This window comes from Blennius ocellaris, assembly GCF_963422515.1.
Source record: "Blennius ocellaris genome assembly, chromosome: 20".
In the NCBI taxonomy this organism is placed as follows: Eukaryota; Metazoa; Chordata; class Actinopteri; order Blenniiformes; family Blenniidae; genus Blennius; species Blennius ocellaris.
Window position 1 is genome coordinate 2,895,516 of NC_137669.1, and position 72,089 is coordinate 2,967,604.

Sequence of the window (72,089 nt, forward strand, 5' to 3'; positions counted from 1 at the left end):
TGGTATGAACCAGTAGAGTGTGCTGGGGTTGGCTGTGCAAGGCTTTGGTTGACCAGAGGAGTTGCATGGTTCTGTAACATTAACTGATAGTCCACATCAACTTTCAATTCCTTGTTGTAAATCTCAAATTTTGCACGTGCAGCTTCCCTTTCCTTTTCTGCTTGTAAGCGCTCCAGTTCAGACCTCTGTGTGTTCAGTTGCTCTTCCATCTCCCTTATTCTCTTCTTTTGTTTGATCTCTTCTTCTGTGATTTTATACTGAGCTTCCTTTGCAGCTAATTCTGCAGCTGCATCAATTCTTTTGGCTGCAATGCTTGTTTCAGAGCGATAACTTGACTGTGATGCAGTACCAAATATGGACTTGGCGTGTTCGTGCGCTAAAAGCTGATGGAGCTGTTGCCTTTCTCTTTCTGCATCATAATCATCTATTGCTGCTTGCTCGAAAATTATTTTCATCATGTCCTTGGTTACAGATTCACAAGAGTCCATTTTGCGCCTTATGACAGTGGACGGTGCATGACGCTCTCTCAGCTCACTGTATGCCGTTGTCATGTCATTAACTGTCTTTTCCATATCATCAGCCATTTCCGCTAACTCTGAGTCTGAAATATTGTTTTTCAGAGTTTCTCTGTAAGTTTTGACATGACCTTTCCAGTGTTCATAGATGGTTAACAGTCTTTTCTCTCTTTTATTCTGTTCATCTTGTTGATATAAGAGCATTTTCTCAGTGGGAACACTTATCCGTTCTGATTGCCTTATTAATGTTTCTTTAACTGTTTCTTCTGTTTCACATTGCAAATCTTCAAGCCTTTCTTCCTCAGAATTTGACATTTTGAGAGCAATTGCTTGTCACCGTATCCTTTGACCGTTGCTGTCGCTCGCTGCTCCGCGCCGTTGCCTTGCCGTTCCTTGTGATGCGGGCAGTTAGCTTGTTGTAGCATGGGGGAAGCTCTTTCACTCTTGCATCTCCCAGGTGACAGGACTTGCTTCTCTGGAGGTAAGCTCTTACTGTAGCATACCCCCCGATATGAAGGATGACACTTTACTGATGGATTTCAGGTTTAATGGCAGTAAACCCTCAATCTCACCGTAAGAGCTGGGAATACACACAGAAATTGCACGTGAACTTACAGCCATACTCTTACATCCGTTAGCCTAGCATAAACGTAACAGCTTTAACATTTTTTCTTAGCTTCACAATAAAATCAATCCATTTGTAATCTTTTAAACCATAAAACAGTCAAATATAATTTCATTACAAAGCGAACAAACCTTGTGCCTCTATCAAGGGGCTACCAGGGGTAAAACATTTATAATACAGTGGTTACGCTCCGTGAAACTTCCTTCTCCGTGTCCTTTCGTTGACGTAAAGCTACACATTTGCGCTCGAGATCAGGAAGTTGCGCTTTCAAAATAAAACATGAAACAGGAAGTTGTATTTAACAAACCAAAAATGCACTCAGGGTTATTTACATGGGCTCTTGAAATTTGTGTATTCTGTCCAGTGACGTGTGGTGAGGTACTGACGTCATCAGAATCAGATTTACAAATATATGCACTCAGCGCAGATTATTTGCCGTTTGATTGGCAGCAGTTTACGGGTTATGTTTCATTTCTGCATTCTTTACACATACAAACTGTGGCCCACAAAATGCACATTTCATTAAAAACAAAACAAAAAAATGTTATCGCTGGTTTACCTTTACTTATAAATGAAGTCCATGCGCCGGTCCTTCAGCATAAAAATATCCGTCACTTTCTGTTAAAAGTCCTTCTTATCTTCCTTCAGTTTTAATAGTAGCTGACACAGTGAGCACGAGCTGGAGCAACTTTACTGCCTCAGGAACAGTTGAAATAAGATCATTCTTGGCCAAAAAGTTGAGGAGCTGTCCAGGAGATTTACATTCATCCCTCACCTTTTTTGAGCTAAACAGTCCAATGACATCAGTCTTTAGTCTGACAAAGTCAAAGAACTTGGCATACTTTGACAGGCTCTGCAGTTCCGCGTCATCAAAATATTGTGACATTTCACTGAATTCTGCACAATCCACCAAATCGAGGAAAGCAAGTTCATCGAAATGGTCAAACCGAGCCTTGATTTGATCGCTGATGTCGCCAAGAATGTTACAGAACACGCGTCTCTGTTCCTCTCTAACCGACTGTCTGTCTCAACACTCTGTCAAACCAAGTGCGCCGCATTTCTGCTCAAATCGGTCATAGAAACTGTCAAACTCTAGTCTCACGCGCTCGATAACTGAGACTGTGTCACGGATGCGTGCAAGACAGTATTCAATGTCCATCACCTTGTTTTGCAGCACTCTGTAAAGTGCGTCAGTTTCATTAAAAATGCCCTCATACGCAGTAATTAGAAAGCATGTTGATGCTTTTGACAGCCACGGTAGTATCCTGCTGCCATCATCAGCGTGTCATTATCCCAGCTATCGGGATTTACAATAATGACATGAAACACGGCACGGAGATCAGTTTGGTGCATGCTTATTGTCTGCAGAAGCCTACGAAAACAAGAGATGTCAGTGGGGAATCCAAGATGGCGGTGTTGCGGGCGGCGCCATACTTATTTACAGGTCGCCGCCATCTTGAAATCGAGCAAGGCGGAAGCATGACCGGAAATGACGCACAGGAAGTGACGTTCACATAAGCGACAGACAGGAAGGGACGTATTGACCTTATTCCGGAAGTTTGCGTGGGCGGCGCCATGCGCTTCCGGTTTAGCTCCGCGCTACTTGATTTGCGATACCAGTCTGTTTAATTGTTTCCAATTTAAAGCACAGTCACAAGTCAGCAAGATTACATCGCTGTGGTAAGACATCATGGAGGAGAAGTAGGCCAGTATAGGCTTTGTTTATTTGTTTATTTGTTTATTTGTACATTAAAATTCCTCCTGAGCTCCTCAGTGCATGTGTGGTCTCTTCCCATGTCGTTCTCTCCATGTTTCTGTGACTGACAGTGAAAGACAAGTCATTAGCAGAGTCAGAAAAACAAAGTTTTACAAACGGAAATAAAATATAACAGACTATTGGTGCAACAGAAAGTATAATAAGAGATAAAGTAGCTGTACTTTAGTTTTTACATTCATGCTTTACTGTTCTCAGTTTTAGAATAGACTAGACTACATTATCATCATCAAACGTATGGGCCTAAGGTGATGGTAGTGAGCATTAACTAAAATCTAACGCTAACCCTGCTACTCGATTGGCCTTTTTGTATTCATCTGCTATTTCATATTGATTTTGTTGTGTCTGCTAATAGCAAATAGCTTGATGGTTATTTCTGTTCCTGCAGCAGCTCAATATTTCCTGACATGGACATGCTGCATATCTTTACAAAGCATGTTTTGGGTAGTTTTTAGTCGCTGGGTTTGTTTAACAGATGCCTTAATTTCCTAAGCAAGACGCGGCTGAATAATCGCTGGACCGGCTGGAAGCTAACTAGTTAGCAACGTTAGCCTGTCGTCTTGTAAACACTACCAACTCCGCGCTGCGGCACTATAACGACAGCATGTAGCACTGGACACACTCTGATTTAGACTGTAGTCTGTAATAAAGTCAGCTCTATATGGAATATTGTGTTTCCACACTGAAGAATCCTCCAGATTGTTGTTCTTTGCTCTCCTCAGTGAAGAGGCGTTCCGTACTGAGCACACAGAAGGGAGGCCATCTGACCGGCCAACGGGCTCTAGAAACACCTCAAAGTCGTTTTCAAACTATGAACAGAAGCAATGCATCGTTTACTTGTTGGTGTACATGATCATAGCACATTTGACGCAAAATAACCTACCTTGTATGATATTTTAGATATAAGTCTTCCCAGTAGTTCTTCGTTGAAATGAACGCGATTTCGCTGGAACAGGAAGTGTGTTTCAAACGGAAGTGTGGGACAGAAGTAAAAGTGGGCGGTGCGGAATAAGGTCAATAGGACTGAAAACGTTGTGAATTACGTTCACGGAGGCCGACCTACAGTAAGTTACGTTCTGATCGAACATGCAGTAGGTACGTAGACGACATGAACACTTGGGAAGTGGGTAGCAGGACCCACTCGCCTGAAATGACGCCAAAAAGAAGTGATTCGCTGAAAAGACGCACATTTATCGTTTCCTTATTCCAGTCTTTCGTATGTCAACAGAGTGGAGGATTGTCTTCTCCTAAGGTAAAGATTGTCCTTGTTGTCTCTATAGAAACGATCATCCTGCTCTAATAAGAAGCAGTAGTTTATCAGTGTTAATGAGAGGAGGAGAAGTTTTGTGGTTAAGTTAGGAGCAATGAACGTTTAAGTTGCTCTTTCTATCCTCTGCCTTGTTTTGGTGAATTAAGTGTCATTTCTTGTCTTGTGAAAACTTTCTCTAGCAACTTTTGGTGTGTAAAGAATTAAGAATGTGCCGACATTGAACTGCACCAGTAATCATATCATTCTGTATTAATGGATGTATATAACATGCTTGCTGCTGTGTTTTTATCCCAGATAGAAGCTGTATGTATGTATATATATATATATATGTGTGTGTATATATATATATATATATATATAAAATTCCCCTCTCGCCCTCCGCGGGCGGTCACCTGTTTTTCTATTCCAAGCTCTGGTCCTCAGGAGCTTGAGGGTCCTGCGCAGTATCTTTGCTGGTCCAAGTACTGTACTTTTCTGGACTGAGATGTCCGAGGTTGTTCCAGGGATCTGCTGGAGCCACTCCTCCAGTTTGGGGGTTACTGCCCCGAGGGCACTACTGTCACCTTCACCTTCCAAGCCTCTCCAGCTCCTCTCTGAGCCCTTGGTATTTCTCAAGTTTCTCATGTTCCTTCTTTCTGATGTTACCATCACTTGGTATTGCTACATCCACCACCACGGCTTTCCTCTGCCCTTTATCAACCACCACGATGTCTGGTTGGTTCGCCATTACCATCCTGTCTGTCTGTATCTGGAAGTCCCACAGGATCTTGGCTCAGTCATTCTCCACCACCTTTGGGGGGGGGGGGGTCTCCCACTGTGACCTTGGGGTTTCCAGACCATACTCCGCACAGATGTTTCGGTACACTTGCCAGCCACTTGGTTATGGCGTTCCATGTATGCTTTCCCAGCCAGCATCTTGCACCCTGCAGTTCTGTGCTGGATTGTCTCAGGTGCCTTTTTGCACAGTCTACACCTTGGGTCTTGTCTGGTGTGGTAGATCTGGGGTTCTATGGCTCTGGTGCTCAGAGCCTGCTCCTGTGCAGCCAGGATGAGGGCCTCTGTGCTGTCCTGTAGGCCAGCCCTCTCTAGCCATTGGTAGGACTTCTTGAGATCAGCCACTTCAGTTATGTTCCGGTGGTACATCCCATGTAGGGGCTTGTCCTCCCATGATGGTCCCTCTTCCAGCACCTCCTCATCTCGCCATTGTCTGAGACTTTCGTTGAGTATGTCATCCGTTGGAGCCCTGTCCTTGATGTACGTATGGAGCTTGGATGTTTCATCCTGGATAGTGGCTCTCACGCTCACTAGTCCTCGGCCTCCTTCCTTACGGCTAGCATACAGTCTCAAGGTGCTGGATTTGGGATGGAACCCACCATGCATGGTAAGGAGCTTTCGTGTCTTAACATCCGTGGTCTGTATCTCTTCCTTTGGCCACCTTATTTTACCCGCAGGGTACCTGATCACTGGCAGGGCGTAGCTGTTTATTGCCCTGGACTTGTTCTTGCCATTGAGCTGGCTTCTTAGGACTTGCCTCACTCGCTGGAGGTATTTGGCCGTTGCCGCTTTCCTTGTTGCCTGTTCAAGGTTGCCATTTGCCTGTGGTATTCCCAGGTACTTGTAACTGTCCTCAATGTCTGCTATTGTTCCTTCTGGGAGTGAGACCCTTTCAGTGTGGAGTTAGCGGCTGGATAGCTCAGGTGGCAAGGCAACGGACTGCAACGGACTGGTACACGGGAGACCCTGGTTCAGCATCCAGTGTGGGTCCTTGGGCAAGACCCTTCACGCCACTGCCTACCTCATACCATGAGTGAAAATGAATGCAATGAGATGCCGGCTCAGACGTCGCCCGGCCAAACAAGGTCTGCGTCAGGTGCTGGGGAACCAGAGCACCTTGATGACAAATGGGCTACTGGAACAAAGCACAGATGGACAAGATGTGAGAACAAGGCTCTGTTGAAATATATATATATATATATATATATATATATATATATATATATATATATATATATATATATATATATATATATATATATATATATATATATATATATATACAGCATCTATCTGGGATAAAAACACAGCAGCAAGCATGTTATATACATCCATTAATACAGAATGATAGACTGAGAGACTATGACTATGTCGACTTATATATATATATATAAAGTTTTTTTGAACTATAAAATATCTCTCAGTAACAGTAATGCAGCACACTGTCATTTTGTAATGACAGAGTCAATGCTGGAACAAATAAAAGTTGCTAAAGTAATTCCCCTGTTCAAAGATGGGGGACAAGCACACATTTAATAATTACAGACCAGTGTCGCTGCTCTCACAGTTTTCTAAAGTCCTGGAAAAATGGTTTGCTCAAAAATTAACAAACTTTTTAGATAAACATAAATGAATCACTGAAAAACAGTACGGATTCCGTTCACAAAGATCCACAAGCCTAGCGCTTTCTATATTATTAGAAAATATAACAACTGCAATTGAAAGAAAAGAGTACACAGTCGGCGTGTTCATTGACCTACGCAAAGCATTTGACACCATAAATCATGAGTTCTTAATGTCAAAAGTATCCAACTATGGGATTAGGGGTATATCACACCAGTGGCTTCAAAGTTATATCACAAACCGTAAGCAGTATGTACATATCAACAGACTAAATTCTGAATGTAGAGAGGTCATATGTGGAGTTCTGCAAGGGTCTGTTTTAGGGCCATTGCTTTTTATTTTGTTTATTAATAACATCTGTGACTCAACAAACAGGTTAAATGTTTTGTTGTTTGCTGATGACACCAGTATATTTCAATCGGGAAGTAATGTGTTGGAGCTTTCGGAAATAATTGAAGAAGAAATGTTAAAAGTGAGAAATTGGTTTAACGAAAATAAGTTGTCCTTAAATTGGGACAAAACAAACTACATGATTTTCAGTAATCATAGCAAAATTGATAATGTGAAACTCACAATTGATGGAGTTAGTATAAAAAGAGTCAAGGAAGTTAAGTTTCTAGGTGTTGTAGACGGAAAACTAAATTGGTAAGCTCATATTGATTATGTAAAAAGAAAAATCAGCAAAAGTATCGGCATTTTATATAAAGTTAGAGATTTGTTGGATTGTAGCATGTTGAATATGCTTTATTCCTCAATGATTATCCCATATTTCAGTTATTGTGCTGAAGTCTGGGGTAATACTTATAACAGTACCACTAAGCCCTTAGTCCTGTTGCAAAAAAAGAGCAATTAGAATCCCCAGTAAGAAAGGTTACAGAGAACACACCAATCCTTAACTTATTGAAAATAAACTTCTTAAAGTTAAGGACCTTGTCGACTTAAAAATTGTGATTAATATGTGGAAAGCAAAACAAAAGAAATTGCCAAACGATGTTCAAAATAATTTTGTTGCACAAACCGTTTGCCAGAGGAGAAAACATAATTTTCAGAACAATGTTTGCACGATGCCGTTGAAACAGAAATGTCCATCTGTTTATGGAGTAAAACTGTGGAACTCTTTAAGTGTGGAATTTAAATGTTCAAGTGTTTACAAATTTAAGAAAATGCACAAAGAGAAAATTCTGAGCGACTATGAGAAAAATTTAAAAATTTTTACTGTAACTGTAGAACTGTAAGACAAAAGGAGGCTGTTTTTGTTATGTTCTGTGACCTGGTGAGGAGTTGATGGGTGGAATGATGGGGAATCACATTGATTTTGTTGTAAAGTTGCTAATAGGAACAGATAACACAAGATTAATCTTCTCTCTGTTCCTTTTTGTTCGTGTATGGATGACACACACACACACACATATATATAGTGAAATGGCATGACATAACATGAACAAACAAATAAATAAATGCCGCACCAATGTAAGTCTATATTTGTCGTCCTCTGTTGCCGGTTCATCTCTCATTCGTCTCACTATCATGTTCGCTTTCTTGCCGAGTCGTTTCCTTCATTCACGCTCCGTCTCGATCCCATTTGGACCCTTGTGAAATGTTTCCATTACGCTTTTGACTCCTGCGACCTCCGTTGCCAACATGTAAGTCACTTAATCACAAACACTATGAAAATCACTGACAACAAGCGTGAGACCATTTCGAATTTCAGGTTTATTAGTTTGCTTAGAGCCGCACAGCCTCTTAATTCATGTACACAGTCAATGACTCGATTGTGCAATTTGTAATCAAACATCTTGTTTTTGTCCAGATTAGTTACAACATGCATAAGACAGGATCCAAGATCTGAGTTACATTTAATTGTGTGGAAAAGAAAATCCTACAAGTTTAAGAATGGTGGCTTTGAAAGCATCATGGATGTTTGATGTAGTTGACCACGTGTCTTAGTAAACATTTTATTATGTTATCCAGAAAACACCCACAGAAGAAAAGCAATACTCACCAATGGGGTTGAAGGTGAAGTGATGAAACTGACACTTAATTAACACTAAGCGAATCATTTCAATGTACAATAAAACCTCTTACGTAAGAGATGCATCTTTGTGTCATACATCATTTTAATTGAACATTCCATTGTGAATAAAACTCCATCAACTGCAACATTTAAAAACTGTGTTAGCAGAGTTAAGGCATAAGTAAAGTGGGGCAGGATAGATATTCCCAGCAGTGTGATCAAGACTTTGCCAAAAAGCCATGAAAATATGAATTTGCTATACCGGTTATTTTTCGTTATTTCAAAGTAACATTGATTAAGTGATATTTCTGATGAAATGATGAAGTTTGTTGTTTTTTTACAGCAGAATTCACACCAGTATTTTTTTTGCCCCACAGCAGAAATGTGTTGACGTATTTTATTGGATTCAAATTGTGGCCAGTCAACCGTGTTGTTTTGTCTGGGAGCTCATTGGTTGATGTCAAATCAATTGAAACAACTAATTCCAGTCAGTTTTCGCCGATCACTCTGAAGTACATGAGGACGTGTGGCCCGGTGGGGGCGAGATGAGAATGTAGCTGGCCCCCCTGGCCTGTCAATCACCATTTATTATTTATGTATTTATTTACTTAAATTATGGGATATTTCTTTTGGGAGATTTGCAGTCCCGTGTGGTCATTTGAGCTTCACTCCTGGAACGGTACGGTAGGTTGAACTGCAGCGTCCCACATTTGTTTTGATTCACTCATGAAGTTGGTTGGTTGTTTATTATTTGTTTCCTTTGTTAGCACACAAACGCTCACAATCAAAACTTTGACGCTGCTGCAGAGCAAACAGCAGCCCTTGGTCAGTATGTTTGGTGTTTAAATAGGAGTTGATTATCTTTATAGTATATTATGTGTGTATTATGAAATTAATATTTTATTCTACGGAGGTTTTAATTATGGGCTGGTTTTGTAATAAAGTAAATGTGTTTTAAATTAAATGAATTTTCTATAATGAACATTGAAATAATATATTTTTGTAAACTGGGTGATTCTAAAATGAAACCTTTGTTTTGCTTTTAGTTTCACGGTGTCCATTTAAATAAAAGACAAGTTGCACCAGTCGAATACGTCTGTTTTGTTCGAGAGGCCGGGGGCAGCGACACAGAATATTATGTAAGAAATCCCACAAGTGTCTTAGTGAAACTTTTAAACGTTACAACTGAGCCAACGTTCGTAAAACTTGCACACACAGATTTGTGGTCCTTCTAAAGTGGCCACATTCAAATGTCTGTATGTTGTAAGTGATTAGATTTTGCATTTTTGACTTTGAGATTCAGAATCCTGAAGATTTTTTGCATTATGTAAGAATGTCTTCAGATTCATTAACAAAAACAGGTTTTGCACCTGAAATGGCAGTGAAATGTAACTCAGATCTTGAAGTAAGGAGATTGTTTTTCACATATGCCCCTTTGTTCAATGCTGACTTTATACCATCAGCTGATATTTGTAGAGCTCAGTCACCCAAAAGATATTCCAAGAAAATGTATAAACTGTTAATGAAAGTAAAAATATCTCATCACACTTAGAAAGCACACCATCATAACTAGTGATCAGCATCGTCACATTAAGAAACATTTGGTGTTTTGGTGTTGATTCTACAATTATGTGTAGTTAATTTCACTCTGATCAGCATTCACTGTTAATCCAGTGAAATTCAGAATTCCTCAAATGTGTGTAAAGAAAATCATGAAAGTGTGTGACTACAATAAGACTGTTGTGACTTTATCGATCTTGCATATTAATTAAAAATAATAAGTGGAAAAAGGCATTTCTTTGTGAAGAGAATAACAAACTTTATTCAGAAAATCTTCAATCCAAAATATTTAAATGTGATTATAACCCAAGGAACGAATTATATGAATTTGATGAACTTCAAATATGACATAAGAACAACATCGAGGGCACAGTGGAGATCAGGTCCAAAGTTTCACTACACCCAGGTTCGAATTTGACCGGACCGGTATTCTTTCACCATTTTCTTCATGTTGACGTCTGGCTTCAGCTTAGTTCTTCTGACAATCTTCTTTGGTTCAGCAAATGGATCATGTTTGCTCCTGTAAAAACATTTGTGGGACAGTTTTTAAAAATAAAAAAAAAGATGAGAAATGCGAAAATATCGAAATTGAAACCATACAGACACAAAGTCACACTGGGAAACACAAATACCCATGAATTCTCTAGTTCTATAGAGTAAATTACATGTGATACAGGAAGTAGCGCCATGTCACGTCTCTATTTTCACCACAGTATTGGTCTGAATGGAACATGAGCTTTTTTTCTAAAGGGCTTGTAGTTCAAACATTGTTTGGGGAACCAAAAACATTATTTACAATATATATGACTGAAACCTATTGAAATGAACATGTGTGAACAAATGAACATGTCACAGTATCGAGAACGACGTACCACCCATCAGTTCTTCAGGACAACATACAGACTAAGTTTAATTTAGAAATGCAGCATGACAGAGGCCTACTCTTCATTCTCAGGACCTCACTATCGCCAATCTGTGTGTTTACACTGAAGGATGTTGACCTGTTGGGAAAAATAAACTTGTATTTGATGGGCATTTCCTCTTTGACTCAGGGGGTCTGGGTGTTTTTTTCCTCAGATTGATGAGATAAACTGTAAAGACCGCAGCTTCTCAGTGTCGTCAGAGTTCAGGCTGGAGTCGCTGGACCACAATTCTTCTCTACGAGACGGCTAATTACACCACATGAATCTCCTGCACCAGTCCAGACTGGTGTTCAGTTCAGTGCGAGTGTGCAGGTGTTGGTTGTAGACGTGTTTTTATGTATTCCTCTTTGTGACGTTCCAAATGGTCATTACCTCTTCTTTAAACAATCGGATCAGAAGCTCGATCCATGTCAAAGACGAGCGTTTCCTCCCCGTCCCAGGGGCAGCTAGCAATGCTAATGCTAAGGTTAGTCATCTTGATATGTCAACTGCAATGCCAGAGGAGCCACCGGGATAAACTTTCTCTATGTTTGTTGACCGTAGCAGACCGTCAGGTCCTTCACGGCTTCTCTGCAGGCCAAAGAAAAAAATCTGATCACAGATTGATGTTGATAATATTATGTCTATGAATACTTTTTAAATAATTCCAAATGGTCTGTCCATTTCGTCTCAGAGCTTCTCCCCGGTTGCGCTGCTTCCAGACATGCATTTCCAGGTTAATATATTTAACCAATCATATTTCAGCCATCACCTGTTGCCGGGTAAAGAAACCTGCCTTAGGCCTTCACTTTCAGTTCTGCAGGCGTCTGCAGTGTAAAACAAGTGTCGGTCACGCTGCTGCTTCAACCAGTTAGGTTTTGATATTGACCATCAGGGCCTTCTAGAAGGCCGAGCGTGACATCAGTGGATTCAAGCCCTCTGATTGGCTCGTCAGAGAGTTCATTCTCCAGCGCTAGCTGGCTGCATCTGTAGCGAGCTGCACAAACAAAAATATAGTTGTGTTTATTTAATAGCGGTTGTGTCAACCTACAATGACTAAAGGGGAAGATAAAGACATTTGGATGCAGATTTATTACCCACATTTTTTTCAAGAGGTCATTGAGTGCACAGAGGTCCGGTGCAATTTACCCGCGCTCACAACAAACTCCATGTCAGGATTCAGGATTATATTATTTGCCATTATATTATTTTCAAGATGACAAAGAGCTGACATTTGCCACCGTCCTCAACCCCCAGAAGCTTCGGGAAAAGCAGCCGCTTTTTTAATGGAGCTGCAGTAAACTTCTGGTAAACTTCACAAAACCTTCATAAAATCCAAAATTAGAGTTGCATGTTGATCAGTGTCTTCTTCTGGGGTGCAGGTCTGTTCCAGATACTCTACTGCCTCTTTCAGACAGTTGGAAATTACAGGTGTTGACCCATTGTGCTGGAAGTTGAGACTGGCCAGACAGAGCGTGGTGCGTCTAATTTTTTGATCAATGTTTGCATGACGTCTTGGAAAGCATGCAGCTGGGCCATCACTTCTGTTGTGTAGTCTGAAGAAAATCTCGATCTTTCACCCATTGAACCCCATAGGTTGCATCCTGATGTGCCACAAAATCAGCTCGTTATCCTCAAAGTGGTGGATGTGTGCCAGGGTCGTACACGGTTTGGCATCAGTGATCTGCTTTTGCTGCACATGATCTACTTTAACCGAGTGTGAAAAGTATTGCATCATATTCCCTCAGCAAGGCAGTGGAGCCAGATGTATTCGGGTGCTTTTGAATATTTGAGCCCATACAATCAAAGAATGCTAAACTCTCAACATAATAAAGCGCATAATGTTTGTCTCATTGTGAAAACCCGGGCATGTACAGGCCAGTTGCCTTGCAGAACTTTGATAGGAAGATGCTCACTAACGTGATGGCGAGCCTGCAAAACAAGCCCTTCATCAATTATCCCCACAACCCTGCCAGGTTAGCTTCTCAGTCATAAGGCATCATAACAACTATTTATTTAAAACATGCTGGGACTCGAGCTACATTAGTCTTGTCCTTGGATGCACAGCAGGTATTTGACCAAGTTGAATGGTCTTATTACTGCGATTGAACCATTGAACAGATTTGGATTTGGAAACAGTACTTTTGGTTATTGTTGTCTACCAGAGACATTTTTCAGACAAACTTAATGTATCTCAAGAATGATAAATGCAACAATGAACTCACGTTATCAGGTGTTTTTCAATGGCTTTCCGTTCATACACCATCCCAGCTTCAGTTCTCACAGGATCAACAAACACCTTCTTGGTCAGTGGACAGAGGAGATGAGGTGGTACAGTCTCTTTCTGAGGCTCCAGAAGTTTCTACAAATCAAAGACGTCATACATTTCCCACTTATAAATTGTTGACAGAAGAACAGTGACAACCTGTGTAGTGACACATTTTATAGTTTTCTTTTCACTTAAATGAAACTATGGATTGTAATATAGAACTGTTGTTTGAAGTGGAGAAAATCCCGCCAGATTAAAACTAGAGTTACATAATTTCTTCTGAAAGCTCAAGTAACAGACACATCATAAGTGGCTGGGTGAAGACCAGGCAGAATCGGATCATCATCCATCCTGCAGAACTCCTGGAGAAACCACTGGGACAGTAAGGCTCCACAAGGAAGGAGCAACTACTAGACTATTTCAAAACTTTATACTTTACTGAGTTGACTTTTTTCAATGTATGCCTTTGGTTTTGATCTTGACAGTAGAAATTCTCATAAACCCCTTAAAATGTATATGCTAAATATGATGCCGTTCTTAAAAAGCATGTGGAAATGTGTGATTAGTATGTTAATTCCACTGCATTATAAGAACATACTATCGCCTAGATAAAGAGATCAAGTAGCTTTGTTTCACAGTTAATACAATGATTTATCTGACTCTTAGGAGCTTCAAATTAATAAGTAACCTTAATTAATAAATTAATTAAATATCTAAATATCATAACTCTTAAAGTTCTTGAACTCATATAATGATGACGCTATTAAGAATTAATTTGGAATTATTAGTTATAAATTAATAAATTGCTCTTGGGATTATTAAAGTCTTGTGATTCTGATTAGATGTGGTTAGAGATTCAATTAGATGAATTGACCCTCAAATTTCCAATATTTCCTCTTTAGTGTAAGTTTTTACAGTTATTTTCACAACCTATACTGCCATTCATTACCTTCTCCTTGTCATCCACAGACTCCGCTGCAGTTTCCACTGTGTGTTTCTCAGCCGCCTTTTGATAGGTCTCACGGTTGGTCAGGTACTCCTCAGCCAGAATGCTACCGTAAACAAAGATGATGCCAACATTTAAAAAAAAAAAATTTAAACTTTAAAAAAAAGGCAATTTTTTCACAATAACAGACACGTCTCGGTATTTCAATCCAGATAAAGAAGAGATATCCCGAGTTTGTCAATCCTGCTTCGTAGCACAGACCTCTTGTCTTGTCTATTGAACATGGTGATGCTTAAAACCTTAGTGTGTTCTGTGTTGAGGGTTTTCATTTCATTCAACATGACATTCATATTCTGCATGTTGTGTTTCTTGTTGTCTTATATTGTAGCAATGTGATTTACTCATTGTTTAGTGTGAAAATGTGGAAGATTAAAATAAATCAGAATTGTCATCAGATATTGGGACAAAATCCAGATGTCGAGATGTTGGTAGGTCGTGATGGCCAAATGAAGCTTCAATGAAGCTTCATGAACCACTTGCTATATGTTTTGAAGCCACTAGATGGCACTGTCTGTTTAATAAATGTTTGAAAACACACTTCATTGACAGTCTTTCAGCCTCTATCTTCAAACCAAGAGTTCCACCTGGTGGAGTCAGAAAATACAGACAGTGGTTCATGAATCTTCATTGAAGCTTCATTTGGCCATCACTATTCGTAGGTACATTGATGAAACGTATGTTGCTGGAATACTCAGTTGTAATGAATTATCTGCCACGTCAGTCTGAAGATGTATTGGTAGCATAAGCATGTTTGAGTCTTCGAATCTTACCTGTCCAGTGGATCTTCAGGCTCAGGACTGATCAGCAGTCCAAACACAGCATCGAGGATATCTCTCATGGTATATTGGGCACTCCAATTACGGTCAAATATGTTGTGGCAGATGCGTCCTACACTGTTAATGTTGCAGTGGTATATCTTCACATGTGTTAAGAAAATATTAGTCCGATCAAAGTGGAAGAGATTGTAAGTGATAGAAATTGCTGTTTTGACATTTCAGTTCTGTGAGACTTTAACTTAATAGCATCTTAGCTCATGGTGTATATAGTCTCAGAGGTGGTGTTTGGGATGGATGTGTCTTCAAAAAGCATTGTAAAGCTCCTCTCAATCGACCTCACTCACCTCGGCAAAGAACAATAACAATACAGGACTTACCGCCCACGTTTGACACATCCACTAGCTTGATGAAGGTACATACAGAAAAATGATTACTCTACCCAAACATCTGTCACTTCTGCACGCTTTTTCAACAATCAAGCTGTCAAGACTTCAATAGTTGACTCCAAGCCTCCCTTAAAAATGGACGTTCCCTCTTGTTGCCGCTCCAGGGAAACAGATGATATCCTCAAATTTGTGGATCTCTTCAAAACTCTTAAGGCCATTGGGCCTTTGATGGGTTCTGATCAGGGACCTCTCTCGTGCTCTCCAAGAGCCACCTCATGGTTGGTGGGGTAACACAAAAAACAATGTACACTGAACAGAATTCAAAGGAGCCTTTCCTTTCTCTTGATAACCTTTCAGAGGTTGATGAGACTTCATGAGGCATGAAGCTTCTCGCTATTCAATGTTTATAAGGGACTTTGCCGGCTATATGATTATTGGGCTCTTTGCCTCTGCTGTACGCCTGATAACACTGAGGCTGACTTGATCAGAAAAATAATCTGAACAATTGTAATTCCAATTGACAGTAAGACCTCGTCATTCCCAGGAGGCAGGTGGATCCTAAAGGGCTTGGACAACCTTTTCACTTGGGCCCGGACGTCCTTCAAATCAGCAAAATCCAGATCCTTGATAATGAAGCCAGGGAAGGTTATTGACGACTCCTCTTCACTCTTAACAGTATCCAGATGCCATCAGTTACTGCTGGCCCCTCCAAAGTTGGTTGGGACTCCCAAGAAGTTTAAGCAGCATCAACCTCTATGGCACCACTAACAAACTGACCCTCCCCTTTAACAGAATCAGCGAGGATGTCAAGGTTGCCCAAGGGCATTGCTACCAAACAGGTACTTCAAGGATCCAAACGTCCCATAGGCAGGCATTAAGGTGAGGACCAGAAGGACATAGAGGGCATGCGATGCAGTGGACCAGGCCAAATATTGGCTCCACCACAGAGCACTGGAAACCGTGACTGTAGACTGAGCTGGACTCGGCAATATTCCATCCACTAACTAAAGCAAGGCTAAGGGCAAAGCAAGGAGGCACCTGGTCCAGAAGGAAGTAACAGCCAGAGTAAAAATCTGTTTGAACAAAAAACTGTTGCGTTTACACTGCAGCAGTGGACACATTGACAATGATGCAGTTAGTATGCAGTGCCACTGGAGGGTGTGGTTGCGTTTTTTTGTAATGAAACCACACATACATGGGTGCAGAGAGCAACGTCCTATAAACATTAACAAAATGGAGAGAATCCAACATTCTGGGGGACTGATGACGAATCTGATGATATTGGGGTGCGTTTAAACTACTAAACTCCCAATATTATGGACTATAAAAGTAGAATACGGACCGTGAGTCAAACCACTACGGGTCGGCCATGTTTGTTTACTGGCACATGACCAGAAGGACTATTTACCACTGGTGGAGTTGTACATGCGCAGTAACAGAGCTCCATAGCCTCTGGCAGTCTCTGCTGGGGGGAATCGCAACCCTGAAAGAGAAGTTCCTTGGGAGCTGGCTTAAAAAAATCATGCATGCAGTGGATCAGAACACTGGTGTTGTGTAAACGGACCCCCCAAAAGTGAGGGCTGCACTTGGCATTGGAAGGTCACAGGTTCAATCCCCACCACAGTAAGCCTAGGAGAACCTTAATACCCACGATGGTAATGTGGAGGTCCACTGATGAGTCAATGATGAAAAAAGGAATCCCCTCAGGGGATGTTTGTTTAGTTTAACCAAACGTGCCTCCGTTCAGGTAAGGGAGGGAAAACCTCAGGAGAATAGTACAAAATCTTCACCACTGATGAAGTTCCTTCTGGGGTTCCCAAGTGGTTTTGTGTGGATTTTTGGCCAATGAATGCAAATTGGATGCAAATCCAATTATTCTAATCCAAGACTTGCTTGAATCTTTGTATTGTGTGGCTTTGTTGAGCACTTGTTTACAGTGAGGTTGCTGTCAAATGGCTCCGTCAGAAGAAAGCAAAGCCAGAGCAAAAGTAATGGCACCAATTGTCCTTCACAAGTTTAAGCGCATGTCATCAGTCGTGGACCTTGCTGCTTTTCCTCACCCCCACCCCCCGGTGAACCCCCCAATGGTAGTCATCTGGAATTGGGAGCAGGTCATTTATTCAGGATACACGTGTGACGAAGCGAACAGTTGGTGGCTTCACTGGGTAGTCTGGCCCAAACTGGCAGAACAACTCAAAGGCCCCTTTTTCATAGGGGGTGTCAGGAGGTCCCTCCATGAGAAGTTTCCAGAATGCTGAAAAAGATGAAAATAAGATGCAACAGTTGACTAATCTTTGATGTTGGTTGAATTTAGAGATGTACAAATTTATCAACATATAGATTTAATGTTGTTTCATGATATTTAGCCAGATGAAGCACTACTGCACTACAACCTGCCAACTGTATCAATGTAATGAGCCGGGGTAGAGAGCATCGTGATGTTGGACAAGAGAGAGTCAAGTGAAGAAAGAAATTGTCCAGTCTGAAGTAAACTGTACTACAGCTGCACCCATGAATACAGGCTATGATTGTATGGTGTGAAACACAAATGTAACTGAGAAACCATAATCAAACGTGGCTCTTACTGAAGTCCGACTCGGAGGGAAGGATGGTGAAGAAAGGATGTGGGTCACAGTGCAGACTTTTCAGCTCCTCCATGATGCGTTTTTCCTTGTCCATCAAACGACCGTCTTTGGCCTCCAGGATCCTCTTTTTCAGAGCACTGATGCAAATTATTTTAAATCTTAATTCAATGGATTGACTAACATTTTGTGGAGATTGACATATGTCATTAAGCAACAAGGCTGGGTTTCATATTCTGGTTTTTTCATTATCCCTTGGTTTCAGTAAGTACATTTTCAATGTCAATAAGAGGAAAGTACTTAAAGGTATAATTGTGAGGAGCAGAACAAATGTCTAATTTTGATTCAAGGCTTTTCAAAGTGTCAGCCAAAGAGCCTCCTTATAGAGCCTAAATGACATTGCATCTCTCCAACCAAGCCAAATCTCCCACCCAGTGACTTGGGTAGTTGACTGCCAGGTTTCTTCATTATTGCCATAAGATATTAATAACTGATGGTATGTTGTCACAGATCCATTTTTTTTACCACAACATTGAGTATGTATGTCTGCCACCATTGAACATTTACTGTTATCATAATACAAGTCTGACATTTCTTTCCTTTTCCCTGTCACTCAAACATTCCCTATATATAACATGAAACAAAAAATTAATGTCCACAAACTCTAGAAATAAATAATTCCACACTCCGTTAGACAGGCATATTCAAAAGAATTGTGGAATTAGCTCTGTGTGACTTACTTGTGCGTTAAAGTCACTTTACTTGTGATCTGACTTGGTAGAATGGCTTCTGGGAATGTATCATACCCATGAGTGGTGAAGAAACCCTGCAAAACAGCCTGTAATAGGAGAAAACAATATTATACAGCCTGTTGTTGTAATGCCAAAGGGTTGCGTTTGATTTGAATATATTTGCAGTAATGACTAACTTTAGTGATGGTTGATGGGTCAGCTTTATTTTTGAGTTTCCTCATTTCCAAAGAAAGAACAGTCTCAATCTCAAAAAGTCTGAGACCATCTATGCTGGTTTCCGGTTTGAAACAGCAGCCCCCTGAAAAGATAAGATTACTCAAGTTTAACAGAAGAAAAGGAAGCACAACTTAATGGTATCCCTGCTTAAAACTTTTCCCTGGATCTCTATGTAACCCTCTGTAAGTTATAGTCATTGTCTCCCTTTTAAATTGATTTACATTACATCAAATTGGTTTTGTGTTCTACAATGTATATTTACTTTAGAAGGTCACAAGAAAAACTCCACCTGTTGCAATGCTGATTCCATGGAGAATAGTGTTCTCCACCTTTCCCAGAAGAATTGAATCCACAGTGATGTTGGATTTTATTAGACTGATGCAAACATCAGCCGGCATGCTGGAGGACCTACACACACACACACACACACACACACACACACACACACACACACACACACACACACACACACACACACACACACACACACACACACACACACACACACACACACACACACACACACACACACACACACACACACACACACACACACAATTCTTAATAGTGTCGATGATACGATATATTGTAATTTCTGGACTAGAAGTTGCCACTCAGTGTGATTTACATCTATCAAACAAAAAATGTCATGAAGAGGAAATAAATGCAAACACATATTGCATTGCTGTATTAGTTGCAATTATATTTTCCTATCCAGACGTAACTGCAGTGTTGATAACTCTGATTCAGCTGCTGCTGTTCCAGCACCTTCTGTGAATTTGTTCCTCGGCTCTTGCTGTGATGTCATGATGAACCCACGATTAGCCTTCGCTGTGTTCATCACAGTAACAGTCTCTGCTTTTCTCCAGTCCCTCACAAGTGTCTTGTGCACTCTGAACTCGTTCTGCTGCTCTTTTTGTTTTCTGTTTCATGTTCGATTTTTTTTTTTCCGGTTTAAATTCTGCATTTTACTTATTCTTTCTGGTGCCATGTTAATCGTCAGAGTATAGGGATGTACTGATCCACGTTTTTCACTTCCGATCCCGATACCTAAATTTGGATATCTGCCGATACTCATATTATTCCGATACCGGAGCTGTAATATTATTATTATTATTATCATTATTGTTGATTTTATATGAGGCTGTAATAAACTCCCCTCGACAGTAAAGTATGAAATGTAGGAATGTTTGCATGTTTTCTCTCAAAAGACAACTTGAGGTTAGTAGAAGGTGAGAAAAGGAAGCCGGACAAAGTATTTTTGTTCAATTTGGACAATGTGAGGGTCTGAGTGACGTCATCATCTCATAATAAACCAGTTATATATTTAAAACCTCAGAATCACTTTATTAAACCTTGTGGAAATTATTTAGCAACAGAGCAGAAACTGCAGTGTTTCCAGCTCTAATGCAGCACAAATGATTGGGACTATTTTCAGAGAGTTTAGCGTGGAGGAGGACGGAGCTTCAATTGAGGTGTGAATCTCCTGCTACAGCGGAGGAGCTGCTGTTCATTGTTTTGACGTCAGAGCTGTTCTCCTCGGCAAGCTGGTATTTTAAAACGCTGACATCTGGCGGCAGAGCGCCTCGCTGTACAACGGCTGAGCAAACATCCACGTTTCTGTTGCTTTGCAGTGATTTGAGCATAAAATACGTCCAAACAGCAAAAATGTCATGAAAAGTTGGATAGAACAGTGTTACGACACTTGCCTGCTAACTGGCTGCAAACTGTGGAATGGATTTCTTGACTCACTGCTCCACATCCCATTGAGACCCGCCTCCATTCAGGAAATCCATATCAATTTCAGACTTAAAATAATGTACCGATTTAAGCCCCACCCCGTTTCAATTGAACCACGCCCATTTCTGGATAGGCCCCGCCCACTCCGAGTACGGCTACGGCTACAGATCATTTAGATGGTTGAACAGATACAGATAGTAGTGTACTCGCTCATCCCTAGTTTTTAGGAAGAATTATTTTATCGTCTTTGTTTTACCATATTTTTTTAATATGTTTTTATTGTTTTCATATGTTTGTAACCTTGTATGTTTTTATTTGGGACAACAGATGGAAATTAGCCTTGTGCTAACTCTGGCATATTGACAGTAACCTCATGGCTTATTCATTAACATGCACTGTCCCGTCCAAATAAACTAATAAATGAAATATTACAAACTGTAGCTCTATGTTGCAAATAAGCTACATGTTTGTTCACATATCAGACTGGTTGAATGATCAATGACATCCATCTAATCTAAGCTGTGAGATTAAAAGCGAACTGGCATTATTGGAAATGTACCCAACGTCGTTTCCATCTGTCAGACACAGAATACGAAGTCTGCAGTCTGGGAACTTGATCTTGATTTTCTCCAGCTCAAGCTTTCCATGTTGTAGTGCATCATACAGCTTTGTCTGTCCACAGGGCTCAATGGTGCGGATATGTTCCTAGAAACAGAACACTTTTATATCATAGCTCAAGCCCATATGCTCTTAAACATTCAGAAACACAGGACATATGAAAACCTTCATGCAAGTCTGACATGCTCACTGAAGGTTTATATACAGTATTTAAGACAAGACTTACCTTGAACTTTTCAAGTGTTTCTGTAAAGGTGTGGAGCATTTGAACTTCAGAGTCGAACTTTACCAGGCCAATAACATGGTGAAAATCGTAAGCCATCGTTCGTGATGCAAAGTTGTCAAAAAGCTCTTTTACTGCATGGATCTTGTGTATTTTCACATTTCCGTAGCATTTCTCAGACATTGATGAACTGGAATCTATCAGAACCTGAAGACACGTGGAGAAAAAAAAAAAGAAATAATCGTTTGCCCGTGTGCCAATAGAGCTATATTTATTTTTCTATCATGGAACAAGCAACCCCCAGCAGAAATGGAAACTTTAATTTAAAAGATTTACAAAAAAATCTCCAACAAATGTTGACTTTACTGCTAACTCGGGTGGTATTCTTCATAAAATATTTACCTGAAGACATTGATGTTAAACTTACAGTCCAGCTGATGACTAATGAATGCTAAAGAGAAATCAGAATTACCAGTATGGCTTCCTTTGGACTCCTGGTTGTGACAAATGACTGATCATCCCTACGATCACCGGTTCTGAAAAACAGAAAACGTCATGTTTTACTATCATGAATCTGCAGTAAAATACAATTCATATATCGCACGCACGCGCGCGCACACACACACACACACACACACACACACACACACACACACACACACACACACACACACACACACACACACACACACACACACACACACACACACACACACACACACACACACACACACACGTAGTTAGAATCTGTTTTATTTGTTTTCATTGTAAATAAATATAATTTATAAAATACTGAAATATTCTACCTCAAACCTAACCTTTGGCTGATTTATAAACCTTGATGCGTTGTATTTAAATACCACAACACTGTTGCATGAATGACTTATCGGTACTTACGAAGCTGCCAGTGTGTTCACATCCACAGTTTTCCTTTCCCCAGCAAGACAATCATAGACATTAATCATTTCAGGTGTTGATTTATTTTTGCCCTCATAAACACCAACGTTATCTGAAACAGATACAAGAATAGTTTTTTAGATTTGTCATTCCAAGAAAGACTTTTTCTACTGGTCTAGAACATCAAAAGCCGCACACAGGTTGAGAACTTGGGGGTTTGTTGTCAAGATGTCGGGCCGTCTCTGCACTGTGGAGTGTTTCTGATAAATGACCAATGCGTACAGAAGACTTTAAAAAGTGAAAATTTAGACAAAGAGGAGAGGACACATTGTACCTTCACTGAGGTAAACCAGCCGAGGGTCCTGCAGTCCAATATCCTTCAAAAGCAGCGGTGGAGTCACGTTGAGATAAGGGAAAGCTTTCATCTCCTCTGTCATGTCTGCAAGCGTTTTCCCTGTGTGTATTTCAAAGCTGCAACACAGATGGATCAGTATCTTAGTGTGTTCAAAATGCCATGGGTACCATTTAATCTTCTAAATTATTGAACTTTTCCCCAACTTCCCTTCTGATAATGTCTATCCTCTCGAAAACTAATTTTATTAACTCCATCAATCAACCTAACTGGCTGGTAAATGCTCTTCAAGCTTTTTGTTTTTTAATCATTATTTGTAGGTATCCCTATTACAGCCTTTTATTAAACACGAGCTGGCACAAGGAAATTGTAAAATGTTCTACTTTCAACATGTTTTTATTCTACCCTGAATAAAATGTGTTAATGAGAAGCTTTAGTCATTTCCTATTGCTTTTCTTTCTTTTGCATTTTAATCAAAACTAGTATTTTAACTTCTCTTAGTGTATTTCTATTCAAGGAGGAAATTACTTATTACAAAAAGAATTACGGTATTTGTATGTATATTCTCACATCGGTTCAAGAGCATTTACTTCATTTTACCATTGTTTTATTGGCAGAGTAAGTAATATTATCATGTCTTTGCATTGTACAGAAGTACATGGAAACACTGCTTTGTATACAGTCTCTAAGCACATTTAAAGAACATGTCATTGATTAATACATACTTCTGGTTGGTGACACTGTGAAGAGAAATCCAAAGATGGTATGTTGTAACTGAGGGATGAACACTGAGCAACATTTTCTCAATGACGAGGTCTCTCTTGAGGGATGTTTCTCTCAAGATGTCTTCACTGCAGTTTGGGATCTTTTCTCCATCTAAGTAACAAACACAATGAAAATTAGACTCTGGAACATGATCGCTGCCTGACAAATTATAAAGTGAAGAAAAAGATAGATTGAGTTGTGTAAAGTTTCATGTCAATAAAATACATTTTCCCAAAAAGTACATACTGGATTATTTTTCTTTTCAAAATACTAATTTTGTTATATTATTTCTACCACCTAGCAGTAATTCAGTTTTCTTGAAATATACTTTATGTTCCATCAGATTAATGACACCAACTAATCTGTTGAGGCGATGCAGTGGTGGCACACTGACGATGAAAAGAGAAGCCTGAGGTCTGACAGTAACCCACTCCTCACATTTAGCAGCGACTGTATCAGGCTGCAACAGGTGAAACTGATTTGGTGCGTGCTGCTTGAGACGGGATATTTCCAGATGTTACTATTTTGACTTGCAGTGCCTCTGACAGATGTACAACGTGCCCAAGTCATAATGGTATAACTTGAGGAGTTTTAATGCACTACGAAAACGGCAAAAGTCATTAGGCTGCCTTTTAACTAGACACACAAATGTCTTAATATGAGGAAAACCCAAACTTGCAAATTAACATGATCGTACATGTCAAATAATCTTGCTTCAATCCTGCATTTGCTCAATACACTGTCATAAATGTGCGTACATCTTCATCTAATCCCATCCTATTGCATTTAGACCATGAGCTCAGGGGGTTGGTCATCTCACTCATAGTAAGTAAGGCTCATTGTGATTTTTAGTAAGATATTTGAACCGAGACATGAAAAAAAATGTGATTGCCCTGTCTGCATACCTCTTGGCCTTCTTGGTGTTATCACCCTAAATGTCTTTTTCTTCTGTGCGGTTTCAATGAAAAATGTGAAACTCATTAAAAGTGGTCGAATGTTGTGATCGATGCCCAATATAGTGAAAATATTTTACATGTGGAACGCTAATGAGGAAGGAAAATTAAATATATAACATTTTAGGTGATTGTTTCTTGATATTGGTTAAAAATTACATAAAAATATGCCCAATATACAGAAAAACTAACAAAAACTGCTGAGTTAACAAATGTTATCACACATTTTACTGATATCTTGGTAACTAAAGCACTTACAGCAACAAATGAACACTAAAAACCTTCCTTGAGATATACTGAAAACGAATGCACCATTGGTGGGAACAATGTTTGTCCAAGAGGATACGTTTGTTCTCATTTTTCAACCATATCTCCAGTTACGTTTTTTCATCTAAAATCAACATTTTCAATATTTTTGTTTCATGTTTTTTATGCTGTTTATTTCCAGGTCACTGCAGAGGTCTCGATTTACAGTATTGATCATTATTGACGAAGAAGCTATCAGATCTACTCCCATACTGTGATGAAAATACATACATGTGTATAAACTCATGCTAGTAATATCGCTGCTATTCCAGGTGGTGGTGATCATGAAGACATAGTCGGGATACACGGATACTGATACCAGTATAGGGTATCGGTTCAACACCAGGCATGAGTACTTGTACTCATTAAAGTGCCACTGATACCACAACACCTGATACCGCTTTATGGCAGCGTGTGTTGTGTATTTACACCTACTCGGGCTGCCGTAGTTGAGACGGACACAAGGCATTGTGGGTATTGTAGTGTATGTGTGTTGAGCTCCTGCAGCGGGCTGCAGCTCCGGTGTGTACATCAATCAAAGGTTAATCGACGACGGGAACCCGTATCCTTGTTATGTAGGAAGACACACTGGAGACATAACAAGGCACCAGTGAGGCGACCAGTGGGTTTTCGGGGGTCTGGCTCATGGCCTAATTGGGGTGGCACCCTTAAAGTGTATGAGATATTGTACAATGAGAATTTGGAGTGCCATCTATACGTAGTTCAAAGTCATTCCCAAAAAATTTTTTGGAACCATCTTTTTACCGACCTTTTATTTTCTGCAGCACAGTTGCTCTCTCCATGGCGCCTGGGACACCAGGCACAGTGACTGGTTCACGGAAACGACTGCCTTCATGGTTGAGAACGTATGGTGCATAGATCTCAGATTCTGAAGGCTCTTTCTGTGAAAAGAAACGTAAAGTACAGTCTATCAAACATGATAGCCATCATATATGATTTCTAAACTCCAAAATCCTGTAATCAGTAAACATGTGACTGCCACCAAGCATGTTTTGTCTGCCACTGTCAGACAAAACAAGAGATATCATTTATTATAGCCCTTGTGAGATATACTATCTCAACGTGGTCTGAGAAAACACAACATTATCCTTACTCTGACATATCATATCTCTAACTCCTAGTGCAGGAGACACAATATGTCCACCTTATCAGACATTTTTATTGTCTATATTTGCAACTGAAATGCAGAATATGTTCCTCATCTAACACTTTGCTGAGCTAATTTCAATATACCTTTGCTTTTGACATAAGAAATGCCCAGCAGTAGGTCGAATACTCAAAGACATCGAGGTCCTCAATGATTTTGTCCCCTTGATTTGTTCCAATATCCGGTAAAAGCTCTCTGAAGAGAGTGTACAGGCCCTCAAGCAGAGCGATCTGTATTGAAAGCAAAAAAGAATGAAACAAATTTCATCACATTTGAATATAGAAAAGTATAATATAATGCAAAGTTTACCTTTTGGTTCCTGGATATGGTTTCATTCTTGCAGAGTAACTGATAGAGACTCTGGGCCAGAGGGTTGCATCCAGTCAGTTTTCGAATGTAGCCAATCAGATTCCGCTGTGAGTCTCCAGACATGTTGTATTTCTGAATGGAAAAAATAGGATTCATTTCATTTCAAATGTTATTTTTTCATTCTTGGGTGAGAGTCAAAATGTGTTGAATTGAAAGAAATTTCTAACTGGATGTTTGTCAGTATGTGAGTGTAGCTAATGGCGTGTAGGAGTCACGACAACGCAAGAAGTTCCTCATCTTACGATCGTTGAGTGAATTTTACTGAAGGAAGCAGTGTTAGAATATTTGTCCTGTGGTCATTTTTAATAATGTTGCCCCGGTAAAAACAATTATTATTGCCTTGCTTTTTGCTTGATTTATTTATAAAGCTGTACTAAATATCATGTGACTGTGCAGCGCGGGAGGCGACCCAGAGATCGGAAAGATCCAGCAGGTTAAACAGCCAATTTTAGATCCCGTCTGCCTTTTTTCTCGTTTTCTTTTGCTCATCTGGGCGAACACGGTAATTAATAACCTTCATATGTTCTCAGAAAACACAGAAAAGCGAGCGACGCAGGTAATTGTTTTTGTCGTTTTTATGAATCAACTGTGTTATTGTTGTGTTTGATTATAGTTTTCACGGTATACCTCAGAGCAATGCAACTTCTGTGAAGAAGAAACGTCGTGGATGAATCGTGGACTCTCAATGACCAATATGACAATATGTGACACAACAGTGATCTTGATTTAGATCAGCAGTGTCAAATATGTTTTGATTCAGGGACCGCATATTTATTATTATTAACAAAGCTGCGACTTACAATGATGTAGAGGGACGACAGCAGGAAGCTGATTCCTTTGGGGGTTTGCTGGACAGAAGGGACCACATCATCAATGAAGACTGCACTGGCATCATTGGCCTCTTCAGAGAATGTGGACAGTGAAAACTGCACTGTTGATTCCTCTGTGATCCCACAGCTTTCCAGTGAGTTGCCAATGTCATCGTAACCTCTGAAAATAATCAGACCGTAACGATATAAATCCAGCGTGAATAAAAGCTTGATTCTGGATAAATTAGATCCAAAAGTGATGCTCTCAGTGAAACACAATGGTCTTACACATAGTGAAGAACTTGTGCCGGGATTCCACTTTCGTTTGCAAGCTTCTTCTTCAAAGTTCCTACTGTGTCCTTTTCCAGGTCAGCTGAAATCTCATAGTCTCCCTGGAAGGGACGAGACATGGGACAGAAAAGATGAGTCAAATGTCATTCCAGCTCATTTGTCCTGCATGAGGTTGCTTCATATTGATTTCCCACTTTTTATTGAATAAATGACTTTGAACCAATTTGGTTTCAGCGGGTGGATTTGATTGGGACAAACATCCATCCATCCATCCATCCATCCATGCATCTATTCGTCTCCTTGTCAATTTTGGGGTTTCATGGGGTTTTCAACCACTTGTTGCTCAGAAATACAAGATATATTAAACTCACCTTCAGCATTATGTGGCACCGAACAGTGTCTGTTCCCTGAACTGTGTTCTCCAGTTCCGAGTCTGGAACAGGTGTTGACAGGTTCTGCGTTGGTGTGAATATGGCATAGATCAGATCATCGCTTTTAATGTGGCGGTCCTGTAAAGACCCTGTGGAAAAAGCAAAATTAAAACAGTAACCAAGCTAAGTAACTAAGCAGTAATTAAGCATAACTTATTGATTTTTTTTTCCCAGTGGCATCAAAAACTAACAAAATTCATTCTCAAAATAACAAAAAATTATATACGACAGCTGAGTTGCAAGTTGATCAATTTTAACATCTACTTAAGTCTGTACAGCCATTTGTGGCTAATAGTACTCAAAACAAACTAGAATATTAATATATGTAACTCTCTCACAAGAAATACGGGACTTTCCGGTTCTAGAAACAGGTTTGGTTTTTTTGTTTTTGTTTATGGGATTTTCTGGAAGTGGGTGAGAAAAATTCCAGGCATTCAATTTTATAATGGGTGGTCATGGAAGGTTTATACATTTAAATTGTTGGTAATTCTGTATTCATTGCTTACAAATTTCTCATCATTTTTATGTAACTTCTAGCCTATTTATTGTGTTCTAAGACTTATTGGACTTCCTTTTTCGGAGTCCTGAGTTTTGACAATGTTTTCTTGTAATAAATGTGTCACCGTTTGTTCTTCGACACGACTCTGACATTCTTCTGTGAAGTAGAAAGCCTGTAAATACGTATTGTATTGTATAATTGAAGCAGCAGTGAAAGAGCTCACATGAGTTAAAGAAGGGGTCGTCAGTCAGCGGCATCCCATCATCTGTGAAGAGGCAGACTCCTCGGGAAGAGTCGACGTCCTCCAGGTAGCAGATCCTCAACAGCAGGTCTTCCACTGTATTTTGTGCTGGATCCATGTCTGGTTGACACAACACGAAGATCACGTTTCTTTACTGGCCAATTTTATTCCAATGAAGATTCGCACAGGTTACAGGAACCAGTTCAACATAATGTTGATACAATAACCCTCATTTTAAAAGAGGAATAATATTTATTCACATAAATGTGAAGCTCCATCGCGAGTGGATTCAAATGTTGTCAACTGAATGGGCCAAGTGTGGGCAATTAAATGAGGTTAGTATTAGGGCTGCAACAACGAGTCGATAAAATTGATTAAATTTGATTATTAAAAGTGTTGGCAACGAATCTCGTTATCGAGTCGTTGTGTCGTGCGACTTATGCGTCACTCGGTCAGCGTTCGCTCTCTCGGTAACGTCAAAGTTGCGGCGCGGCACTCGAGCTAACCGGCTAGCCGCCGGAGTGCGCTCTGATGCAGGGAGACAAAACAAAACAACCAGTGCAAAGCAGAGGATGTAAACAACAACAGAGGATTCATAAGGTCTGCCGCCCCGACTGAGATTACCGTTGTAACATCACATATGGTGGAGCTCTAAGCCCCGCCTACTTTTTAACCGACCTTCTATGGAGGAAACGCACCAGATTTGGCTCTGACTTACCTTACTGCTTTACCTTTCTGCTCCGTACCGCCGTTTGATCTTGTAAACATATAGACAATTTCATTCCATACACTGTGACCACGACAAAGACAAACTTTGAAGTGTAAAGTTAAAGCTTATTAAAGCAATATTTCAGCAGTCTGGTCACTCAGGATGAAACTAGACTGTATGTGGTGCCTGAAATACATTTAATCTTATTTAATAATTATCTTATATACAACTTATATACATGTGTATATATATGTGGATATATTGTATACATCTTTGTATTGGTTCAGTTATGTGCTTTTAAATAATCAGAATATATTTGATTCATTTGGTTCGTTCAATATTAACTGGTCCTACAATTTCAAATGGGTTTTTTAACCGATTCATCGAAAAAATAATCAACCGATTAATCAATTATTAAAATAATCATTATTAGCAGCCCTAGTTAGTATAAATATCATGGCCTGTAGTATATGTAGTATAGTAAGACTCAACATGGCCAGAGAAGACAGGAGTTAAGGTTTATGTTGACCTCTAGTGACTACAGTTCCAAAGACAGACACCATGTATGTCTGCAGCCAGTCATCAAACATAAAGACCACATTTTTGTTCCTCATGATAAGAGCTTAATATGCACATACTGTACATCTTGTTCGTGCCTCTGACGAACCTGTGTGTTTGTGGAGGTGTGGACCTTATTACTGCACACGTATGGAACTGAACAGACAAGGGCTTTATCAGCCAAACTATTAAAAGATTTAGTACAAGTCTTTAAAACCTTTCTTAAATATAATTACTGTATATATTTTATCAAGCATGATAAATAACTATGATTTAAATAATTTTGTCAGCTGCAATCTGCTTAGCTCTTTCATCTTGTATTGATTAATGTAAAACAGCAGAGACGTGAGCCTTTTTAAAAGAATTGTGAAATGTCTTGTGAATCTGAAACTCAGCTGCTCAAGTATAATCTTTAACGTTTCTGCTTTTGAGTTGCTGTTCTTGTATTTGGCCGAAACATCACAGTTAATGATTGAGTTTTCCCCCAATCTGCCCTCCTCAAACCCCGGCTAGCTTAAACTTCAGTCCATCTGGAGTCTCACATGGAAGCAGTTGGTTTCAATTGAACAATTTTCACCCCTGGTAGCCTTTGAGAAAGAAGATCATGATTGTTCATGACGATTGGTTTGTAGGAATCTAGTGAATTGTTCTGTGGATTGTGTGTGATTGTATTTACGAGCTAATTCTCTATGACGGGTCTCATCCTCCTGTCCTGTCCTCCTCTGTTCTGCAGCTTCCATATTTTGGTGGCATCCAACTTATGAGGGTAATATTGGTGAAAAGGTTTTGAGCACTTATAAAAGTGGAATTCGTAGATGTGTACCATGAAGTTGTAGTTGTGTACCATGTTGCTCGATTGGTTTGAAACCATTACAAATGAATAATGGGAACGCTGCCTGTGTGTCTGGGTCTGCATTTGGGTTTAAGCCAGTTACTGTGACGTCGTCCACCTTTTGATGTTTACATTATTGTCTTCTCACTAAAAGAGACAGTCACTGATCTGACTGCATTTTATCACCCTGTAGTGCCGCATTATATAATAATGGTGCAATATGTAATCATTTACGACATTTTCACCTCATTACTTAATTACGTTTTTTCTAATTAAGGCAGCAGTCTTGATGGTTTATTACATAATCTACTAATACATTTTCTTAAAAACAATGGGGGTGGGGTTATTACAAATTCAAGAACTTCTGTGTGAGAATTTTATTACAAAATGTGGTGGTATTACATAATGAGGTGAAAAAGTATTACATCATTACATATTGCACGAAAACATACCTCTTGGCTTACCTGAAACCAAAAAAAAAAAGGATGCAGATTTAGGAAATTCCTACCTTTGATGCATTTAGGTGCAGGACATTTGGGGTATGTATACAGCACAGTGAATGGCGTCATTAACTTTTGCACGGATTCTGCAGCCGGGTGTGCTGGAGCTCTGAATCTCCCAATGGTCTTTTGCATAGAAGCAAAACGATTCCGTTCCATTTGACTGAAGCCTGTTTAAAAAAAGACAGGTTCAAGAGGTTCCATAGCCCAGGCCAGTACATTGATATCGCACTGTGAAGACATGACTCACAAAGCAAACAGTTATGAAAAACACTGCATGATTACAGTAACAAGGTTTTGGCATTTCGATCCTTGACATTATCCAGACCTGATACATTTATTTCCCATCCTTTGTGGGAAGTGGAAAGTGTTAAACGATGTATGAATTCCTGCCCTCTGTATTTGCTGATAATGCTTTTGCCCATGTACTTTGTCCGCTCTCTGTGTCTGTCACTTTATTTGCCCAAAATGCAGGATCACTCAACACAAGTCTCTGATCAGCCTGCTCAGTGCTCTGCTGAGTTTCACTTTCATTTCACAATGATATGGACCTGCTGCTACCTAAACTGGCTTCAGCAGCTAAAAGACTTCCTGCGCATTATGAAATGAATGTAGCGGAAACACTGAACGGAAATAAGATAGCTAAATTGTGGCAGCTGGCCAACCCAGAGTGCCAGAGTACCACCCTCACAGGGAGGGAGAGAGCGAAAGAAAGAAAGAAAGACAGACAGACAGACAGACAGACAGACAAACAGACAGAGAATTTTTATATATACACATATATATAGAATTTTTAAAATATTAATAAACTGTAATGCTGTCAAAAAATGTTTATGCCAACAAAGTAACAATGGGCTTTGAATTGTATTCACTTCATTTATTACAGATAATCTTCAATAAAAAAAAGAGGATTTCTTGATTTTTTTTCTCCATCTTAGTCGTGTGTGTGTGTGTGTGTGTGTGTGTGTGTGTGTGTGTGTGTGTGTGTGTGTGTGTGTGTGTGTGTGTGTGTGTGTGTGTGTGTGCAGCCTGGGGTGCTGCAGAAAGCCACCTCGAGGGGGCAGGGCTGAGTAGCGATCATTATGAGTGACTGACATGAAATTAAACCAGTCAGCATCATTTCATGTCCAAAACTTGCAATAGGTGTCAGTGGGGCAATCCAAGATGGCGGTGTTGCGGGCGCCGCCATACTCGTTGACCTGTCGCCGCCCTCTTGAAATGGTGCAAGGCAGAAGCATGAGCTCGGTGATTGGTTTAAAGTCAGTTCTGGTTGTTCTCGCGTGTTTCTACGGGATGTTGAGACGAAGACAACCACCTGTTTCTCTGATAATTAAAGGTGTACAGGAGGATCTTCTATTTCCGGGTGGATCATCAAGACTATTGGTCCTCCCAACTGTCAATCATTCTGGTGATATATTACGTCAGGCCGTCGTACGTGCTCGTCCCTGGGTAGCGTGGATCTATTAGTTTTCACTTTCTGCGCATGCGCGCTTTCAGGTGTATATGGTGAGCTACGCCTTCAGCGAGCTCGCAGTTCTCACCGGGTACTTTGAAAATGGCAGAGGGTCGCAAGAGAAAACGTGTCTTGGAAGTGTATGAGAAGAAGAGAAAGGCTTGGGAAGAGAGAAAGAAGACCAGAGTGTTTTTGGGAGATTGTTTCACACGATGGCGCTGAAAGCCCAGGTTGGGCTTCCCACTGATGATTCAGTCGTGAAGTTTCTACTCCACAGGTAAAGTTTGGCATTCTATTTGGAGAAATCCATTTCAAATCACTTCCAGTAAAAGTTATCTATGTCTATATTGTAACTTTCCAGGGTTGATTAGTTTGTTTTGTAATTTGCATCGTCAGTAGTTATTACGGTTTGTGTGAGCGATGCCGACTTGTGACTTGTCAACAGAGCGTGCACGAGGAGAACTGGGCTCGTGCACGTCTCTCGCACACGTTTTAGTAGGCGTTCCGTCTCGGGAGCAGGTAGAGCGTTGCGCATGTGCATTTCTTCAAAAGGTGGAGAGGGCGGGTCTTTCCTAAAATTCGGAAAAATCCTCCTGTACACCTTTAACTCTGTTTCATCTCTTCTCAGACCCCATGCACACGAGCCAAAACAATCTTTTTTCTCCCTGGCATTCTCAACAATAATTCTGTCCACATGTCACTGTAAGATGTCACCAAGATGGCGCGCCCCCCCCTCCCCCTCCCCCCCCGTGGCAGACGTGTTTGCTCGCTTCGCTCTACCCCTTGAACCTAACCACGGCTCAACACCAGGCTTCAGCATATGTCATGTTTCTTTTTTTTCACAGATGATCATGTTTGCCATTCAAACATTACAGCGCAGTCGAGGTTTTGGAATCTCCCCACTTTGGGACCCGTTAAAAAAAAAAAACTTTTCTGGCTACTTCGGGGCCATCCACACGAGAACACCATTTCACATACACGCACCATTTGTGTCCTTTCATTCACAACAGGTGGAGTTTAGGAGCCTGAAAACAGTTTATTTTTAAACCGATCAGTTGATGTGTTTTTTGAAAATATACTTGATACACCTTTTGTTTTCCCTCAACTCATAACCCAAAACATATTCAATTTCTAAAAGTGACTAACAAAGCAGCTGCTGACATTTGTTTATGCATGATTAACTGATGCCACAAAAGACTTCAGAAGAACCAGATTAAACCATTGAGCCACCACAGACTTGTTTTTGTTCAGATACTCAGTTTGTTTCTCCCCTTTATCCCGACTTAGGGCTGAATTACTTTTTCTACTATTCTTTCGTAACCACACTTTGTCTGTAAGGTTCACAACTGGCAACATGAAATCTAAAGGAAATAAAGTTTAGTCTTACCAAGGTTGGTTAGGTCTTCATCTGTAACGCTGTCGATAAAGTCTCTTTCATCTTTCACTCCAAACTCTAGAAACCTATTGTAATAAGCTTCCAGGCGGTGCTTCTCCAGCAACTTGTAAATCGCATCCATCTGCAGGAATGATAAATACATCCTGTATATGCATTATCATGTTTAGTTATATATGTACAAATATTTATCGGGCCAAACAAGCTCATATAGCTTACCTCGAGGCCCTCACAGCTGTCCCGTTGTGTTTCCTGGAGTTTCGATTTCCAGTATTTGATACTGAAGGGTGTGGCTATGGTTAGGGGTGTTTGTTTTTTTTTTTTTACCTTCTTTTTATTTTTTATGTTGTTGTTGTTTTGTTTTTTTGTATTTTCACAATCATAAACAAACAGATAACTACAATGAAAAATTAACCACAACCAAGTGAGAAAGAAAAGGGGCAAAAAAGAAAAAAGTATGAGAAAAAATCAAGCTCAAAAAAGTAACAACCTAAAAGTAGAGCTTGAACTACAGAAAACAATATTTACTTCATTTATCTATCCCCCCCGTATTGAGTATGACTGTTACTGTTATAATAAATAATACGTGTAATTTTGAATTTTCTCTAGAATATTCCCAAGTCCCGCCCTTCGATCAGCAGGCTACTCTATTTGCCGATTCAGCTGTCACTCAGAACTTATCGCTCCAATTGGCCCATAGAGACGTGAGGCGGGACTTGTTTCCAGGAAGTGAGGAGCGTGACTCTCCTCCTGGCCTGCTTGAGCACGCACCAGTTATCTGCCTCGTTTCTCTCGCTAACAGTTTCAGTTTGTCTTCAACATGGGCGACGACGAAGAGAAGTACGACGGGATGCTGCTCGTTATGGCGCAGCAACACGAAGGAGGGGTTCACGAGGTAAAGTCAACCTGCCCCAAACCACCGGGCTAACCGCGAAGCTAACCAAGTTAGCCTGGAAGCTACGACGCGCAGCTCGCCTGTTTGGACGAAGGTCCATGAAGATAACGCATATTTTAACAAAATAATTGAAATATTTAGGAAACGTATGATTTGATGGGGATTGCAGCTATACGGTTATTATCAAAAGTGTGATTTCGGTAATTCGGCTTATATGTAGCCCAGAGGAAAGCCCTATATCACATGAAAAACATAAAATGTCACCCCTTTACACTACTAGAGTTCATACAGTAAATTCAAGGTTCATACACATTAAAAGCAGTCTTGGTTTTCCTTCAATCTGGCCACGATATTCTATAATAAAACAGGGCCCCTGACTGGTTTTTACTTTGGTCAATAATCACAGTCAGAACTGTTAGATTTCCAGACGATTTGATCCACCCATGTGCTTGTTTCAGCCTCTTGACAGCAGTGGTTCTCGCCTCCTCCAGGTTTGCCCCCATGGGGCATATTTCCCCAAAGCCACCCTGTTGTCTTGGTGAAATGCTTCAGGTCATTGTTTTTACCACAATGGAGCAGAGACTCACATCTTTAATCCTCTGTTCCTGTTAATTGTCAGTTTTTGCTGTGATGTTTTGATAATAACCTCTTTCTAAGATGTTAGCTGCCGATTTCAGCTGTTGATATTTATGTATCAGAAGTAGTGGGTTCTTATTTTGGGGTGCAGAGCCAATCAAACAACAACTCCGTGTAATGAACAGTGACTTGGTGGTGGGAAGTCAGCGACGTGTTAATAATAATCAGGTCTTGGGTTGCTAGCGCTGCTGGTGTTATTTACTGTCTACACTCTCTTTGGGTCACATCCTGAATTGCCTCTTGAAGCTATTCCACCTGATTGAATCTCAACACCAGTCAAGAATATGTGAGAATTATAAACTGACTCATTGTCTCTTTTTTCCTCCTCCTACAGTTAGTAAACACATTTTTCAGTTTCCTGCGACGCAAAACGGATTTCTTCACGGGTGGAGATTCAGGCGCAGCAGAGCAGGTGAGCCACCTCTTTCTCTTCTCTTCTCTTCTCTTCTCTTCTCTTCTCTTCTCTTCTCTTCTCTTCTCTTCTCTTCTCTCCATCCACCCCAGCCGTCTCATCTCCTCCCACCTCCTCTCTTCCAGCTGGTCCAGGAGGTGTTCAGCCGCCACAGTAAGCTGGCCCTGAAGGCCCACAAGGAGAAGCAGGACAAGCAGGAGAAGGAGAAGAAGGAGAAAGCGGAGCGAGCCACCAAGCTGGCTGAAGAGAAGAGGAAGAAGAAACCAGAGGACGGGCCGAGGATTCAGGAACTGACGGACGAGGAGGCAGAGAAGCTCCAGTCTGAGCTGGACAAAGTAAAGATTCAGTCAGTGTTGAATCTGCCGCTCTCATTCTATACATGTGACTCTTAGATCTATGTTGTGTGTTTAGAAAAAGAGCCAAGAGGATGACATGAAGACTGTCACTGTGGAAGAAACGTCAAACAAGGAAACAAAGGAGAAAGGAGTGAGTGAACTTTAACAGCTTGTTTCCCGGCGAACAGTGGAATCTGCCTCTACTGACAAATTCTTCCTTTTCCCGCAGTCTGACTCTGAAGGAGAGGAAGACGAGAAGGACAAAGATAAAATCAAGCCCAATGCAGGAAACGGAGCCGATCTGCCGAACTACAAGTGGACACAGAGTCTTTCTGAAGTGGACGTGAGAACATTCACTCTATTCTGACCATCTTGAAGAACACCTGAACCAAAATACTGTTTTCTCTGCCGACTTCACACATGCATAATGTTTGATTATTGTTAATAGTCTATGGAGCACATTTCAGCTAAAAAGATCGAGGTAACGTCAGGATTAACTCTGGGTTTTGTCTTATCGAGGTAACGCCAGGATTAACTCTGGGTTTTCCCTAAGGTAACTTCAGGATTAACTCTGGGTTTTGTCTTATCGAGGTAACTTCAGGATTAACTCTGGGAACTCAAGCTTGAGGGAATCAATGAAAAAAACACTTTTGGGATGTTTTTGAACCCCAAATAGCACTTTTATGATGTTTAAAGCACAGAAAAGTGGATTTAGTACAATATGGGACCTTTAAGGTGAACTTGGACGGCATGTTGCTCCACAACCAACATGTTTGACTCCGTTGATTTAGAGACAAGACATCTGTTCTTTCTGTGAAGGAAAGACCTGAGAACCAGACTGGATTATAAGATGATGTTGCTTTGGCTTTTTTTAATTCTTACAAAATCCAGGAAAATTCATTCAAATCAATTTTTTTGATATATTTAATTTGAAGCTATTCTTGTCTATCACGTGTTAATTTTGGATATATTCCCAGCCAACATCCATTTCTCTTTTAATACTGGTGTATCCAGTGTTTGGAGGTCAACACACACACACACACACACAGTTCTGAGGTTTGTTGAAATAAGAGGAAGCTTGTTAGGAGAGTACATCATCAGTATCCCACCCGTATAATGTTCAATATCTTAAAAGGCCACTAGATGGCAGTAGGTACTTCTGTAGTAAAAATCTCTAACGTCCAGTTAATGGTGAGGATTTGATCGACTTGTGCTTTTATATAAACTGAGGTTTGAGTGAGTAAACAAGGTAAATGTACTTTAACCTAGAATGGATCTTTTTTTTTTTTATGGAACTTATTTTTATTGTCGGTCTCCATAAACAAAACGTTACAAAACCACAGACAGACTGTTGTGTAGAAACCTTTTAAATAGTGATATAAATATGATCATGGTTTGTCTAACTGGTGTCTCTCTCCATATAGTTGTCCAGTTTGTTTTCTAAACCTTTTGTTGAACCTATTCTCTTTTAGCCTTATAATAAGAATAATAATAATAATAAAGATGAATTTCTCTATCAAATGTCCAGCAGCTTTTCTTCTTTCGGGGCTTTTGCATCAAGCCACTTCCTGCTGCTGAACTGAACCTGATCCCATCATTTTCTCTCTGCCTCCCTCAGCTGGTCGTGCCTTTCGACGTGAACTTTCGCATCAAAGGTCGCGACGTGGTGGTGGACCTCCAGCGGCGCTCCATCAAGGTGGGGCTGAAAGGCCAGCCGCCCATCATCCAGGGCCAGCTCTACGGCGAGGTGAAGGTGGAGGAGAGCTCCTGGCTCCTCGACGACGGCAAGGTGGTCACCGTCCACTTCGAGAAGGTAGGAAACGCAGACGCGCTGCGCGGCCGGTGGCCCGTTTCCCCTTCAGGCGAGTCACTTCCTGTTGGTTTCAGATCAATAAGATGGAGTGGTGGAGCCGCATCGTCACCACCGATCCAGAAATCAACACCAAGAAAGTCTGCCCAGAGAACTCCAAGGTTTGCACACCCAGCCTCCACCGGTAAGCGGCGGCCGTTCTTTAACAGGCGACGATAACGACTCGTCTTCCTTCGTCTCCCAGCTGTCGGACCTGGACGGAGAGACGCGGGGCATGGTGGAGAAGATGATGTTTGACCAGAGGCAGAAGTCCATGGGCCTGCCCACATCCGAAGAGCAGAAGAAACAAGACATCCTGAAAAAGTGAGTGGGCTTTCCGCTGCGCTGGAGGTTTATATACGAGCTGTTGGTCGTGTTCCTCTGTGTTTACTGAACGGCCATCGGAGACACTGTGACGCAGTTAGGGAAGCTCTGATCCACATCTTTTCTCCTCACATCTCATCCTGATTCCTCAACTTGGAGATCTGCCGATACTTTTGCTTTAATATTCTTCTTCTTATTGTTTTATGTGAGGCTGTAATAAACTCCTCTCTGCAGTAAAGTATGAAATGTAGGAATGTTTGCATGTTTTCTCTCAAAAGACAACTTGAGGTTAGTAGAAGGTGAGAAAAGGAAGCAGGACAAACAGTTGGACAATGTGAGGGTCTGCGTGACGTCATCATCTCATAATAAACTAGTTCTGTCTTTTAGCTGTCCGAATTCTCAATAAGCAAAGGAAAGGAGGCTCGTTGCTTCTTTTAGAGCAGGAGTGTCAAACTCAGATCCTGGAGGGCCGAAGCTCTGCAGGTTTTCCACGTCTCCCTCCACTGAACGTCCTGATGCTTCGTCACCGTTCAGCACGGAGCCAGAAAACCAGCTGCTCATTGCAATCAGCTGTGTGGAAGCAGGGAGACATGGAAAACGTGCAGGACTGCAGAGTTCCACACGTGCTTTAGAGCCTCCTTTAGCATAGCATAGCACTGACGCATCCTTTATAAAGGAGGCGAGCTCATGCTGCCCCACAATTCCTTGCGGCGACATTTAAAGGAACCTGCTCATCCGAGCCTTTAGGGAAACTCCGATCATGTAAGTTGCAAAGTAATAATCTGCTTTGAACAACTTTAAATCATCTAAAACCCAAATCTGCTTTGTATAGTCCATTTTCAGAAAGTTGTCGTTCTTTCCCCGCCACGGCAGACTTGTGTCACTAACTCGCGCCGGCGTCGCATTATTATGACATCACTAAGTGAAAGAGCGGTCCGACTGCCACACCGTGATCACCTTCACTAACTCCTTTAGGAAGCCTCCTAACACCTTTCCTTCCCCCCGTGACATCATCCAGGGGGTGAAGGTAAAGTCCAGTCATGAGGACAAAGGAGGGACAATTCAGACGTACCCGGAGACTATTTTCACTATTTCTTCCACATCGTTGCTGAATGGACTTTGATCCGTCTTCACGTCGTCCTCGACTCGTCTGCTGCTGCGAAATAAACCTATTACTTTCTCATATGTTGAGTCCCGTCGTGTGTCTTCATGATGAGAGCTCCTGTCACGGCTCTTGAAATGGGAAAACGCATAAATGAAGGCAATTCAACATATTTGAACCGACTATAGTTTATGATCATCAGACATTTAAGAAGCGGTGAGGATGTTTGTTGGTTTCATTGGTGAGAACAGATGATGATGATGATGAGGGGGAGGTTTAGTGTTTTTATCCAGGAAACCAAAAGTCTGGTCCACTGCTGGTGTTTCTTCTGGCTCCAGTCTGTTTCCACCACATCCTGCTTTCTGCCTCAATCCACCAAATCTTCTCTTATCAACATGTTGACTCGTCGCCACAGTCTGTTGTTTTCACTTGTCAGAGGAAAGTGTTCGTGTTTTTGGCTGTAATTTGCTCCTTTTTCAAACCAAACTGCTCCTGACAGACACAGATGTTTGTTTGAGCCGTTAAACGAGGGTAGAGTTTAATTATTATTGGCAATAAGAGGACGAGGGAATAGATTTTGGGCTACGAGCCGATTTCTTGACGATTCCCTGCAGAAGATGTGAAGTGGACGTGAGCCGTTAAACCTGGTCACATGGGGATTATCATGGAACTGATTAAGTCAAATAATGAGCATTACTGTAAAAAAAAAAAGGTTTGCATTTTATTTGTCGTCCACTGCAGTCACAACTGGAAATATGAGGCTGGTGTCAAATTACAAGGCCTCAGTGCAGTCTGTCAGCAGCTTTACGCTTTTAAACATCAGCATTTTTCCTCCTGTCCATGTCGACGGGAGTGTTTTCAAAAAGTTGTTTTCAGTCACTGTTGTCATGTAAACAAACGTCTAATCTACAGCAAACGTTTTCTGTTTTGACCCTGATGTCACATTAATGGAGCTTATTAACAGTTCATGTCCCGAAACATCAGCCAGTCCTTCATACTTTGTAAATATATTCATATTAACATTAAGTCCTACATCAACGGTGTTTATTTATGAAGTGAAATTACGTTGGGATCTTTTATCACTACTCAATGTAAACTCTTCCTCCTCCTCCGCCTCTTCCTCCTCGTTAACTGTGGGTCTGCGTTAGTTCTATAAAGGTCCAACAACAGTGGCTGGAGACATGATTGGTCGTCTTCCAGACACAAAGTTCACTTTGTCCCACAGTTTCTTTTACTGCGTCACATTCTGAGTCGGTTTGGCCAGTAGGAGGCGCCGTCAGGTGGGGCTTGGCAGCACCTGCAGAATCAAACGCTCCTCCTCAGTAACGCCTGTCGTCTTCTCTCTGCAGGTTCATGGCTCAGCATCCAGAAATGGATTTCTCTAAAGCCAAGTTCAGCTGAGACTCGTTTCTCCTCTTCACCTGCTCACTGGACATGATTCTCCGTTTCCCTCAGTCGGACCTTCGACTCAGATGATTCACATTGTCCCTTTGCATGTGGTCTGCATATGTTGGTTTTTTTAAATAAATGATTTAAAGCAAAATGATTGTCTTTAGTCAGCAAACTGGATGTAAAAGATGTCTGCAAGAAAGAAAAAAAATTAACTGTAAGATGAGGCCACAAGAGGGCAGTGTTTCTTTATGACGTGAGGAGGAGGAGGTGGAAGTACATTTCACTGATAAGTCACTTTAAGGCTTTCTAAAAATGAACTGGGAGGAATAACTATCAAACTCAAGGTGATTTTTAAAGACGTACATGTTCTCTAGTTTACATATTCTCTTCCTCAGTAACTGTTGCAGTGACTGATTAAACTCCAATCACGTTCATGACTTTAGTAATTTATTCAGTATCTTTCAAGGCTCCCAAGTTACCCCGCATCAAAACGGCAAAAAAGTTTAGAAAAAATATGAGTTTAGTATATATCGGTCTCATAAGTCATGTTTTAGGTGATTTGAAGATGTGTAAGGATGTTGGGAGTCTCAGAAACTGTTGTTTGCAACAACCAACACATTAACATCTACTTCATTGTATTTATTCGTACCTTTATTGCAATATATACTCTATAAGGTCGTCGGGTTCACCTGACGTCATGCAGCCCAATTTCAGCAGGAACTGCGACCTCTGCCGTCAGGTGAGTAGAACTGCACTCAGGACGATGATCACTCATTCCCAAACCATCCGTCTATCTTCTAATCGCATGTAATTGAAATCCCATCGGTCCCAGATCGGTTTCCATTATATATTGGCTGCAAATAAAACACGACCAGTCTCCTGAGTATTAGCTATGAATCCTAGTTCTTCTCAATACGGGACTAACACTGAAGTCAAACTCTACTTGGTGTTGTCGTACTTGATCTTTCCTCTTAAAGTTCTCGAGGCCTCGGTCTAAGAAAATAAAACTGTTTCTTGAGCTCTTACTAAGTACCTACACTCTCTGCATACCAGATCCTCTGGTAGGATCCACAATATGTACACAGTTTCCCTTTTCGTTTTTGTTTTTTTAGATAATCCTAAAATATGAGTAAAACTCCCCCACTTCCCACACTTCCTCCAACAAAAATTATACCTTTTATTATATTGCAAAATAATAAATCTTCACCTTCCAGTCAAGGAAAAGTCATCTCCCAGATCATAATTTTTTTGATCATTATTTTTTCTGTCGGGCCGTATAAAAAGTAGCGTCTACAGTCAATTAAAGGAAGATTCAGAGTGAAGCAGGAAAACAATAAAAATAAAATCCAAGAAATAGTTTCAAAACAAGGTGATGATGTAACCGGTGTGAGACACTTTGGCACTAAAACTCAGGATGTTTGCACAAGATGCAGAAAAACCAACTCGCAAAGAACCTGGAGAACTTAGGGGGAATATTTACAAATTACAAGATAACAAACATAAATCTAAAACACACTATAAGAATGATCAACAGAGGTAGATCCCCTCATGAAAAGTGTGTTTCATTTATCTGAGATGTTTGGTGGGCCAATGAGGATCCACCAAACACATTTCATGAGCAAAAAACTAATGTTTTTTCTTTTTTTAATCATTATTTTTATTTCTTTAAACATATACAGAGTATTTCTTTTAACTCCAATATATCTAGTGGCCTGTAATGAATACTTGCATACACAACAACCAGAGTAGATGTCCAACAATCGTACGGTTATAAATGCAGAGATTTTAGATTATGGCAGTGTTACAAGCAGGAAAGCCAGCATGTGATACCATCTCCAACATTAGTTCCATCCATTTTCTTTTTTTAATATATATATCTGGAGCACTGCCAGGTCATATTTTGATATATTAGGTACTTCCGTTCGGTCATCTTGCCGATACAGGTATTGTTGATCCCGCCCACTTCCCCAGGTATTCTCGTACCTTTTCCCAAAACGGATTCACCCATTTGCATAGATGTTCCCCTTTTCTGTCTGCCATTTCCAGCAGAGGATATTTACCGTGAAGCTTACAAGGTGTAAGATAAAACCTGAGTATTCACCTGTGAGCTGAGAGCTCCGGCTAAAACCTCCTTCCCCGTCCAGAAGTGACGTCTGGACGCGTCGTCTGCCTCTGGAGGATGGCGGGAGGCCGTCGCCGTCGCTGCGGCAACCGGCGGAAACATACAGGAGCTGATGGCGGCTAGCAGCTCTTGCTAATGTGTGAAATTGCTCAGGGAGTGGAAACGACTGACGGAGCGGACACAGGAGCAAACTGACCTGCTCTCTACACAGTGAACGTTTTTCCAAGCTGTTCTTCACTTTAACCAACAGTTTACAGCTTTTTTTTCCTTTGGATCTTCTTGTAACTCCAATAACCACTTTTTTTTAAATGGAGAATTGATTCAAACTAAACTTAGCGGGACGTTTTTTTTCCCCAATGGATGATTAACGTGAAGCCTTTCAGTCTTTCAGCTCTGTGATGACATTAGCTGTGGTTACAAGTAATCACATCTGATTAAAACCACGTTATATAAACTGATTACTTTGTCCTGATCAGATTGAAATGAACTGGAACCTCGTGAGGTAAGATCCAGTCAGTCCGAGTAGATTTCCTTTTCTGAGCTTTGTGTGCAAATGATAAACTACCTGACACTGAAAAATACAACAGACATGGAGTAAAACCAGTGGAAGCACAAAGGTCTCTTCATGATCACAGTGAACACGGAACATGTCAGTCCACTGATTGAAATGGGACAGATTCTGTCCACGTAAACCAGCAGAGTCTGAGTTTATTCAGAGTTTATGTAAACGTCACAATTGGAAATAATTCAGTCACATTAAAAAATAAGTGACCGTGGAAAGAAAAAGTGAGACTAAGAGAATGAACCAGAATGTGATCAGAGGAACCAAAACAAAACGCTTAAAGACACTAAAGGACAACATGTGAAGAGACAAGAGAGCTAAATGATGAAATAAGACCTTGAACGACTGGACCAGATGTTCGATGCTTCAAGTCTGGGTGAGATGCTAAAAGACTGAACAAAGTGTTAAAAGACTCGACAAGATGCTAAAAGACCAAACAACTGAACAAGATGTTAAGAGATTCAACAAAATGTTGGAAAAAAACTGAACACAATTTTAAAAGTTTGAAAAAAACAAAACTGGTAAAACACTAAACAGCATGCTGGTGGTCCGACCGACATGTTCAAAAGAAAAAGTCTTGCTCTGCTAAAGGACTAAACTTTGTGTTAAAAGACAAACTGCAAGGATTAGATGTATTATTCTTCAACATTTTTTACATCACTAGTTAATTGCTACTTGTTAAGAAAAGGAGATCTTTTGATTCTGGTTACCACAATATGATAAATGACATTTTTCACAGCGAGTCCAGAGCGGGTCCAGAGCGGGTCCAGAATGGGTCCAGAGTGGATCCAGAGTGGACCCAGAGTGGACCCAGAGTGGACCCAGAGCAGGTCCAGCCAGAGGAGCGGTGGTGGCGGGGCGTCAGCAGGGCTGGAGGCAGAGCAGCTCCAGGCTGCTCAGCTGACAGCAATGTCTCGCCAAGGTACCAGAATTTCTTCATTAACGAAGACACACAGACATCAGAGGGTTTTTTTTTTTCTTTTTTGGGGGGGAGGGGGGGGGGGTCGTTCTGAGAGGGCGAGGTGGGCGCTCTGCAAACACAAACCCCCTCCTGCCCCCCCCCCCCCCCCCCTTCCCGCCCCTCCTGCCCCTCCTGCTCCTCCCCCTGCTGACTCGCCGTTCCAGACTTGACGACTTGTTTCTTTCTTTTTTTTTGCGTGGCGGTAAATCATCCGCCAGGCTTCACAGTGTGACTCATGGTCATGATTGGGGCGTTTGGCCGCTACGTTTATTCTGACTTGTTCTTCCTGGAAGTGGGGGGAGAGGCTGGAGGCGCCGGGACGGGACATTCTGATTGTAACAGGCCTCTCCTGGATACAAACACAAGTGGAATTTCCTGGTCGAAGATCCGGAGCTTCTGGATCTTCCAATAACTCAAATCTGATCTGTAGCACTTTGAAGACCTTCAAACCCAAACGTCTTGATTCAGATTGAACAGATATGTATCCCTTGTTTCCACGGAGACAGAGGCGGAGCCCTCGTCAAAGGTTTGCGTTTCCAGTGGCTCTGAGCTCCGTTGTCATGTAAACAGAGAAAACGTAGTCAGCAGGCCTGGACCAGTAAATATAGAAAACTGTCTTTATGTATATGTGCATCATGAAACTTCTAACATTCACCATAAATATACCATGAGGTCGTTTTCAACATTACAATGCTTCCTTTTGCAAAATACTGTGAAAAAGTTCCCCCATGTTGGTCAGCCAGTCCCTCGGCACGTTCTGTCTTTCTGCTCCTTCGTCCTGTTAAAGGTTCCAGCAGGATTTAAAGAACCTCCATCCTCATTGGGAAACGTCAAATCCTCCTGAAGGCTTTAGATGAAGCTTCTCTGGGTTCTCCTGTATTTACATAATTCAATCTGGTAATAATCTAAACTGTTTTACCCAAATGTATGTATGCATTGTACTGTAGATCAGCATGTTTGTTCTGAAATGTTGTCTTCTTGTCCAAAACAGGTCCCTCTACAACAGTGTTTATCAACCACTGTGCCGCGGCACACTGGTGTTCCGCAAGATATAGTCAGGTGTGCCGTGGGAAATTATCTCTTCACCACTAGATGGCAGCACAGTACTTTGAGACAAGACGTTAGGGTGTGCCGGTGAAAGCGAAACTGACAGCCATCAGTCGGGTTAATCTCCACCACCTGCTGCTCCCATCTTGTATGAAAGAACTGTGTCAGTGACAGTGATGGAGAAGTTTTTGAAAAGGGAGGATTCCAACTCCGAACTAGACATGTTGGTGTTTGTCTGTCTTCTATTCCTGCCAGGATCTCAGCTCTGTGTTCATCCATCAGGTCCAGGTTTCACACTGAGGGAGTAAAAATAAAAAAAAAAGAAATTGGGAAATACTTGTTTCTGTATTTATTTGATTCCTGTTGATAAAACTTTGATGAGAATGACTTTATATTGTTAATAGAGGCTACAGGGTTTAAAATGTTAACATTTTCGGGTGGTGGTGTGCCTCCAGATTTTTCCAAAGAAAAAAGTGTGCCTTGGCTCAAAAAGGTTGAAAAACACTGCTCTAGTCAATGAGACTGAGGTCTTGGTTACATGAGAATGATTTCTTGTGAAAGAGCAAAACCTGGTCCCGTTTTGAGGTTTATCTTATAGCAATAACAATCCAACTGTCCACTGGAATGTCCAGGCACTCGTCATCCTTAATGTTTATAGCGTGTTGTTCTCTGCAAACGAGTGTGGTTTCATTGGAAAAACAAACAATAGCACCCACTAGTGGCACAACGTGAGAACGACACCAGTTTCAATGTTTCTGCCGTTTCCGAACGTCGTGTTCAACACAAATCTGAAATAAACAAATAAATATATAATAGATTTGACGCCCAGATTTTTCTTCAAATTTTGCAAACGTTAAGGAAGCAAACGTTTTGACTCTGTGTGTCGTTTTGTTTTGCTTCCCATTAAGACTTTGGCTGCTGTGTTTCATCCTGCCATCCGCAAATAAGTGACCATATTTTCTGGACTATACGTCACACTTTGTTGTTGTTGTTGTTGTTAGAAATGACTTGTATATCAGAGTAAACTGTGACATATCATCTGGGACCACCAGGTGTCAGTGTATGACAAGAGAATGCTGCTAAAGTTCCACCGATAAAGTAAAACGTCAGAATTTAAACTCAACATTAGAAAGTGTGTGACAAACACGTGGAGGGAAAAAGCAGAGAGGCTGTTACCATGAAGAAAGCGATAGTTGCAGTGGTGGTTTCCAGTTATTACGTGGTGGTGGTGGGCCACCTCCGTCCCCCTTCAGGCCGTAGGTTTGACACCCTTCATCTAAACCAACATTCATCACAGCCACAGTGTTGATGGGCTTCAGTACAAACGTGGAGGAGAGCCGTGACGGAGGTGGACGGTGCTCGGACACCCAGGTGTCAGCAGCCATCCCTGTTTGGACTGACGCTTCCGTACAAGAAAACCTGAGCTGGTGTCTTGTTGTTGTACAGTGGGAGAACCCCGACCATCTGCTGGCTCAACGGCCGGCGTCCACCGGAGGCCAGACTCCAGATGGAGCGTCAACTGTTTCCAAGAGGGTCACTTTCACTTCCTGTTGCTGGAAGACAAGCAGGAAGTCGGTTTGGTATAAGTGGACGGTCATCAGTTGGTAGAGCGGTCGTCTCCCGATCGGAGCGTTGTGGGTTCGATTCCCAATCTCCACCTGTCCACATGCTGAGTCAATCCAATGGATTGATCATACATTGGTGTATGAATGTGTGTGTGTGTGTGTGAGTGAATGAATGTTAATGGTGTAAATGGCTTCAGGACCGCTCAAACTGTTGAGAAGCTCTAAATAAGGTGGAGGATTAGTTCCAAGGGTGACGGTGGTTCTCCACCTGGACTCTGGAACCACCTGCCCTCTTTAAATCTCTTCGAGAAACACACTTCTATAGAGTTTATTTGACGCTTACCTTTTTTTTTTTACTTTTCTTTTTTATTCCATCGACCTATTTTTTATGAGCCCCCGAAGGGACATGAAGAAAAAAAAAAGAAGAGGAAAATGAAGAGTTACATAAGAAAATATCAACATTTTAAAGATAAATAGAGTAAAATCTGACATCATGTCATAACTTTAAATAAATATATAGTGACACAATCTGGCACAATCTAAATCTATAATGTGAAACCTTTAGATAAAATTATATATCAAAACTCAGGAGAACGAAACATAACCTGACATAATATAATGTCTTTAGTTAAACAAATGTAAAAGTATTTACTAAAAATACATAAAATGATGCAAAACCTGACAAATTATTAAAACGTTTGATTGATAAATGTGAAAAACCAAAGCTGAAGAAAATGTAGTGAAACTTAACAGAATGTTATGAGTTTAGATCAATAAATATAACATAGTGTATTAAAAGTGAAGAGAATACAGACTAAACTTACCAAACATCCTCGCCTGGCCTAAATAAATGTGAAATAGTTTACCAGAAAAATACATAGTGTTAAACATGTAAAATCATGTACAAAAACTATAGAAAATTGAATATTTCCAAATATAACATCATAAATTTAGTTCCATAAATGTGAAATAGTGAACCAGTACTATATTAAATAAAGCATAACCAAACACAAAATGATGAGGTTAGATAAAATGTAATATTATGTACTAAAACTGAGGAAAATGAAACACGGCCTCACAAAATATCATAACTTTGGATTAATAAATCTAAAACTATTCAACAGAATGTCATGGATTTAGATAATAACTGTAAAATGCTGTTCCAACAATGACGAGAATAAAGTATGACCTAACAAAACATTGCCTTTATCCTCAATTCCCAAACTTTTATCCAAATGCAACATAAATAAAAATGTGTTTTCTTACATTATATTGCTGCTAAAAACTAATGATGGCAACAATAACTGTGCTGAGCAAGTGCTGCGTGTGTGTGTGTGTGTGTGTGTGTGTGTGTGTGTGTGTGTGTGTGTGTGTGTGTGTGTGTGTGTGTGTGTGTGTGTGTGTGTGTGTGTGTGCGTGTGTGTGTGTGTGTGTGCATCTGTTGTTTGTTTGGAGTCTCTGCATCTGGCTGCTGCACACACTCCGTAAAGCGTATTTGTAACACACACACGCACGCACGCACACACGCACACACACACACACACACACACACACACACACACACACACACACACACACACACACACACACACACACACACACACACACACACACACACACACACACACTCACACACACACACACACACTTCCAGGTGGAGGGAAGTTAAACTTCAGCGGTCAATTAGTGAAAGCCAATAGAGGCTGTAGAGATCTGACAGGACAATGGCATCAGTCAGAACACACACACACACACACACACACACACACACACACACACACACACACACACACACACACACACACACACACACACACACACACACACACACACACACACACACACACACCATAGCTGAGGAGGAAGAGATGACTCTGGGCCAGCAGGACCCGTTTAACCGCTCCAGACTGAGCAAAGACCATCAGCAAACATCCTCCAAGTCTGGACCATCACTCGTAAACACACACACACACACACACACACACGCACACACACACACACACAAAGCTAAAGACACTTGGTGTATGCAGACATCAGACATTATGTTTCATGAATAAAGTAAATATGTTGTATACATTTTGTACTTTGAGTTCGTGGAACAGTTCATTTTTTTTATTACAGTTCTGTGCTCATAGCTGATTATATGAGATGAATAACATCAGCATTAGCACCAGCTGAAGCAGTTATACTAACAGTTACTACTTCATTTACTCCTATTACTGGACAGGAAGCATTCAGGTGGCTTGACATGATTTTGACTTTTTTCTGTTAAACTTTTATAAGTTCATGGGAATTACAACAGGATAATACAACTCCTGGCAAAAATTAATGAATTGGAGGTCTTGGAGGTTCATTCAGTTGTTTAATTTTGTAGGAAAAAAAGCAAATCACAGACCTGCCACACAACTACAGTCATTTAAAATGGCAACTTCCTTTATAATGGCTTTAAGAAACACTAAAAGAAATCAAGAAGAAACATTGTGGTAGTCAATAGCAATTACTTTTTTAGATCAAGCAGAGGGAAAAATGATGGAATCACTCACAATCAATCATCAACATGGGAAGGTTGTAAAAGGCCAGCATACTGGACACCAAGGAAGACATCACAGCATCAAGACAGAAAACTTAAAGCAACATGTCTTGAAAACAGAAAATGCACAACAAAACAAATGAGGAACAAATGGGTGGAAACTGGAGTCAATGTCTGTGAGCGAACTGTAAGAAACCGCCTAAAAGAAATGGGATTTACATCCAGAATAGCTAAACGAAAGTCATCATTAACACCTAAACAGAAAAAAACCAGGTTAAAATGGGCTAAAGAACAGCAATGATGGACTGTGGATGACTGGATGAAAGTCACATTCAGTGATGAATAGTCAATCTGCACTGGGCAAAGTGACGATACTGGAACTTTTGTTTGTTTCCAATGACATTTATGAAGACGACTGCTTGAAGAAAACATGTACATTTCCAGTCACTGTGGGGCTGCAGGTCAGGTCGAGGCACTGGGGAGATGGCGGTCGTTACATCTGTAATAAAGGCAGTCGTTTTTCTTATTCCATCAATTGAAAGGATGTTTGCGGACGATGACATCATTTTTCAAGATGATGATGCATCTTGCCATAGAGCAAAAACTGTGAAAACGTTCCTTGAAGAAAGACACATAAAGTCAATGTCATGGCCTGCAAGTAGTCTGGAACTCAATCCAACTGAAAGTCTGTGGTGGAAATGAAAGAAAATGGTCCATGACAAGGCTTCAACCTGCAAAACTGATCTGGGAACAGCAATCAGAGAAAGTTGGAGGCAGATTGACGAAGCGAACTGTTTGTCACTTGTTAAGTCCTCGGAGACTGCAAGCTGTTAGGAAAGCCAGAGGAAGGAAGTAGTGGAGTGTTGGGGGTTTTTTGTTTTTTAGTTTTTCCATGATTCCATCATTTTTTCCTCAGAATTGAGTGATTCCATATTTTTTATCCCCTCTGCTTGATCTAAAAAAGTAATTGTTATTGACTACCACAATGTTTCTTCTTGATTTCTTTTAGTGTTTCTTAAAGCCAGGAAGTTGCCATTTTAAATGACTTTTGTTTTGTGGCATGTTTGTTTTTCGCTTCTTTTTTTTTCTACAAAATTAAACAACTGAATGAACCTCCAACACTGGCGATTCCATCATGTTTTGCCAGAGGCTGTATTACCCAGTAGTGTGCAAGATGGTGAAAGCGCTTTAAAGACCAATCTACTAGCTAAAGCTTTGTACATATCAAAGCATGTACACTTGTTGTATTCTCTAGGATTGACTGACACTGGGCGGCGTTCATGCTAATACATCAATCTACACCCACAGTGGGAATCACTACATCGGAACATAACTCGAGCTCATTATTGCTTTTGACTTCTTACAAATGTTCTCATCTGGCTCCCCATGACTTTTATCTGAGGACTCTATGATATTATATTGTCTGTATTGTACTGCAAACTTTGATTTTATGATTGAACTGTATAATGACTGTATAAGATCGTATTGCATTGTGTCTAATCTCATCTCATGTTTTTGTTTTGCATCTAATGGGTCGTATTGTATCACATCGTATCTCATCATAATGTGTTGTATAGTACCTTAAGTATCATATAGTATTGTAGTGTATCTTATTGTATCCCATCGTACCTTATTGCATCTTATTGTATCGCATTGTAGCTTTTCAAAAATGTTGAAACATTTTTTTTATTATGAATACAAAATGTCATTCTAAGAAGACTTTAATTAAATGTTAGTGCTTTTAACAGAAAAAAGAGAAAAACCCAACAACAAAAGTACAGAAAGTAAATAAAATGGTCCAGATGTATATATTCTAATCATAATTCCCCCTTTTTGAATCAAAGCTTAGATTGCAGTTCTCCAGTAGAAGCTGTAGAATCTTTTTAAAAGGAGGTTTAATGCATCTGCTCATTTCTTCTCAATAACTTCATACGACGGGGGGACTGAGTAGCTTGCGGTCGATCTCGGACTGAAATCCAGTGAGAAATCTGAGACGGCGTTCAGCTCCAGATGGTGAAATATGTGTGAGTTTAAACACAGACGTGTCAAACTCATTTCGGCAGAGAGGCCAAACACACAGTCTCATCTTCAGTGGGCGGCACCACTTCCAAAAAATAGATGAATAACTCATAAACAATTTAAGAGATTAAAAAGTACGATGAGAACATCTACGCTTTGTTTAATCTCTGAGCACAAACATGAAAATGTCATATTATGCTGATTTCATCAATGTTTCCGATGAAAACAAATTACAGTAAAAAGTTCAAAAATTTGCTTTCCTATTTTTTGGTTTTTACATTTAGTTTCTTCTATAAATAAAAACTGGTTTATTTAAAACATCTGATGTGAGATTTGATATGTGATGCCAATAATGATGCTTTTCTTTTGGATTACTGATGTATTGGTTCACTGGTGTGTGTGTGTGTGTGTGTGTGTGTGTGTGTGTGTGTGTGTGTGTGTGTGTGTGTGTGTGTGTGTGTGTGTGTGTGTGTGGAAGGCATGAAGGAAGGAAGGGAGGAAGGAAGTTAAAAGTGCACACTTGGGCTAAAATTGATTAGATTCCTCCATGCAACCATAAAAAAAACGATCTTGTCCTCTATACTGTGTTTCATTCTATAATAGGAAACACCAAACACTCCAATACCCATAAGCCCTCAGCGTCCCGAGACCACAGACCCAGAGAATGAAGACGTACAAAGTAAGTCGACTGAACAAAGAACAATCTTGCTTCATCGACTTAAACAAATTATACAAAAAGTTCCCTGATATTTTTATCACTTTACATATAGAGGAAAAATAAGAAAGAAAGAAAAAGGCATTAGGGGGCAATGCAAGGGATACTTTAAGAAGTGTGAATCAGCTTGCACTGCAGTGGTGACCAAGAAGAAGAAGGAGAAGAAGAAGGAGAAGAAGAAGAAGAAGAAGAAGAAGAAGAAGAAGAAGAAGAAGAAGAAGAAGAAGAAGGAGAAGAAGAAGGAGAAAGAGAAGGAATATGAGTGACTAAAAGCCACACTGCTTCTCCTCCACGACGGAGACAAACTTTGTCTGGAGCTTTGAAGAGTCGACCTTTGCTTTGCTCGCTGCAGGTCACATTTCTGCTTCATTGCTGTTTGTCCGTGTCCCCGTGACCCTCCGGCCTTCATTTACACCTGGGTGAGGACACTCCATCACTGCTGGGGGGGGGGGGCGGGGGGGGCGTCACGAGGTCCACTCCCCCAATCAAACACTAAACCTCCACGTTAAAGATACCTCGCTGTTTTTTTCCCCTCGACTCACGTTTGATTTGTTTAATATTGCAACTCCAGATTTATTAAAATCTTTTGAGCTCAGTTTTGACATAATTCAAATGTAAATTTTGGAATTATTTTGACTTTCTTTATATTTTTTTCAGAGGCACAAGATGTACTTTAACATTACCAGATAAAAGACTGAAAGACTTTTCAATGAAATCATGCTAAATACTTACAAAATGACTAAATGATGAAAACACTGCTGTTATTATAAAGTGTAGTTAAGCTTGAGTTATATGAATGAAATACTCAATGAACTAACTTCTGTATAATCCTGTTAATCCTTCAGGATAAAAAAACAATATGCATGAGAAGTTATAATTAGATTGTTTTAAATGAACTATGGGCTATTTATTGTGAGTGTGACTTTTAATTGTGACTGGATGAATTCCAGACATACGAGGATCATTTCACCTCATTTAGGCATAAATAGATCAAATCCACATTAATCAGGTGTCAAACATGAGGTCAGACCAGCAAACTGTAGACAATTCAAACATTGACTATTATTTGTTTTTAACAAAGAGTAGTGAACACAACCCCACCATGACACCCGAGCTGAGATATCGCTGATGAAGGATAGAAAACTATCATTAGCCTCAAAGTCATGCTGTCAGGGTGAGTTTGTAAATTCTCCCATAATGCAACAGTTCTAGGAGAAGTTTTCTGGACTTTCCACTGTATTTCGCACCAAAAGGTTTCATTAAAATTGGCTTTATGTTGAGATTAAAGTCATTTCTGTGAGTAAATGTTTAGTTTTCTGTTAAAATATTTCCACCATGTATATTCCACACCACAATAAACAAAACCTGTCAAGCTTAAATGGAAATCTCACTATTTTTCTACTCAACATGAAACGTGGCCCCTGAACTAAAATGTATTTGCCACCTCCGATCTAAATGAGCCAAACTCAACCTTTCCACACGCGACACTGAGTTGTGTTTTAATAAACGTCATCTCTTGGTTCGGTGTTAGAAATGCCTCTCTTGATTGCCGCGATAAATCTTTCCATCTCCGTCCGAGCCCCCGGAGTGCGAACGCCGCCTCGGGGGGTTATTTCATTGGTTCCCAGGCGCGAGAACTTTGTGTCCTTATTCTTGTGACTTTCCCCCGCAGGCCCACCTGAACGTGTGAGCCGTACGTCTCACCGCCTCGCACATTCTCACAAAGCAGTGGCGGCGAGGGGCGGCCGCCCGCCTCCACTGGCTTCTCGCGTCGTTTCCCCGTCGCGCCGTCGGAGAAAAGCCCGGCCGCTATTTAAGGAAAACTCATATGGTTGAGGGGGGCGAGGAGTTCGACTGGCGTGTGCAGAGTGAGAGCAGGGGGGCGTGGCGTTTCCACATTAATTACCCCGCGACGACCTTAGTTTGACCTTTGGCCTCACGTGGTTGAAGCTTCGCTTCGTCGTATTGAAGCGCTTTCAGCCACTTCCTGTCATCCCAGGGAAAAACACACAAGACGTGTTTGAGTAAAAACAAACATCTTTAATTTATTATTAAATGACATAAATAAAACTCACAGCGAGTTCAAATACAAATAGATAGTTTATGTACAAGCGTGTGAGCAGAAGGCAGCGCGTGTGAGAGGAGGGACGTTTCGTGTTGCAGTCAGAAGAAGTTAATTTAGTCTATATACACACATGTACACATCACTGTTAGCAGGATGGGGGTTCTGTCTGACAAAGGTTAGGAAGAAAAGCAATATTCCAGGTGATCTTTGGTTCTCTGGAGTCAAAAAATGTTACAATTTGAGGTCGAGGCGTAAGAGCAAAGAGTTTGCAGATATTTTCATTTTTTTTTGGTTTTTCTTGTTTTTTTATTCAAGCGTCTTTCAAGTTCTGTCTTTGCATCTCGGATCATGGAATGGATTGTGGAATCTTTAGAATCCCCGCAGGCCTGGAAGACGTCTCGGGGGGTGGGGGGGTCGGTGTCTTAAAAGTCCGGACGTCTCCCCGCCCGGCGCCTCAGTAGCTCTGAGCCACCGGCGCCCAGGTGGCGGTGAGCCGGGCGATGGAGCTCTCAAACTGAGCCTCGCCGACGCCGACCTCGCTCAGGCCGGGGTCGTACATGGAGGACGGCGAGGAGACGGGCAGCGAGGAGGTCAGGCCCGAGTAGGACGAGCCCCGCAGGAACTGGGAGGTCAGGCCGCCGGGTATGGAGCCCGAGGCGGATCCAGAGGGGGTGAGGGTGGTGCCGGCCACCGACCAGAGGCTGGGGTACTGGCTGGAGCAAAGAAGGAGAACAAATGAAGACATTCCTCCACGCAAACATGCTCCAGACCACCATCTATACGCTGCGTGCAGAAGAGCCTCACCTGGAATTGGAAGTGGAGTTGGTGGTGTGGGACAGAGTCCCCATGCCGCTGGAGTTGGGAATCTGCAGAGCGGACCAGCTGTCGTGAGTCGGCAGAGTCCCGGACGTGTTGTCCATGTAGTTGTCTTCAAGAGAGAAGAGCACAGACTGTTAACGTCGAACCTCTTTACGTTTTGTTTTGTTTTTTTTAAATGGAACTGCAGCCGGTGATATATAGTGTGGATGGGCTTACTGGTGCTGGGGGTGCGGTGGCTGTAGTGTCCGGGGTACGGCGCGGCCCGGTGGCTCCTCAGGCTGGAGTAGCGCTCGCAGTAGGAGCCGGAGGAATGGCCGGCCGAGCCGCTGAACTGAGGCGGGCTGCTGCTGGGGCAGATGGGGCTCTGGCCCGGGAGGAACCAACCTCCCACTGCACGGCAAAAACACTACTTTTTAGCATCAAAATCATCTCTCATCAATCGTCATTTAGGGTTTTTAGAGTTTTAAAAGATTGTAATGACGCAGAAGCAGCTCACGTTGAGAATAGCCGGACTGTTGACTGTCGACACTGTGATCAGGAACTTCTTTATGGTCGCTCCTGCAATCAAAAGCAGCCACATCAGATGCTGTAACAACTCCTCACGCCCTCTCACACACCCAGGGTGTCATTTCTACCTTTCTTTGGCGTCCAGGAAGGCTTTGGCGAAGGGATTGTGTTTGATCTTCAGGGCAGTGATCTGTGAACGAGCCACAACAATTCAGTGAACATTCGAACCGTCTGGACGAGATTTCTCGAAGCTGCGTCTTCCGGCACCGACCTCTTCGTTCTGGTACGCCGTGACGGCGATGAACTGCGTCTCGGGGAAGGACTGGCTGCTGATCATCTTCTGGATGCCTCCCACCTTCACGATGTGTATCCTCGGCTCGTATTTGTGCAGAGAATTCAGCATGATCTGTGGAAGCATCGGGAGTTCATTTCAGTAAATTTGCATTCATTTTGAAAATTAAAAAATACTTCCTTCCTATGGCCATTGGGCTTTATTTCCAACTTTTTTCTTTCATTCTCTATCCCTTTGCCAGTTAATCCGTTTTCCCCCTGTATATTTTAATATTTAATATTACATATCGAATTTTTATTGTTTTATTGATATTTTGTGCTTTCTGTGTGGAGCAACGCTACAAAGTATTTCCCTTTTGGGATTAATACAGTATTTCTGTAACTCTTTAGTTAAGTTAATGCAGCAAAACACAGAAAATTATTAAATTAGAAGCATGGAAGTTAATTTCTTTGTGATATAATTAAATCTATACCATAAATAATACAGTCAATAAATATTACTGCTCCCCTGTGTATTTCCTCCATTTGGGTCTCTTGTATTCCCACATATATATTTAAATAACTCTATCCCCTTTAAATATACATATTATATTATCTTGTGTCACTGTCAATGCCACTGTCCTAATTGATCTATTTGAACTATTTGTGCGATATGGAGCCGTGATGACGGTGAATGTTCCCATCAAGTCTTACTTTATCTTCAAAGACTTAAATGGAATCAGAATTGTCTTTATTGTCATTGTAACAGGTACAACGAAATACTTTCTTCCCATAACTTTCAAACTTTTATTTTCTTTTTAAATTGAGGATTTTTTTCTTTTTCTTTTTTCTTTTTTGCGTAAAAGTCTGCGGCTCATTCCTCGTCACCTGCCCGCCGCCGTTGAGCTTGTTGGAGAGTTTGACTTTGCTGAAGGAGACCGGCGCCTTCATCCAGTGCGCTCCGAAGTTGGGGGAGTCCGGGTGGATGTAGACGCAGCTGGGGCTCTGCGGCTCCGGTTTACCGCCGGGGACCCACTCCCCGTTCACGTACTTCCACCGGTTGTTATCCGCGGCCACGAAGTCCAGCAGCACCGAGTACATGGCGTTCGGGTCGAGGCCGGAGACGCTGGCCCTCAGGACGGGAAACATCCTCCTTGAGAATAAAAGAAAATAGAGGAACGGATTTGTTTTTTAAATGTGCTGAATTCTCTTATAAATACATTAAAAAAAAAGTTTTGTCACAGTTTTTATAAATGTCAAAAGGCCTCTGAAGGCCTCCGGAGAAGGACTTGAATCCCCTCGACTCTGTTTTTGTTAAATAGAAAATCTAATGCACATTTATTACAATTACTAAGTTGTTGTTGTTGGTTTTTTTTATATATATATTTTTCTCTTTTGATCCCGTGCGTAAAAACGCGCCGTGCGTAAAAAGGCCACCACCAGCGGCCTCACTCGTCCCCCGGCCTCCATCGGAGCTGCACCTACCTCCCCGTCTTCGTCACGATCATCTCGTTGGTCAACTCTTTGAACTTGTTCCACAACTCCGCGTCCTCCAGACTCAGTTTAATATCCCTCTCGGACGCGTCCCCCTTCTCGCTGCCCTTCTGGAACTCGCTCTCCACGGCGCTCAGGAGATGCTCCAGGCGCTGGTCGTGGCTGGAAGAAGTCATATTTCCAAGTTTTTTTGGGGAGGGGGGGGAGGAGGAAATAATCCCAGGCTGGATGGCGCACAAGTGAGACACTACTTTTCAAGCCCCGGAGGCCTCCTGGTTTTAAAGGCCCCCGGGGACCTCATGGGGATGCGGGGCGGGGCCTGTGCGCGCACACGTCTCCATTCTCCACCCACGCTCCTCGGCTATTTAATACTGCTCCATCATTTACACAGGAAGAATGTGTTTCCAACTCAGTCCGTTTGAAGGATCCATTTTAAAACGTTTTTGTATGAGCGTGTGGGATGAAGTGGCTAATCTGCCGCTGAGGAAGTTTTGGGATTAAGTGTGACACCGACACGTCGAGGAGCCGCGGGACGCGAACAAAAGAAGGGAAGCGAGGCAGGAGAGCCGCGCCTTTGAACTCAGTCGTATATTTGCAAATAGTGCTAATCTTTTGTTGCTTCAAATCCACATGGGAGAGCCGAGGTGTTTACTGAGCCGGGCCTATTAGAGGGAGGCTGCGCGCTCCCGACGTGTGGACCGGCCCCGCCGGTGACGCGCGCGATTTGCATAATGGCCCTGAAGGATCCGCGATCAGACGTTTGACCCGGGAGGAGTCTGCCGCTCCAAACACACATCCAGGCCTCTTAGTCCATCACGTTCAACGATACACTTAATAGATGAACTCTTTCACCTTGTTCGTTTCTTATTCACTATTTGACATTGATTTATTTGATGCAATTATTTTGCTTTTCTTCTGCATTTTCATAAGAAAAAAAAATCAAGTACCTAAACTCAAAACTAAATATCAAACAACATTTTGAAATGGAGTAAAATAGAAATATATTTACAGTAAGGTTGGGTTTGGAACCGATGCTGAACACGTTTCACTGCAGTGTCCACTAGTGTTTTGACAAATAAAAGACTTAACTTGAAAAGAAATGTCATAAATGTAACATTTCAGTTCAGGAGCCACAAACTAAAATATTGCCAAATATTGAATTTCAATTTGAAAGTGTTTCTGTGTTGTGGTGCAGTATATGTGATGCAAATGTCTCGATTTTCAGAAAACCAAACAATTACTCCAGAAATAACTACAATCTCAACATAAAGACAATTTTAATGATGCAAAACACAGTGAAACGTAAACCTGTTGCATTATGGGTGTTTTAACAGACTCACCCTGACCGCTTGGCTTTCAGCCACAAAGATATGAGTCATATATAAAGAAGCATCCCTATATTATAGGAAATAATGTGAAGATACATTATATTGTGGGGAACAATTGTGGAACATTATTTGAAAAAAATAAAATTTCTATGAAAAAAATCACAAAGTTAGAAAACTAAGAGTAAAAAAGTTTAAATGAGTTACAATGAAGATTAAATAATAATCAAAATGACATTATTGTACAATTGTCTGCAATACTATTTGATCATATTACAAAAGTTAATGATATGACATGTTATATTAGAATACATGGTTTTACAACATAAAACAATGTGGTGCATTTTGTATCTTGTACATACAATCAAAATCAATATAATATAATATGATGACACTATATGATTCAATGAAACAAAAGTTGAAATAATATGATGCAAGAATACAATTTGATAAAAATAAGATATAAAGTGATCATTTTGATAATATTCATTACAATAAAACAATTTGATACAGAAACATTTAAATACAATACATTAATATCTGGTATTATATGATTATAATAAATGCAGTATATATGTGTTCATAGTCATTTAGTGCATCCAACATATTTTAAACAAAGTTTAAATACATAAGTGATATAACACAAATTGTACTAGACACAACACAAAACATAATAATTTACCTTATATAATGAAATAACATCACTGCACAGAACATTTTGCAACAATACCAGTAAAAACACTAACATACTAAGGGGGAGTACACGCAGCTCCTCAAATTACTTTTTATTATTTCTACATCCACACCAGAAAGAAAATATGTGAAAGTTTGTTATTTGAGGTTTCATCAGGATGAAAGTACCTAAAGTGAGGTCGATGTTTCAGTGTGTAAAGCGTAAAGCTCCGTCTTCCTCTGACAAGGTACGACAGCAGGAGGCTGGTGTGTCGACATGAATCAGAGCGGCGGCCGCCTCACAGCACGGAGGGGATTCTCCTCCACATCTCCGCTTCCTTCTGCTTCTTTCTGTCCCGTCGCCTCGGAGCTCCCCGTCTGTGATGTACTTGGTATTGAATGCAGGCTGTGGAGCGTGTCTCCACTTTACTACACCACTTCCTCCAGTTCCACAGAGGCCATAAATGTAAAGGGGTTCTCTCACACCTCGGCTTCCCGTATCATTCAGCCTCTTTTTCTTTTCATTTCCGAGGGAGAGAGACAGAGAGGCTGCATGCAGGAGCCCCGCCGGCCAGCAGGCCAGAACCCCCGCCGGCCAGCAGGCCAGGAGCCCCGCCGGTCAGCAGGCCAGGAGCCCCGCCGGCCAGCAGGCCAGGAGCCCCGCCGGTCAGCAGGGCTCCTGGTCAGCAGGCCTGCAAGCCAAGCAGGGCTACCGCCCGGCAGGCCTGCCGGCCTTCAGGCCTGCCGCAGGGCTGCAGGCCTGCAGGAAGATTGTGCCGGCTTGATAAAGCGTGCAGCCACCCAGAGTAAGGTCTGGTTCACACCACGACGTTTCAAAAGAAAACACATTGTTTTTCTGTTTTCCATTCAGAAGTACTTTGCATTTAAACAGTGATGTTCTGAAAACAGTGTAGTTCGAATGTCAATGTGCTCTAAACAATAACAATGGAGAAAACACATTCCAGTGGACAGACCACCGAGTTGGAGCGCTATTATGGTGACTGTCAAAATAAAACTACCCAGGTGGATTCTTATCACGGTGTGTCAAAATAAAACTCCCCAGATGGATTGTTATTATGGTGACTGTCAAAATAAAACTACCAAGTTGGATTGTTTTTATGGCACCTGTCAAAATAAAACTACCAAGTTGGATTGTTTTTATGGCGCCTGTCAAAATAAAACTACCCAGGTGGATTGTTATTATGGTAACTGTCAAAATAAAACTACCAAGTTGGATTGTTATTATGGTGACTGTTAAAATAAAACTACCAAGTTGTATTGTTTTTATGGTGACTGTCAAAATAAAACTACCCAGGTGGATTGTTATTATGGTAACTGTCAAAATAAAACTACCAAGTTGGATTGTTATTATGGTGACTGTTAAAATAAAACTACCAAGTTGTATTGTTTTTATGGTGACTGTCAAAATAAAACTACCAAGTTGTATTGTTTTTATGGTGACTGTTAAAATAAAACAACCCAGCTGGATTGTTATAATGGTGTGTCAAAATAAAACTACCAAGTTGGATTGTTATTACAGTGACTGTCAAATTAAAACTATCAAGTTGTATTGTTTTTATGGTGACTGTCAAAATAAAACTACCAAGTTGTATTGTTTTTATGGTGACTGTCAAAATAAAACTACCAAGTTGGATTGTTATCATGGTGACTGTCAAAATAAAACCACCAAGTTGTATTGTTATTACAGTGATTGTCAAATTAAAACTACCAAGTTGTATTGTTTTTACAGTGTGTGTCAAAATAAAACAATCAAGCTGGATTGTTATTACGGTGACTCTCAAAATAAAAGTACCAAATATTAGGAGAATATGGACTGGGAATCGTGACACTGCATGAAAACATTGTTGTTAATGTGCAGCTACTGAGCATGTGCAGAGACTATTAGCGATGGCGGCGGTGGACATGGACACGAGCGACATTTCTAGAGAGACGCAGTCAGAGCGTTTTTTTAAATCTTCCACGTTGGGAGCCGCTCTCGACACGTTTTGTTTTCAGGATCTCTGAGCGCCGTTGCCATTTGAAACGACTCCCAGAACGGGAGGAAACTTTTCTGCTTCCAAGGTGGAAGCGAAGCCCAACTTGATGAAGCTTCAGGAAGCTTGTTTCCACCTCTGTCCTGTTAGCAGCATTAACATTAACCTCGTTTGATTTTTCCTTTTTCTTTGCAAAATTATTTTAAGTTCATAGGAATGACAGAATATAATATGTATAATAATATACATGGGCCGGATACACCCTGCGTTTGAACCCGAGTCGTTCAACCATTGACCGGCGAGCTTGATCTCTGCTCCGACCGGCCAACAAAGTGAAGGAGGAGGAGGAGGAGGAGGAGGAGGAGGAGGAGGAGGAGCATCTCTGTCCCAAACACTGAGATAACGTCTGCTCTGAAATATGAAGTTTGCTTGAAAAGCCACCTGAGGTTTCCCACACTTTCTCTTCCTTCACACACACACACACACGCACACACGCACGCACGCACGCACGCACACACACACACACACACACACACACACACACACACACACACACACACACACACACACACACACACACACACACACACACACACTGCCGCTGCCCGGCAGGCCGAGGGTTAACAGGCTCTGGCATCAGCACACACTCACCTAGGTGAGAAATATTGCAGAGGGCTGGTGCTTCACAAAGAGACAGTTATAAGCAGACATATTTTCCAGAGGACTTCGCTGGCGGATGAGTCAGTCCTGGGAAGAGAAAACACTCTCTCTCTCTCTCTCTCTCTCTCTCTCTCTCTCGCTCGCTCTCACGTACAAACACACGAGGCCGTGACACAACTTTCTTAATTCTGAGCAAAACAACGAGGCACCAGCAGGTTTACTGACACTCACTATAGTTTAAGTGTCTCTGGTATTCAGCACAGTGACGGACGACTCATATTCTCTTGGTACTCGTTATCAGCAAGTTTTTCTACCCCATTAATAAATCCTATGCTAAACAGTGACCCCTGTGGCCACAAGAGGAAATAACAATGTGACAGCCAAAATAATTCCTTATTAATTTCCCAATTTTTTTGGTGCAGTTTGTATAAAGGCTTTAAAAAATAGATGGTATGTGTACACAAATGTACAAAAGTCCTGCTTAATAACAAGTTCAGTAGCTTTAATTAGCTAATGGCCACTAACGTAAGATACTGGTGAAACATTTTGATAATACAGACTTATACGACAACATACAATAAAATGTGATTTAGATATAGGATGGTGAAATGGCATATAATAAGATGTAATACCAGATCAACACATACAAATCAACACAATATGATACAATATGATGCAATATTATGTGAAACAATGTGATTAAAAAAACCTTTGATATTCTTTATTATCTGTAGTTTTATGTCCTAATATAATAAATATGATATGATGAGGTACGTTAAAGTGATACGTGATATCAAACCGTCTCCCGTCAATACCTTCCAATACATATTAACCATTGTTTTAGTTTGGTTTGGTTGCTATTACTCTGAAAAACTCACACATTTAAAAGACGTGATCATTTTAAAGAGTTCACTTTAATGAGTTCATGTGTTGCTCACATAGTTTGGATTTAATTCAGTCAAAACCTGCTGTCAACGATTCAACTGTGGGAATTTACTTTAGAAAGTTTGAGTCCAGATCTGTTAAAACGACTTCGGCTTTGGATTGAGAAACGACTTCAGATTGCTTTTTTTTTTCTTTGATCGGATGTTAAAGGCTTAACGGAGTTTCTTTATTGGGTTTTATGTAATTTTATCTCCATCATGGGACAAAGAATAGCTGACAGGAGCTTCACTGTCGTAAGTTTCAGTCTCGTTAAAACTGTGCTGCTATCAGGTCGGAGAGTAACCCCCCCCCCACACACACACACACACACACACACACACACACACACACACACACACACACACACTCACACACACACACACACACACACGCCCCAGGCCTGATGTGGATTGAACCCTGGAGCTTCGTCTGTCACTTTTGCGTTTCCACTTCAAGTTCAGGAAATCTAAACTTTCTTCTTCTAATCACCGGCTTCCTTTGAAGGGGATGAAGAGAATCAGTGGGGATAGTAATTGCCCTCCCCTCTGGCGGTGGTGGTGGGGGGGGGGGGGGCACCTTGAGACCTTTGCCATGCTAACGACACTGCAGGACCAGAGGAGACCAGTTTGGTTGGTTTGTACGACGCCACCTCACAAACACAAACACAGTCAGTGACACCATCACTTCATTATAATACCTTCTGTTAACGTCGTTAAATAACAAAATAATAAATGACTAAATCTCAGTTCTATGTGATGGAGAGGTAAGCAGCGTCTGATGTTACGTCTTGAATGGGCTCAAAATAGATCAAAACATTTGGGGGGGGGTTCCAGAAACATGCTGAACACAGGGAGCGATGATCGGCACACAGAAGCGTTGTAGTTTGCATGTCTGGCCACTAGTTGGCTTTGTGTGCTTTCTTCTCTGTCCTGGTCCTCTCAGTTTCTATGTAAATGTCCGTACACCACGTACCCGGGTTTTAAGACAAACGGATATTTCCCTCTCTATATTTAAAATAGAAAAACGTACCGCTGCTCCCCAGTTTCTATTTTATTTTATTTCAATCAGACTGAGCAGGAAATTGAAGGTGACTCTTTTTCTAAAAAGTTATAATCCTCTTTGCTAAACAGGAAAAAGAACGTCCACCGTGTTATTACCATGATCTGATGACCTGACAAGCATCAGTGGCTTTGAAAATAGTGAATCTCACACAGGTTGCAGGAGACATTTCCCTTATTTTCATCATGCTGAACAATAATGTGAGTGTTCTGAACTGAACCTGAAATTACGAACCTGAAATTACAAACACTCACAGTACTGTAATATATATATATATATATATATATATATATATATATATATATATATATATATATATATATATATATATATATATATATATATATATAGTTTATTTATTTATTTATTAAACGATTTTAATTAAGTTAATCTAGCACACTGTCTGGGAATTGTGTTCTCAATGTGGATATTTTTTGATGGATTTTCAATATATTTATTAGAAATCCATTGAAATGCGGTTAAAAAGTGACTTCATTCATGCACCGTGAGAGTACAGTATTGAATATTCAGTAGAGTTTCTAACATTTCACTTTTTAAGCAGCAATTGCTTTTTTGCAATTGATATCTTGTCATTTTAATCAGATATTGCCGTCATCTATTTGCGTACCACTGCTTCTTATGGCAATAAAACCATGTCATGAGAAATAGCCACACATTTCCCAAAGTTGATTATTGGCACATTTCAATCAGGGATCAATCAGAAATCTCCTTTATCTCTGTATTACTGAGGGGGGGAAAATTAACACTTGCAAATCGATTGGATTAGATATATGTTATTAACCATTTCCAGCCAGTTTTCATAAATCCTTCTTGTGAAGGTAAAATGGTGAGGTGTTGTTGATCTGGAGCGCCTCCACTGACCTCAAGTCAAAGCCCACAGAGAAAAACATTCTTATTTGTCTGGATGTCGTCGCGCTGAAGATTTCTCCTCCTGGCAGGTTTGTTTTTGCTTGTTTCCTCTTTTTTTCCTTCTCTTTTCCACCACGATCTGCTTCAGCCTGATGTAAATATGAGCAGCTGAGGTCAGCAGACACCAGCGTGTGAGAAAACACTGTTAAATCTCCTCACTGCAGCCCCCAGCTGTGTGCGCACACACACACACACACACACACACACACACACACACACACACACACACACACACACACACACACACATACACACATACACACGAGAAGAAAAAAAAGAAAAAAACAGCCTGTGATTAATATCGGCTAATATTTGCTAATGTCCTTCGCGGCTTCCAGCACAGCCGAGGTCGATTCTTCTTCATGTCAGAGGAGATGAGCTGGAGTGTGATCTCACTCTGTGTGTGTGTGTGTGTGTGTGTGTGTGGGGGGGGGGGGGGGGGGGGGGGGGGGGTTAAGGCCCGCTGTCTGCCTGGGATTTTATAACCTCAGTGTATTACCTCTCTCTCTGGCCTGCTGGGAGGGTTAGTTTTTTTTTTTTTTTATAGTGAGGGGCTGAATGGGCCGAGACGTTATGGGGGGGGGGGGGGGATCAAAAGGAGCGAGGCCACTTTCCACCGACAAACAGTAAGTGTTAAAGGCCGAGGGATTAATGATAGGTGCAAGCCAGGAACATTATTTACCCTGAGTCGGAGGACGTGTGACTCCAGAGCTCGTCACCTTCTTCCCCCGCCGCCACTTCCTGTCGCTATAAATGCACAATTAAAATGAGATGTTCACACGCCGCCCTCCGACCCCCCCCCCCCCAACCCGCCAGGTCCAGCACGCTGACAATAGCATCCAGTTATGGAAACATCTGCAATGTCACTGCTAATTATCATGAACGTAGAGTCATGTTAGTCATGTATATTAGCAACTGGGGAAACTTTTAACCAACAGTTTGATTTTTATCATTAAATGAAAATCATTTGTGTTAAACCTTATTAGAAATCAAAAAAACATAATGCTGATAATTGTCAATGTTGGCAATTGTCTTCTAGTATCTCTACTTGTTCCTCAATATAATTTGAGAATAGCGGCAATAAGTCAGTTTTAATCTCAGTGACCAAGCACAAGATGTCTGCCGCCTTTTCCTTTTTCATATATTGGTTTTGTTCCCCCGAGAATTAATAAAGCATTTAATCCAAAGCCATATTTTGTAGTTAAAACGGAAAACTTTAATGGCATTTCGGGCGTCCGTTTCCATGACAACGCTGCTCAGAGCCACTGAAAATGCGACTTTATGAAAATGTCTCCCAAGGTAGAACTTTTTGGCAACGCTGCAACACCGTCTCCGTGGAAACTAAAGTTAGAAAACAAAACTTTTTCTGAAACGTTGCTACTGTGCATGCGCACGATAGCCGCAGTAAATAGTTCTTGTGCACATGCTCAGTAGATAAACAATAACAACAAGGTTTGTCTCCAGAGTGTCACGACTCCTGGGCCTCGCTAGTTTTATAGTTAAGAGTCACCCAGAATATCAATCCAACTTTTTCATCTATCATAGACAAATTGTCTGTGTCCAGCCATTGTTAATGTTTACAATGTGTTGTTCTTTCATTGCACAAACAACCAACAGCGCCCACCCGTGGCCTGGCATGGTAACTACATTGTTTTCAGTTTTTCTCGCTTTTCTTCACAAATGGACAAAATGTGAAACATCGTTTTCTGCCTGTTAATACAGAATTTGGATTATTTGTTGGTACATTTGGCCAAAACTGGCGTCTTTATGCAGAGTAGTGAACCGTGAACAACATTGAAGCTCGTTTCATGAACATAGATGAACAGTTGTCACACCGTAAACCAGAGGGATGGAAGGTTTGGTAAACAAAGGGGGATCGGGGCTATGTTGTTGTTGTTTTTTTGTTTTGTTTTGTTTTTTACAGCCTTCCCACGCCAGGCTGAAGCTGCAGTGGCGTGCGAAGTGTTACCTGGAAGAAGCCTCCTCACTGCCGGCGCACCGACCCAGGTGTACAAACAGCAAACAGTGGAAACACATCAAAGCCTCTCATTAAAAGACAATAGAGTCCTCCTCCTCCTCCTCCTCCTCCTCCTCCTCCTCCTCCTCCTCCTCCTCCTCCTCCTCCTCCTCCTCCTCCTCCTCTTCGTCCTCCACACCAGCACACTGCCCTCTCCTGTCTGCTCAGCCTCCAAGCAACATGAAGGACCACATTATGTCATAAATATCACACAAGAAATGAAGAAAAATAACAAAAGAACACTTCATTTTCTTTATTCTGATCATATACTGGATCCGGGTACTAAAAATTAAACAGACAAAATAATAATGCATTTCAGTGCCATGTGCAGAAGAGGGTATTACCGTATTTAGATCCAGATAACATCACGCATAATACATACCAAATAGTTTTGTCATCTACTGAATTTGTAAAACTAACTTTGGGAATAATTTGATTTGATTTGATTGGAAGTTTTTATTTCGAACATCCAATTACATAATCAATATAAAAGGGTCAACACCACATGTGCCCGTGTCTTTCACATGCAGGAAGAAGATGCACTGATCTAATCCTACCCCTTCACATCATTGCCATTGTCTTCATTAACCACAATGTATCTTCACTTCATCGCTTTCAATGCATTAAATCCTGCAATATATTAAACTATCAACAGTTCAGACACACTGATCACTCAAACAGCACTACTGTATCAACCAACGATCCTCAGGTCGTCAACCAGCAGTTCACCTCGCCAGGATCAACTCTACATCTCTGGTTGAAGTGGGACACATTTGACAATCATAGAATCAAATAGAAGTACTTTACTAATCCAAAGCTTAAATTATTTACATCTAATGTCCACTTTGAGATCTGAAACCCTTTAAGAGTCAAATTACCATAATAGGGCTTTTCCACCAGGAAGAACCAGGTTGTAGTTCAGGGCCGGTTCTTAAACGAGCACCGCCGAAGAACTGGTTCTTTTTTCACCGTTAACGGAGCCAAGTGGGAGTCACGTCACTGCATCGCTCCAAAATGTCATCCGTCACTGATTTCACCAGTTTAGCGCTAACAGGAACCAGGAGACGGACTTTATTCATGGTTTGTTCCGGGTCGCTCCATCTAGTCTGGCCTGAACCTCGGATTCACACCGAAAACATCGAGTCTCCTCGTCGTTCTATTGGTGTTTTTTCACGTCCGCCTCCCTCCAGAGCCCCTTGTGGCCAGAGAAAAAAGAAAAACGTGTGAATGAGCCTGAGGCTTATTTTTCAACATTTGGGCATTACATAGTGAATTTCTGCTCCTTTCACTTTATTTCTGGACGTGTCTGAATCAAATGCTTCAACATCAGGAGGAATGAAGGTGTGGAATGATAGAACGCAGCTCAACAACCATTTATAATAGAAACCTACGTAAACACACGCTGATTAAAGTTCTCTTTCACATGAAACCATTAAAAGGATAATTTCATGGTTAAAAAATTCAAGCTATCATTTACAGTAGTAGGTAGTTTGTTTTTTAGTTACCGATGAACCAAACGTGTCACTATAGTGTCATTATAAAGTTCTGTGATAAAGAATAGTGGAGCGTCTTGGAGCGGAGCGCCCCCTGCTGCCTCACACTGCATTGCACAGCAGCTCAGCCTGCGGTCAGAACGCGAACAAGACATGAAGTGAAGTTAGTTACAATGATGTTACTATGAAAAGTGTGAAAACAATGGAAAACTGCTTCTAAATGCTATATCTCACGCAGCTGACTGACAGGGGAGGAGCTCTGCACCTCTGCGATCAAGGATTAAATGATCTTGTTCCCTCCTATTATTAACTTCAGGGAGCGACTGATAACATTGTTCTAATGCTTTATTTTTTTTCTCTCTACAACCACCCCGGGACTCCGTGTTCGTTGCAGTTTTCAGAAAGCTGTTTCGGATCACTTCTGACTTGTAAGTCGCGAAAACTCCGGCTATTACTCCGCCCCCACCTGATCAGACGTCTGGCTCCAGCCTGGTTCCTCTCTGGCCCAGGAAGGAAGTGGAGCCAGGGTAGCACCGGTTTAGACCCTGTTAAGTAGTGGACAAACAAAGAACTGGTGCTAACTCTGGCCCTGGGCCAGAACTAGAACCTGCTCCTTTCTGAGTGGTTTCATTACAAACGCAACATACAGTGCTAACATGCTAACTACATCGTTTTCAGTTTTTTTCACAGTATTTTAAAAACATTGCCATGTAAATATGAAACTTTCATGAAATGAAAATGTGAAATGATGCATTTTCACTTGAAATTCACTTTCACGTGTGGAGTAAACGGGGCCTCAGTTAATATTAGTTACTTAGTCAGTGCTAGCTGGTGTGGGCGTGGCTCGGTCAAATCCAGGTACTGACTAAATCACGTTTCTCTGATGAGCTGTTGAAGATGACATAACAAGGCGGTGGCAGTTTAAAAGACTTTCAGCAAGAGTCTGGAATTTCCGGATACTTCCCACTTTCCCAGTTGGACTTTCCTTTTTTCATTATATTTTATAATTTACTCATGAATTCACTGTCATAGACCTGCATTTATTATTAAGCTTTAATTACAACATAACTGTGTGCATGCTGGTCTTCATTATTTTCCATCCATGCATCACGTATGTTTTTTTCATCTTGCTCCTCCATCATGTCGTGCTCCCCAGAGTCTTCCCAGCTACTAAACATTTAATCCCCATTCTTTTTTTTCCTTCAGAGGAAATATCGTACAGAGGATACATTTCAAAATCACTGAATAAAAACCTGTTTTATCTGGTTAGTATCTGAAGAATTTGTAAAAATACATTTTTGGCTTCCACCTTTTTATATCAACAGTAATATATTATATAAGGTCTTTTTTTAGCACCTAAGTAGTGTCCCTCCCAAAACACATGGAATCATGTTTACTGTAAAATCTTGCTTTAGCAAACACACAATGCTACAAAATGTCAGTATATTGCTTTTTTGTACGTATATGTATATATATTTATTTATATTTCATGTCCAAAAGACACATTATTCGATAGATACTGTGTTAACTTGTGTATATGCAATCTGTCCCATTTTGAAAGTAAGTCTGATTCCAAACTCTGTGTGTGTGTGTGTGTGTGTGTGTGTGTGTGTGTGTGTGTGTGTGTGTGTGTGTGTGTGTGTGTGTGTGTGTGTGTGTGTGTGTGTGTGTGTGTGTGTGTGTGTGTGTGTGTATAGCACAGCTATACAGCACGTATGTGTGTGTGTGTGTGTGTGTGTGTGTGTGTGTGTGTGTGTGTGTGTGTGTGTGTGTGTGTGTGTGTGTGTGTGTGTGTGTGTGTGTGTGTGTGTGTGTGTGTGTGTGTGTGTGTGTGTCCTATAAATGGTTAATTAAGACTGTTGGTGTTTGCATTTGTTCAACCTGAATGATTCATTTTGGTTCAACTCAAAAAACATCAAACATTTTAAGAAGGTCCAGAGTTCTTTTGTTCACTACAACGTTATTATTCTACGATTAAATAGTTCAATATGTTTTTCCAAATTACCGACATTTCTTTGTTTGTGTGACTCAGCATGCCAAATCTTGAATGATGATAAACGGCTAATTGATTTTTGATGCTTTTGCAATTGTTTTATATTTTGTTGTGATTTTTTTTTAAAGGTATTTTTTAAGATGGAAAGAATCACATTTGACATTAGGCTGCAACAAAACGTGTTAAAGCAGTGCGGCCATCCTCTGTATAAGTTAAAGAGTTAGAGTGAAACTCTTCTGCCAGGTTCTTGCAGGTTTACTTCATGTTTTTGTTTAAATCACAAAGGTGTCCCTGTTCTTTAGTAGTAAGGTTTTAGTCAGACTGTTGTAATATTATGCACTGAAAAAAACGACTTTTTGTTATGGTAACATATGTTAAATAAATTAATACATTTGTACACTGTAATATTGTGATTCAGGGACAACATGGAGTTCTTAAGTAAAACATTATATTTAATCCATGTAGAATGAACAGTGAAGGTAAGTTAGGTAAGTAAGTTCTGTTCTTGAATTGCTCATAGTATTTACATGTTTCACGCTCACGCCACATAAACTTAAAAACAATACTGAGTCACTTTTAATTTGAAAGTGTAATTTGTGTTTGAATCCACATATGTGCAGTTCAACAGAAGAGCATTCCGGCTCCACTAATTAAACAAAGCTGATGCGGGTTGGTCACTTTGGTCCCTTTGGCCTCAGGAGTTGTGTGTGACCTGCTGTCATCACGTCCAGCAGGTCGCCTCCTCTGGACCCTCCGTTCACATTCAGCAGTGCAGCAGCTCGTCTTGATGTGGACCTTCTCTGTTGAGATACACACTGGCAACAGTATTGGTGAAACAGTTAAGTGTAAAATGGGGTTCTAGTAATGTTCTGCTCACAGCGTTATGAAGAATTGACACCTCGTGCCCTGGTGAACTGCCTGGAAAGTTGTGTGATTTTCAAATGATTTGACATTTGGTGTCGACTAAAGCACCTGGTCTTTTCTGTCATTCATGTTTACAGATTTATGCTGAAGAAAAAGTTTACATTTTATTCCGTTTATTAGCTTCTTTTTAGCTGTTGATGTTTTCACACCTCAGGGTTTTAACTTGAAAGTGCATTAATCCAGAGTGCTGGTTGACACGTTTCAATGTTGGAATATTTGAAGAGCACAATTGCAGATTTGTGAATACAGAAAGAATTGTAGGAAGAAATTCTGTTTGGTGTTTATACATTGTCAGGTCTCTGTGTCTCGCCTCATGTTTCCAGTGA

At 41.0% G+C, this 72,089-nt stretch overlaps 3 protein-coding genes across 3 annotated transcripts; 1 reads left to right on the forward strand and 2 right to left on the reverse strand.

Annotated features, from left to right (window-relative positions):
- Positions 1-10,401: 10,401 nt before the first annotated feature.
- On the reverse strand, positions 10,402-34,391 carry LOC308144974 (uncharacterized protein). The gene is made up of 25 exons (XM_080516278.1): positions 34,371-34,391; positions 34,146-34,275; positions 31,314-31,475; positions 28,689-28,826; positions 27,907-28,055; positions 27,533-27,636; positions 27,236-27,425; positions 26,376-26,507; positions 26,153-26,296; positions 25,668-25,800; positions 23,600-23,750; positions 22,857-22,993; positions 22,523-22,634; positions 22,098-22,161; positions 21,629-21,832; positions 21,344-21,489; positions 19,334-19,452; positions 19,005-19,126; positions 18,817-18,914; positions 18,080-18,216; positions 17,624-17,748; positions 15,103-15,248; positions 14,276-14,378; positions 13,283-13,419; positions 10,402-10,675 (listed from the first exon to the last, which is right to left on the reverse strand). Exons 2-25 carry the CDS (start codon positions 34,273-34,275, stop codon positions 10,552-10,554), a joined length of 3,207 nt encoding a protein of 1,068 aa, XP_080372404.1. The 5' UTR covers positions 34,371-34,391; the 3' UTR covers positions 10,402-10,551.
- A 500-nt stretch (positions 34,392-34,891) lies between these two features.
- nudc (nudC nuclear distribution protein) lies at positions 34,892-41,247 on the forward strand. Its single transcript, XM_080515659.1, has 9 exons — positions 34,892-35,046; positions 36,017-36,094; positions 36,220-36,429; positions 36,506-36,580; positions 36,659-36,772; positions 38,048-38,242; positions 38,317-38,400; positions 38,484-38,602; positions 41,054-41,247. The coding sequence occupies exons 1-9, from the start codon at positions 34,972-34,974 to the stop codon at positions 41,103-41,105; spliced, it is 1,002 nt and encodes a 333-aa protein (XP_080371785.1). The 5' UTR covers positions 34,892-34,971; the 3' UTR covers positions 41,106-41,247.
- Positions 41,248-55,136: 13,889 nt separating this feature from the next.
- Positions 55,137-57,951, reverse strand: tbxta (T-box transcription factor Ta; the record flags this gene model as incomplete). Its single annotated transcript, XM_080515658.1, has 8 exons — positions 57,764-57,951; positions 57,167-57,431; positions 56,280-56,414; positions 56,137-56,198; positions 55,998-56,059; positions 55,718-55,891; positions 55,487-55,610; positions 55,137-55,395 (listed from the first exon to the last, which is right to left on the reverse strand). The coding sequence occupies exons 1-8, from the start codon at positions 57,946-57,948 to the stop codon at positions 55,137-55,139; spliced, it is 1,266 nt and encodes a 421-aa protein (XP_080371784.1). The 5' UTR covers positions 57,949-57,951.
- Between the last annotated feature and the right edge of the window lie 14,138 nt (positions 57,952-72,089).

Bases quoted from the DNA above. Each gene is read 5' to 3' on its own strand.
- LOC308144974 (XM_080516278.1), bottom strand. From the start codon at position 34,275: ATGGATGCGATTTACAAGTTGCTGGAGAAGCACCGCCTGGAAGCTTAT. The intron at 27,426-27,532 runs GTAAGACCATTG...GATTATTTTCAG, and splicing joins GCACAAGTTCTTCACTATGT to AGGTTACGATGACATTGGCA. The intron at 19,453-21,343 runs GTACATTTCCAA...GTGTGTGTGTAG, and splicing joins ACAGATGGAAACGACGTTGG to GTCCTCCAGCATGCCGGCTG.
- nudc (XM_080515659.1), top strand. From the start codon at position 34,972: ATGGGCGACGACGAAGAGAAGTACGACGGGATGCTGCTCGTTATGGCG. The intron at 36,581-36,658 runs GTGAGTGAACTT...CTTTTCCCGCAG, and splicing joins AGGAAACAAAGGAGAAAGGA to TCTGACTCTGAAGGAGAGGA. The intron at 38,401-38,483 runs GTTTGCACACCC...TTCGTCTCCCAG, and splicing joins TCTGCCCAGAGAACTCCAAG to CTGTCGGACCTGGACGGAGA.